The 72,089-nt window shown below is 37.9% G+C and overlaps 1 protein-coding gene and 1 long non-coding RNA gene across 2 annotated transcripts; one reads left to right on the top strand and one right to left on the bottom strand.

The window, feature by feature from the left end:
• Positions 1-25,847: 25,847 nt before the first annotated feature.
• IL21 (interleukin 21) lies at positions 25,848-32,998 on the bottom strand. Its single transcript, XM_059169019.1, has 5 exons — positions 32,800-32,998; positions 32,656-32,691; positions 28,057-28,212; positions 25,968-26,045; positions 25,848-25,871 (listed from the first exon to the last, which is right to left on the bottom strand). The coding sequence occupies exons 1-5, from the start codon at positions 32,965-32,967 to the stop codon at positions 25,848-25,850; spliced, it is 462 nt and encodes a 153-aa protein (XP_059025002.1). The 5' UTR covers positions 32,968-32,998.
• A 434-nt stretch (positions 32,999-33,432) lies between these two features.
• LOC131819530 (uncharacterized) lies at positions 33,433-55,732 on the top strand. Its single transcript, XR_009349221.1, has 5 exons — positions 33,433-33,497; positions 36,152-36,392; positions 37,228-37,438; positions 41,834-42,037; positions 55,145-55,732. It is a non-coding gene; the product is annotated as an uncharacterized LOC131819530 (long non-coding RNA).
• Positions 55,733-72,089: the final 16,357 nt, after the last annotated feature.

Raw genomic sequence — 72,089 nt, 5'->3', positions numbered from 1 at the left:
GACACCACCCCAGCTCAGAAGGCCATGGGATGGGTGGAGGAAGAAAGGCTGGAAGTTGAAACTTTAAGTGCTTTAAAGAGTAATAATATCATATGTGTCCTGATGTGCTATCCTGAAAAGGGCACAGGATCCCCTATATTATATTCCTGCCAAAAGGATTTTAGCCTAATTATAAGGAAATAATCAGGTACATCGAAACTGTGAGATATTTTGCAAAACAGCTAGCTTAGAATTCTCAAAAAAGTCAGTGTAATTAAAAATAAAAGGTTGGGGGGCGCCTGGGTGGCTCAGTGGGTTAAGCTGCTGCCTTCGGCTCAGGTCATGATCTCGGGGTCCTGGGATCGAGTCCCACATCAGGCTCTCTGCTCAGCGGGGAGCCTGCTTCCCTCTCTGCCTGCCTCTCCATCTGCTTGTGATCTCTCTCTGTCAAATAAATAAATAAAATCTTTAAAAAAAATAAAAGGTTGGGGAATTATTCTAGAATTATTCTAGATTAGTTAAAAAAATATGCCAGCAGCATCAGCATCACCTAGGAGTTTATTGGAAATGCAGAACCCCAGGGGCCACCCCAGAGTCAAAATCAGAATTTGGATTTTAATAAGATTCCCAGGTGATTTGTGTACACATTCAATTCTGAGAAGCCCTGAACCAATGTACAATTCGTATTCAAATTTCCCCCAATTGACCCAGTAGTATCCCTTTTAGCTGTCCCCAATTCATCCCACCCCAAATTTCAATCTAACAAGTATCACACAGTGCCTGTAGTTGTCAGATCTCTTTATCTTTTAATCTAGAACTGTGGCTCTCAAACTTAAAACACAGACAGTCAGATTGCCATCTCCTAAGGCAAGGGAAACAAAAGCAAAAATGAACTATAAAAACAAAAATAAAAAGCTTTTGCAAAGGAAACCATCAACAAAACAAAAGGGTAACCTCCTCAGTGGGAGAAAATATTTGCAAATGGTATATCCCAAAACAGGTTACTATCCAAAATATATAAAGAACTTATGCAACTCGACACCCAAAAAAATCTGATTAAAAAATGGGCAGAGGACCTGAATAGATATTTTTTTCCAAAGAAGACATACAGATGGCCAACAGGCACCTGAAAGGGTACTCAACAACACTAATCATCAGGGAAATGCAAATCAAAACCACAAGGAGATATCATCTTACACCTTTTAGAATGAATAAAATTAAAAAAGACAAAAAATAACATGTGTTGACAAGGATATGGAGAAAAACGAACACTCATACACTATTGGCAAGAATGTGAATTGGTATAACCACTGTAGAAAACATATGGAGGTTCCTCAAGAGTTTAAAAACAGAAATACCATGATCTAATAATTCCACTATTGGGTATTTATCCAAAGAACACACAAAAAACCCTCATTTGAAAATATATATGTACCTCTGTGTTTCTTGTAGCATTATTTACAGTAGTCAACATGTGGAAGCAAACTGTGTCCTCTGATAGATGAATGGATAAAGAAGATGCAGCATATATATATATGCAATGGAACATTGCACAACCATTAAAAAAAATGAGATCATGGGTGCCTGAGTGGCTCAGTTGGTTAAGCAGTTGCCTTTGGCTCAGGTCTGATCCCAGGATCCTGGGATCAAGCCCCACATAGCGCTTCTTCCTCAGTGGGGAGACTGCTTCTCCCTCTCCCTCTGCCTGCTGCTCCATCTGCTTGTGTTCTCTTTTTCTGTGTGTCAAATAAATAAAAAATAAAATCTTTTAAAAAAATGAGATCATGCCATTTGAGAAAACATGGAAAGACCTAGAGGGTATTATGCTAAGTGGAATAAGTCAGACTGAGAAAGACAAATACCATATGACTTCACTCATATTTAGAAACGGACAACAACAACAACAATAAAACAAATGAATCAATAAAGAGTAGAATCAGACCCATAAATAATAAGACAAAGGTGGTTGCCAGAGGGGATAGGGTGGGATATTGGGCAAAATGGGTGAAGGGGAGTGGGAGATATAGACTTCCAGTTATGGAATGAATAAGATGTGAATATAAGATATAGCATAAGGAATACAGTATTTACCCAAAGAACACACAAAAAATGATATTGTAAAAACGTTGTGTAGTGAGAGATGATAGCTATACTTGTGGTGAACATAGCATAATGTATAAGCTTACTAAATGCCTATGTCATAGGCCTGAAACTAATGTAACATATGTCAACATATTCAAATAAAAAATTTTAAAAGTTAAAAAAAAAAACGAACTTAACATCTTTACAGGATCCCAGGTAGATCAAAAAAATTCTATAAAATTCAGTGTTTCTGTGGTGCATTTTAGTGGAAGTCTTTGTCTTATCATTTTACACTACGAAAAAATAAGCCTCTTCCCAAGTGCAGTATTTCAGGAGCTATTTATTGAGCACTTAAAGTAGGCATTGGATTCCAGGACAGAAAATACAGACAAGATTACTGCCGCCTAATGCATAGGGTGCAGGGTAGGAAAACGTGGAAACAACTGGTCTACATTACAGCTCTGTGTGAATGGTTTAAAGAAAATAGTATATCAAAACAAAGAATATTCATGAAATTCTTTGATTATACTAATAAAAATTAAAAATTTAAGAAAAATAAAACACAGATTCCACACGCCCTCCGACTCTCACATACACCATCTGAGAGTTCCTAGTGGTAATGTCAGATGCTGCTGACCCTGGGACAACCCTATGGGTAGCAAGGAATTAAATAATAATATCAGGGCAATGCTAAATTTCTAAGTGTGATAATTATGTTTCCTTTGTTTTTGAAGATTCTCGATGAAGTATTTAGATATATAGTGTCATGATATCTACAAGTAATCTCGAAACATTCAATAAAATAAGTAAATAGCTATCTGGATGGATGGATCATGAATACATAGATGAATGGATGGATGGGGACATACATGGATAGATCTATAGAGCAAAATCAACAATCAGTGAAATAGATGAACAGTGAGCATAGTGAACAAAAGAAATAGCGAGGTAACACATAAACTGTGGGGGAGGAAAACTTTCTTTGCCCTTTTAGATTTATTACCTGGGGCTTTGCATATTATCTTAACAGAAAAAAAAGGCATACAAATTTTATTTGATGTTATTTTTTGATGGGACATCATGGTTTTTCTGGAAAAGAAGTGAGGACTCAAAGAAGTAGATAGGACTGAGAGCTTCTATACCATTTTTTAACAAAGAATGAGAAATTATGGAGATGTGACATGACAAAGGAAAAAGTTTTGGGCTTTCAGCAGTGGCAAACTGTGGGAAGATAGATACATGGAACAAATTAATGAGACATCGGCGTCAGGTTTGACATCCCAGTCAGGTTTGTTTGTACAAGTCTACCTCGGGGATGGGGGATTTATAACAGCCCTTATTTCTCAGTACTTTTTGCCTTTAGTCAGATAAGGAAATATCTGGGGAGGGTTCTTTATAGATCTGTTGATTCTCAAATATTTTCAGTTCAAAATAATCTTTATGCCAAAGTGGTAGCAGGGTTCAGAATGTCCTAACCGAAAATACGATACCTTGGCATACTGATTACTTGAAGCTGGAGAACTTTGAGAAATGACAGGTGCAGGAAAAACTGACTTCCTCTATCACCCCTGAATCAGGTCTTTTTATTTTCTCCCCCAAAGGGTATGTACACTTATAAATTTATTTTCTTTTATTTTTATTATGTTGTTAGTCACCATACAGTACATCATTTGTTTTTGATGTAGTGTTCCATGATTCATTGTTTGTGTGTAAAACCCAGTGCTCCATGAATCAGGTCTTAAGATCCTCACATGAGAGGTGTCCTCCTAACTGGATGAAAGGAGTGTCCTTATTTCCAAAGATAGAGGGACACTGAAAGGAATCTGAATCAACAGGCCTTGCTAAGTTTTCCCCAGTGTACTACCTTAGTTGATACCATTCTCCCCTATCACATTTTCCCATGACTCTCCACACTCCATCAAACCTAGTAAAACACTCCTTTTGATCTCATTTCCTCACACAAAACTTATCTCACATAATCTATATGCTTTTCTCTGTTAATCTGTCTTTTGTTGGTCTAATTTATAGGCTGCCAGCCAGTGAACATATGGAAGGTGGAAGAAAGCATATTTTTTTTCCCTCTCCTATGGTGGCATATTTTAGAATAGCATAATCTGATCTCCTTCAAAACAAAAAAATGTTTACATCGAGATAGCTTTTAGTTGTCCCTATTAAGAGTATACCAGTGTGGAGTGTGGTAAGAGCAGTCTTTGGGCAGGTCTGATATGTACCACAAAGGCCACTGGATGAGTAGAATATGGTGTGCAGCTCAATAACTGGCCTTTATGGTTTCGACCTGAAAAGCTGAATGATTTTGATAGATAAACACTTATAGATAATATTTTGTGCCATAAGGACTAAAAGGAGTCACGACCATGTTGAACTGATTTATTTGATTAATACTGTTTAAGTCTCCAGTCTGTCATCCAATATCTTTTACTATTCCTATGGAATGTCAGGAATATTTGACCCTTGCCATCTGTGTCCAACCAGCAATCATCTCCAGGGGCCTAGAGCAGGAAAGACCTCAGTCTCTGGGAAGGGTGGTTCAAAGTACCCTGGTCGAGGTAAGAAAAGAATGCACATTCTGCTGCAGGTAATGCTAAATTAGAGACCTGTGGCCTGGTTAGGTCACTCAGGCCCTTTGGGATTCTGTTTTCTTATCTGCAGCCTCACCATTAGACTGGAGCAGGGATTTTCAGACTTTGCTTTGTGGAACTTTCAGAGCTTCCCTGAGGAGAACTCAGAGACTGCTGGAAAGAGTGAGGAACACATCTCAGACAGGGCCGGGAGGCAGTCCCTCTCTGTCCCAACCACACCTGTGAACCATGCTCCTCTGCACAGCAAATGACACTCCTAATGGACATTCTAGGTTATCCATTGGTGAGTGGGACACTGGTGAGTGGGACACTGACAGGAGGAATGGGAAGGCAGGGTGGAAAAGAATACAAAGGAAAGAAGAGTCCTCTTCAGGGACTGGAAAAAGCACCAGAAAGCCTCATTCTCGTCAGCATTTGTTGAGTGCATCCTGAGTTAGGCCAGATGGGCTACATAAGGACTGAGGAGGAGGTGAAAGCAGCACAGGGTCCAACATGACCGCCTAAGGCTCCTTAGAGGAGATATTTTTCAGTTAGTTCCCAAAAAGTAACCCTGATTCTGAGGCTGGCATATGTCCTGCCTTTACCCTCGATGGCAATGAAAGAGAACTCTCCACATTGTCATTTTATTATTTTTTTAATTTTTACATATTTTTAAAATTTCTTTTCAGTATTCCAAAATTCATTGTTTATGCACCACACCCAGTGCTCCATGCAATACATGCCCTCCATAATACTCACCACCAGGCTCACCCAACCTCCTGCCCCCTGCCCCTCCAAAAGCCTCAGATTGTTTTTCAGAGTCCACAGTCTCTCATGGTTCTTCTCCCCCTACGGTTTCCCCCAACTCACTTCTCCTCTCCATCTCCCCATGTCCTCCATGTTATTTCTTATGCTCCACAAATAAGCGAAACCATATGATAATTGACTCTCTCTGCTTGACTTATTTCACTCAGTATAATCTCTTCCAGTCCCATCCACGTTGATACAAAAGTTGGGTATTCATCCTTTCTGATGGAGGCATAATACTCCATAGTGTATATGGACCACATGTTCCTCATCCATTCATCTGTTGAAGGACATCTTGGTTCTTTCCACAGTTTGGCGACTGTGGCCATTGCTGCTATGAACATTGGGGTACAGATGGCTCTTCTTTTCACTACATCTGTATCTTTGGGGTAAATACCCAATAGTGCAATTGCAGGGTCATAGGGTAGCTCTATTTTTAATTTCTTAAGGAATCTCCACACTGTTTTCCAAAGCGGATGCACTAACTTGCATTCCCACTAACAGTGTAAGAGGGTTCCCCTTTCTCCACATCCTCTTCAACACACGTTGTTTACTCTTGTTAATTTTGGCCATTCTAACTTGTGTAAGGTTGTATCTCAATGTGGTTTTGATTTGAATCTCCCTGATGGCTAGTGATGATGAACATTTTTTCGTGTGTCTGTTAACCATTTGTATGCCTTCATTGAACAAGTGTCTTGTTCATGTCTTCTGTCCATTTTTTGATATGATTATCTGTTTTGCTTGTGTTGAGTTTGAGGTGTTCTTTATAGATCCTGGAGATCAGTCCTTTGTCTGTAGTGTCATTTGTGAATATCTTTCCCATTCTGTGGGTTGCCTCTTTGTTTTGTTAACTGTTTCCTTTGCTGTGCAGAAGCTTTTGATCATCATGAAGTCCCCAAAATTCATTTTCACTTTTGTTTCATTTGCCTTTGGAGACATATCTTGAAAGAAGTTGCCGTGGCTGATGTTGAAGAGGTTACTGCCTATGTTTTCCTCTAGGATTCTGATGGATTCCGGCCTCACGTTGAGATCTTTTATACAGTTCGAGTTTATCTTTGTGTATGGTGTAAGAGAATGGTAGAGTTTCATTGTTCTATGCATACATTGTCATTTTAAATGCCTTGCAAAGCTCTGTGCTTCAGTAAGAAACGCCAAGTACCCCATAGCACCAGGTCAAAATTGCCATAAATTGTAAATTGTGAACCTAAAAGAACAGGTACCTTTGTTGGATCATTAACTTTTGCTTATGTTTAGATATCATATTAAGCAAACAATTTTACTAGTGAGTTGTAGTGTTTACACTGACCATTATTCAGATGCTTTAAAATCACCTTGTCACAGCAGACTGTCCCACCAGTCAGGCCCAGGTCTGTAGACTGCTTCCTGTTACAGTAAGAAATGACAATGCTAACTAACATCTCTCGTGTTTAGCATCTGCCCTTACCAAAACCACTTTCATACATAGTTACTGGTAGCTTACTAGTCATCAAGATGTAAATTTTAGACTAATCCTTTGAAAAATGTAAATAGCATCATATTTGTTATTGTTTCAGGTTTAGTCCAGTAACTAGTTCTAGTTTACTACTTACTCAACCAGTCATTATGCCAGGCACTAGAAAATAAACCTTTAACGTATTGGAGCCCCATAGTCTCAAATGTTACAATAGGTAAGAGCTTGATATTATATTTCTTTAAAAACATGCATACACACACTGAGAGAGATGAGCCTCATATTAAAGATTTCTTGTGGATTTGCATTTATCCCCACCACCTTCTCTGCTGCTTCTGGTTATACTAGCCAGTTCATGGTCTCACATAAGGAACTGAGCCTTTCCGAGCCTTAGTTTCTCATTTGTAAAATGAGAGGGTTGCAAGCTCCTGAATGGCCATCTTATCTTTGGTCTGATTCTATGCTCTGTCCTCATCTTAGAAGCCCACCCTCTAGACCATTTTTGTCCCACAAAAGACATTTGGCAATGTCTGGAGAGCTGTTGGGTTGTCACAACTTGGGGTAGGGGTGTGAATGACATCTAAGGGATAGAGGCCAGGAATACTACTAAATGTCCTATAATGCACAAGGCAAGCCCTCCCAACAAATTATTATCTGGCCTAAAATGTCCATAGTGTCAGGTTCAGAAACCCTCTTCTAGACTGGGGAATTTCTGCAAATCCTTGAGTCTGCAAGGTATATGTCACTTCCCACAGGATACCTTATCTAACACCCTAAATTGAACATAAAGCTATCAGAACACTATCCCTATAGAGTTGTAATTGTTCTTTATCCATTTTTCTCTTTAGGAGATAAGGTTTAGTGTTTTATGTCTCTCTTGAGCTTAGCACATAATATAGTTGAACAAAGAAATGGATGGACAGATGGATGATTAGTTAGCTAAGGCTGTCATAATGAAGTACCACAGACTGTGTTTCTCTGTATATATGTATAAGAATCTCCTCTTATAAGGACAACAATTAGATTGAGTTAGGGCCCCCCTAATTTTTAACTTATCACCTCTTTTAATGTAATCCCCTCTTTCAAGCCCTGTCTCCAAATGCAGTCACATTCTGAGCTACTAAGACTGAAGTAGTTAGGACTTCAACATATGGATTTTGGGAGGGACATAAATCAGACCATAACAGATAGGTTTTATTATCTCTTACATTCTGAGGTTCAGCTCCATAGGAATGTGTGTCAGTTGAGGAAGAACAATTCTCCTGATCCCTTCCCAGTTCTGATTTTTCTTCCATAATCTCCCCACCTTCTTCCTCCAAAATCACTAACAGTTGTGAGATCAGAAAATGAAAATCACCTGTTGTAACCTTGTAGCTAACACCTTTACGCAGGTGACCAAAGGCAGATATCTGTGCCTGGTTGGATTCTGTCTCCCCCACCAGCAACCTGAATGATCTTGGGCAATCTTAGTTCCCATTCTGAAAAATAGGACAATTTTTATACCAATCTCTTTCGGTTAGTAGCAGGATTCATCACGACATTACATAAGATGTACCTAATACAGTGCTTGGCACATAGTGAGCATTCAATAAATGTTAGCTTTATTTGACCATTTTGGGGGGGGGTGGCAGTAAATTAAACTTTTTTTATTACAGTCAAGTTTTTCTTTCACCTTAGAAAACTTTGATCTTTGCAAAACAAAACATTTTTCTTTCAAATTTTTCCTTTTAGTTGACATTGTAGATAACTTGAGAAACCTGACTGTCATTGGGTTTTTACTCACAGCTCTGACCCCTAGTACCCTCCGTGCCATCAACTCTCCAAAGCTAGTGACAGGCTAATGGAAAATGGGACTGAGATTTCCTCTGTCAACCCTGTCATCCCCTTCCCCCATCCCGGAATCCATACCTGCATTAAACGTGTAGATCCTACTCCTTTACTACCACTTAAAAATTTCTCTTTCCCTACAGACCTCTCTCCACCTTGGCTGGAATCCTCACTCTTGTCTGGTGCCACTTTAGAACTCAACTTCCCTAACCCTTGATGAGTTCCTTCACACCCATTCTTTACTTTGCTCTTAGTTTGATCTTGCCAACAAAAACTGCCTCAGTAGCTTACCCTATTCAGGATGAACTTCAAATGTCTTAATCCCAAAGCCCTTTCCAATTTGGCCCCTCCCAGCCCTTCCTCCTTAGCACTGTGCTATGTCACACTTCTGTGCCTTTCCACATACCACACTGTCTACTTCCAGTCTCCTTCCATCCTTCACCTGGCCAAATCCTACTTGTGCTTCAAGTATCTACTTCTTTCTGAAGACTTTTTACTCCCTTAGCTCCATTTGTAGTTATTATTTATTCAGGGAAGTTTGAATACAGTAAAATGCACAGATCTTAAATGTCTAATTCAAGGAAGTTTAATAAATTTATACATATTCATGTAATCTCTACCCCAGTTGGGACATAGAAAATTTCCTTGTGCTCCCTCCCAGTCTACCCTTACCCCACTCCCCACCATTGCTTAGGCAACCATTCCTCTAATTTTTATCACCACAGATTAGTTTTTGCCTGATCTTAAACTTTATATAAATGGAATCATATGGCATATACTCTTTTTTCTATATGTATGTGGGTCTATTTTTAGACTCTGGTCTATTCCTTTAATCTATTTATCTATCTTTACACCAAATACCATATTCTCTTAATTGTTGTAACTGTATGTAAGTCTTGAATTCATGTTATTCTGACTTTCAGCTTTGTTCCTCAAAACTGTTTTGACTAATCTAGGTATTTTGCATTTCTATATAAATTTTAGAATCAACTTGCCAAGTTCTACCAAAAAAATTTCTGTTGGGATTATAAATGTGATTGTAATTGCACTGAATTTATAGAATTTTGAATTGAATTGGATTGAATTTTGAATTGAATTTTGGAGAAAATTGACTCAGCAATATTCAGTCTTCCAATCATGAACATAATATACTTCTCCCTTTATTCAGATCTTTTCAAATTTCTCTCAGCAATGTTTTGTAGCTTTTATTTATTTTTTTAAATTTATTTCTCTGTCAGAGAGAGCATAAGAAGGGAAAATGGCAGGCCGAGGGAGAGCAGGCTCCCCAATGAGCAAGGAGCCCAGTGTGGGACTTGATTTTAGAACCCTGGGATCATGACCTGAGCTGAGGCCAAACGCGCAACCGACTAAGTCACCCATGTGTCCTTGTTTTGTAACTTTTAGAGGTTTTGCGTGTCTTTTATGAAATATGTTGCTAAGTATTTTCTAATTTTGATGCTATTATTAATGAGATTAAACATTTTTTAAATCTCAGTTTTTGCTGTTGGTATATATATATAATTGATTTTGTATATTGACCTTATATATTGAGATCTTGATAAATTTATGTTATTAGCTATAGTTTTTTTTAGATTCCATTTTTTTAAATATAATCACATCATCTGTAAATAAAAGTTTTGCTTTTTCTTTCTAATATTTGTACTTCCTGTGTCTTTTGTCACCTTATTATATACTTTTTGGACTTCCAAAACAGTTTTGAATAAAAGTGAGAGTAGACATCTTTGTCTTGCCCCTGATCTCAAATGTTAAGATAATTAAATGTAAATTAAATTAAATGTAAATCTTTAATGTTCACCATTAAGTTTGATGTTAGAAGGAGGTTTTTAAAAATTGCCTTTTATCAGACTAAGGACGAGTTTTTTTCCTATTTTAGTTTGCAGAGATTTTTTTGTTGTTGCAAAATCATGAATAGGTGTTAAATTTTTTCAAATGCTTTTTCTGTATTCATTGAAGTAATAGTTTGCTTTTTCTCTTTTATTCTATCATTATGGCAGATTATATTGATTCATTTTTGTATGTTAAACAGTCTTTTCATTCTTTGAATGAATTACAGTTGGTCATGGTGTAATTAATTTATATGTATTTCTGGATAAAATGTACCAATTTTAAAGCATTTGTTTTATCTATGTTTATGAAGGATATTGGTCTGTGATTTTTCTTTTCTCAAAAGTATTTCCGTCAGGGGCACCTGGGTGGCTCAGTTGGTTAAGTATCTGTTTTTGACTCAGGTCATGATCCCAGGGTCCTAGGATTGAGTCCGGAATCAGGCTCTCTGCTCAGTGGGGAGTCTGCTTCTCCCTCTCACTCTCCTCCTGCTTCTCTCCCTGGCTTGTGCACTCTCTCTCTCACTCTCTCTCTGTCAAATAAATAAATAAAATCTTTAAAAAAAAAAAGATTTATCTCAGATTTGGGTATCAGAATGCTGTCCTCAATAAATGAGTCTGGCAGTATTTCCTCATCCTCTGTTTTCTGAAAGAGTTTGTATAAACAACAAAATTTCTTTCATAAATGATTGATACAATTCATTAGGAAAGCCATCTGGGTCTAGAGTGGTTTTGTGAGATACATTTTTATTATCAATTCCATTTCTTTTCTTTTTAAGATTTATTTATTTATTTGCAAGAGAAAGAGAGAGCACATTAGTGAGCAGTGGGAGGGACAGAAGAAGATGGAGACAATCCTCAAGCAGACTCCCTGCTGAATTGGGAACCCAATTTGGGCTCATCCCAGGACCCTGAGATCATGACCTGAGCCAAAATCAGGAGTCAGATACTTAACCAGCTGAGCCACCCAGACATTTCTGCATTCCATTTCTTTAATAGACATAGAGCTCTTCAGATATTCTATTGTTCCTTGAGTCTATTTTGGTAAATTTATATTTTAAGGAATTTTTCCATCTCATCTCATTTTTCAACTTTATTGATACAAAGTTTTAAAAATAGTATTTGTTTGTTATCATAATGTCTACAGAAGCCATAGTAATGTCTTTTCTTTTATTCATATTAGCTGTCCACATTTTTTTTGTTCATCAGCCTTGCTAGTTTTTGAAGTGGAATCTTAATTACTTTTAGAACTTTCTATTGTCTAATCTAAATATATAATACTAAAAATATCCTAATATACGCTGCTTTACATACATCCCACGGTTTTTATTTGTTGTGTTTTTATTATTAATCAAAAATACTTTCTTACAGTTCTTGTGATTTATTCTTTGATTCATGAGTTATATAGAAGCCTGTTTCTTAGTTTCTAAATATTTAGGGTTTATTGGGATATCTCAGGAGTAACGACTTCTAATTTAATTTCATTGTGGTTTATAAATATATAAATACATATTAATTTTTAAATTTATTGAGATTTATTTAGCCAAGCATATGGCCTATCTTGGTAACTGTTCCATGCACACTTAAAAAAAGAATGTGTACTCTTTGTTTGAAGTTGATGATGTTGTATAATAATAGTCAGATCAAGTTGGTTGATAGTGTTACGCAAATATACTGTATACTCAGTGTTCCATCGGTTACTAAAAGATGTGTCTTAAAATCTCCCATTATAACTTTAGAAATGTCTATTTATCCCTTTTTGTCAGTATTTGCTTCATTTATTTTGAAGCTCTATATTGGATGCATACACATTTGTAATTATTATAGCTTCTTGATAAAGTGATTTTTTTATAATTATGAAGAGTTAAAAAAAGTAACAATAATAATTATGAAATGTCCATATCTCTTTCACTGGAATACTTCTTGTTCTTAAATCCAGTTTGCCTTATATTAACATAGGTCCAACACTTTATTATACTTATTATTTTTATCATGTATTTTTCCCTTCCCTTTGCTCTGAACCTATTTTTATGTTTACAGTATGTCTCTTATAGAAAGCATATAGTTGTATGTTATTTTTTTTATGCTGCTGACAGTCTTTGCCTTTAAGTTGAGAATTTAGTCCATTTTTTTTAGTGTCATTAGTTACATTTAATTTTAATTCTGTCATTTTCTGTCATGTGTTTCTCTTTGGATTTAATTCTGTCATTTTCTATCATGTGTTTCTCTTTGTCCGGTCTGATTTTTTTTATATTCCTTCTTCCTTGCTTTTTTTAACATTAATTAAATATTTTTGCTATCCCATTACAATTTTCCTAATTTTTAGCTATTCTTTTTAATCCTTTTAATCTGCCTCTAAGATTACAGCATGCATCCTTAACTTATCATAGTCTTGTGGAGTTAATATTGTACAACTTTGTGTTAAATTTAAGGACCCTGAAACAATGTGATTAAATCTGCTATCACACCATCTTGTATGTTCTTGTCATATATTTTTTATAATTTCCACAATAAAATGTTATAATATTTCACATTGAAAAGGTATTTGTCTTTGAAAGAAATAACAAGAAGGGAAGAATACCATTTTATGTTTACCAATGCATCTGGCACTTCCAAGGGTATATTTGAGTATCAGTCTGCTGTCATTTCCTTTAGTTTGAAGAACTTTAAATAATTCTTGTAGGAATTCTGTAGGCTTTTAGCAATGTCTTTATTTTGTCTTCATTTTCGAAGGATACTTTTACTGAGATAGAATTTTGGGTTGACACTTTTTGAAACATGTTAAGAATGTTTTCTTCCTTGTCTTCTATCTTTCTTGTTTCTGATGAGAATCAGATGGTATTCTTATTGTCATTCCCCTGTATATAATGTCCACATAGTCCCCTGCCATCCTCACTGATGCTTTCAAAAATTTCACTCTATCTTTGGCTTTAGCAATTTGACTGTGGTGTGTAGATGTGGTTTTCTTTGTTTTTAAACTGCCTGAGGTCCTCTAAGCTTCTTAGGTTTGTAAGTTAATGTTTTTTTCCCAATGTAGGCAAATTTTGACCTACTTCCATAGATTTTTTTTTTCTGTTGATTATCTCTCTTCTCTCCTTCTGGGACTCCAATTTCACATATTAGACCTATTGATATTATTTCATATGTGCCCAAGGTTCTGTTCATTCTTCAATTTTCTTTCTCCATGTTCCCCAAGTGGGATAAATTCAAATATTTCTCTACAAATTCTACTCTTTTCAACCTGTTGGGCCCAGCCAGTGAAATTTTTTTTCCATCCAGTTAATTTCTTACTTTTGATTTTATAATTTTGGGTTTTATAATTTCCATCACTTTTATAATTTCTATGTTTCTACTGAAATTCTAACCTATTCACTTATTATGGTCATTTTTCCTCTAAGTTCTTAAACACACTTATAATGGTTACTTTAAGTTTGTTGTCTGCTAATACAAATATTGGAATTATCCTGGAGTCTGTTTCTCTTGAGTACTTTTTCTCTTGACTATGGGTAACATTTTCCTATTTTTTTTGCATGTCTACTAATTTTTTATATTGATATTATGTGTTATACATTGTGTTATACATATGTTATACACATATGTTATACATATGTGTTATACATTGAGTACTTTTTCTCTTGACTATGGGTAACATTTTCCTATTTTTTTTTGCATGTCTACTAATTTTTTATATTGATATTATGTGTTATACATTGTAGAGAATCTGCAGTCTTCTGTATTTCTGTAGAGAATGTTGATTATTTGTTATAGAAGACATTTAAATTACTGGTTCATCACTTAAATTTATGGAGGCTTCATTTTTACATTCTGTTAAGGTGAGTTTCTTTTAGTTTAGTCTGGACCATAGCCCTCTTCACTCTTGCAGCAGGGAATAAAGATAAATAATATTCAGTCCAGCCTAAATAGATTTCCCAACTAGCATTATGGAACTGCAGTGGATTCCAGATTTAAAAAAAAAAAAAAAAATGGAGAGTAAAGTAATTTAAAGTGCTGAGATTAAGAAGTCTATGAACTTAAAACTCTTCCAGTCATAGTGACAGAAATACAACTGAAACCAGATTAAATGTAAAAGATTTATTGGCTCCCATAATTAGGTTTGATGATTTTTTTTTTTTTATTTTTTATAAACATATATTTTTTATATACATATATTTTTATCCCCAGGTCTGTGAATCACCAGGTTTACACACTTCACAGCACTCACCAAATCACATACCCTCCCCAATGTCCATAATCCCACCCCCTTCTCCCCAACCCCCTCCCCCCGGCAACCCTCAGTTTGTTTTGTGAGATTAAGAGTCACTTATGGTTTGTCTCCCTCCCAATCCCATCTTGTTTCATTTATTCTTCTACCCACTTAAGCCTCCATGTTGCATCACCACTTCCTCATATCAGGGAGATCATATGATAGTTGTCTTTCTCTGCTTGACTTATTTCGCTAAGCATGATACGCTCTAGTTCCATCCATGTTGTTGCAAATGGCAAGATTTCAGTTTCCCTTTCTCTCCTTTGCCTCTCTTTGCTCAGAAAGTGCCCCTCAAAGAATTGCTCAGATGACCACTGGCAGCTCCAGCCTGAATCGCATCAGCTTAGCAACCCCTGTAGGAGGATAAGATTTCTTTCTCAATAATTACAACAAAAGTCACAGGAAGGGTTCTCCATGCTCTGGCTTATGTTATGTTTTCACTCGTGGAGCTGAGGAGGAGATTAGACCAGTCCCAAATGACAACAAGGACTGAGAGTTTGTCTAGGAGGGATTCCCAAAGAAAAAGAGGGGCTCTAATATCAGAGGAGGCAGAATAGATGCCAGAAAGACAAAAACAAAGGGTTTGGGTTCTTTGTTTTTGTGTTGCTCCTCAATGGGGAAAAACAAGCTTTGACATTAAAAATAGAAGCAACAGGGGCTGAAATATCTGAGCCATTGTTAGTCTAGCCCTGATGAGGAGGGCAGAAATAGGAAAGGAGAGAAGCAAAATGATACAGAATTGGTTAATACACTGAGACTATATTGAAGAGAGTAGTATTATGCAGAAAATAAACTTTTGGAGGGAGGGGACATAAACAGAAGTAGCCAAAAAAAGAAAAAAAAGAAAAAAAAAGATTTAACTGACATGTTTATTTAAAGTGCTGCAACCTGGAATCTTTCTTCTGTGGCAACTACTGGGAGCATTTTTTTTTTTTTTAATTAGGAAACTGCACATATGTTTTAAAGATTTTATTTGTTTGGAAGAGACAATGAGCAGTGGGGAGGGGCAGATGGAGAGAGAGAGAGAGAGAGAAGCAGACCCCCTGCTGAGCAGGAAGCCTGATAGAGGGCTCCATCCCAGGCCCTGGAGATCATGACCTAAGCGGAAGGCAGATGCTTAACCTACTGAGCCACCCAGGTGCCCCAGGAAACTGCATATTAAAATACAGTTCAATAAGGCCAAGGTTGTGAAAAAGAGGATCCCTCCTGAGCTATCTGTCATGAGAGAAATTCCCTAAGCAGGATGAGATAAGTGGGAATTCAGTACAAGCTAATTGTCACTAGTAGCAAAATAAATCTGAAACAAGCTCCTACATTATCAAATGTGTAAACACTTTACAAGGCACATTTCCATGCCTTATTTTCTTTTATGTTTGTGAGCACTCCATCATGTTGGAAATCCTTGAATTTTACAACTGTTTCATGGGTGAGGAAATCTGCTGTGTATTTCTGGCTTCATCCTAAACAAAGGATAGAGGTTAACAATGTCCTGGCTGAGAACAACTAGAAAGGACCCGAGCTAGATTACTATGACTATACAGGAATCTAATGGCCATTCTGCCTATTGAAGGATCGTATAAAGTTTCATCTCAGATGCTTCTGTGTGAGCAGGACATCAGCTAATGGTACTAGAGCAGGTTTTGAACACTCCCATTTTTGTTCACACTGAGCTCTTTAGGTCTGAGGAGAAGTGGCTTTCCTGGTCCTGAAGCTCCTTTTAAAAATTATCTCAGTACTGAAAAATTTCACAAAATCCGGGACTGAAAGAGCTGAGAAAATCTTTTAGAGTTGATACCATTTGCTTTTCACAATTTTTTAGAATCTGGGTGTCTGTGTACTTGCATTGTTTCAATAGGTGGCAGCATGTCCTCTCCTTTAAAAGGTATCTTTTTAAAAGGACATCCTCAGTGAAAAGCTTCCGCTGGGAAAATAAGAGGTTCTACTAATAATATAGGCAAAAAGTAAAATTTCCCTGTGACTCACCATGAATATGCTTGTGGTCACAAGTCATTCAACAGGTTTTGATCCCACAGTAATAGCTTTAGAACAAACATTGTAGCATGGCACTTTTACTTCAAATTCAAATGCTATTTTATTCTCTCCTCATCAATGACTTAGCATACTGGAAAAACTCTGCCAGGCAACACTGAACACTTACCCACCCACCATTTTGCGGATAATTCTGTTTCCATCCTGGCCACACCCTTCCCTTCTGCACCCTCTTTAGAGTGACCAGCTTCAAACTTTTCTTTTTTCAAGACTGATTTATCTATCAACATATATAAATGTTTTAATTACACTTACAATGACATTTCTCCCAAGGGACCCTCCAAGAAATGGTTGGTTCCAAGACAAAAAAAAAAAAGAGTGGGGAGGCTTACTAGAAGCTTGGAATCCATCAACTACCCTATATTCTAAGACTATGAATATTTTAATAGGGACAATCTCTTCTGTTTGCGGCATGAGAATGATGACTGCCCTTGGGTGGGGGTGGTAATGAGGTAAGCAGTTTCTGCTGGTATTCAGGACTTGGGGTGCACATCAGTGGTGTTATATTCGTGCCCTTGAGCATTCTTTGTGCTAAAGTATATTTCTCACCAAAACTGGGCTCCTTTAGGTTAAATGGGCTGTTGAAAATGAAATTGTGGCCCCCAATTATAGATATTTTATAACTTATATAAGATATGTACATAATAAATATACATAAAATTCTATGTAATTACATATAAAATTATATCCTAACTTTCTAAAACTACCTCTGTTAAAATAAACTTTTAATGAAAAAAAAATCATTCTTACTATAGTAGACAGAGTTGGTGTCTCCCTAGATGCCCATGGATCCTTTCCATCAGCTCTATGTGCCCATCCCATCTGTGTGCTTTCATGGCAGCTTGTACTTGGGACACTCAGAGGATGGCCCTTGGGCACTGGAGCAGCCTCATTTCTGTACTGAAGTTCTACCGACAAAAAGAGTAGTGGGAATACAAAAGCCCAGTTTCTTTGTCTCTGGGGAGAAATAACAACTCTGAGGTGTAATCTAGGCTCCAATGCACCCGTAGGATCAGGTAGAATCTGAGATTTCTCTTGAATTTATTCCCAGGCCTGGATTTCCCCTTTCCCAATCGTCCTTCCACACTCCCTTCCTGGTTTCTCTGGGAGCACTTCCTTAGTAAGCCACTTGCAGCAGAATCATTTTCTTAGGCTCTACCGTGGGAAAACCTGACCACTGACCAAAGATATTTAATGTTGTTTCCTCTCCTCTCCTCTCCTCTTCCATCTCCCAATTACCCCACCCGCCCACCTCCTCCTCCAGCAACCTTCAGTTTGTTTCCTATAGTTCAGAGTCTCTTATGGTTTGCCTGCCTCTCTGATTTTATCTTATTTGTTTTTCTGAGATTCAGTTTTCTTATTGCTATATTGAATCCTATTATATGATTATTCTACATCTAACATTCCTTTTTATTTATTTATTTAATTTTTTAAAGATTTTATTTATTTATTTGACAAAGAGAGAAAGATCACAAGTAGGCAGAGAGGCAGGCAGAGAGATGGGGAAGCAGGCTCCCCACTGAACAGAGAGACCGATCTCTGAGCTCGATCGCAGGACCCTGAGATCTTGACCCAAGCTGAAGGCAGAGGCTTAACTTACTGAGCCCCCCAGGCACCCCTAATATTCCTCTTTTAAACAAATAATTAATCTTATTTAAAATATCTCCAAAATTGTCATTCTGTTATTAAAAAAAAAAAAAAAGTAAGCTCATCTTTTGAGTGTTGTCTTTGCTGTTAAGGTCTCAGAGAGAATTAAATTGTTGTAAAAAGATAATGATCTGGAAAATGTACACGAATGTACTCATAATTTTGTAGTATATATATCATCTGTCTCTCCTAGCCATAATGTGTCAGCATTGCTTGATTCCTTCTGTGGTTCTTAGCTCTGACTACACACTAGAATCCCCTAGAGAGTTTTAAAAATATTAATGACCAGGTCCTCAGACATTCTAATTTTATTTTAATTAAATACCCAGTTATATATATATATATATATATATATATATATATATATATATATTTTTTTTTTTTTTTTGGTATAAGCTCTAGATGACTATAATGCATGCCAGAACTGAAAAGTACTTGCCAATTTGTTGACATTTGTTAGATTATTCATTTGAACTAAGTCTGTTTCAACACTGCTCCTCAAAGAATTCTCTTTCATGTGACTGCTGCTCACCTTTGTAGTATTCCTCACTTAAACTCACTGGAAGTAACAAAAGAGTTCACTGGTTAAAGATTTTCATTCTACTCTTCTCCTCAGGGGCTTCTGGGTAGCTCAGTTAGTTGGGCATCCCCATCTTGGTATTGGCTCAGGTCATGATCTCATGGGTCTTGAGATCAAGCCCTGCATCTGGCTCCACACTCAGCAGGGAGTCTGCTTGAGGATTGTCTCCCTCTGCCACTCCCCCAACTCTTTTTTTTTTTCTCTGTCTCTCACTCTCAAATAATAAATAAAATAATAAATAAATCTTTAAAAAAATTTTTTCTCCTCATTTGCCCCACACATGCCCCCCACCCATTCCCTTTCTCTGCTTTTCTTCTCTAGAGCACTTTATCACCTCATTCAGAATGAATGAATAAAGAAAAATTCAAAAAATAAAAGTGAAAAAATAAAATAATTAGTAACATACAAGGAACTTTCTTGAAAATAATATTTTATTATGAATGAAGGTAGAAAAAACATTTTTACAGTGGGGAATCTGCTTCTCCTTCTGCCTCTCCCTGCTTGCGCTCTTGCTCTCTCTCTTTTTCTCTCTCTCTCAAATAAATAAGTAAATAAATAAATAAAATATTTTTCAAAGAAAGAAAAAGACATATTTAGAGACTCACAAGTGGTTATATGAATGCTTTGCATTTTTTTTTTATTAAGGGATATCATTTAGAAAATATAGAAGAGGTGTGTCACATTGGATAAGAGGATGGAAATAAATTTACAGAAAATACAAAGTACCCAGAGGTCAGGGAGAAGCTATAAAAGAAAAAATCCAATCATACATGACTTGCATAATAATGAAGAAGCAAACCATGTGTTGGGAATTAAAACCCTGCAGGAGAACTCCAGTGCCAGCTATTATAGAACACACTAATTCTTTCTACAAATTTTTCATGATTTCATTCTATGTTCAAGGCATTGTTTTAGGTGCTAGTTATATAGCAGTGAACAAAACAAACAAAAACCTCTACCCATACTGAGCTAACATTCTGGTGGGAGACAGAGACAATAAATACATAAACTATAAAAATCTATATGTTGAGGGTGGTAAGTGCTATGGAGAAAAATAAAGCGGTGGTATTTAGGAGAGTTGCAATTTAAAAGAAGATGATAGTCAAAGTAGACCTGATTGAGGAAAGACATGAAGGAGGGGAGGGAATGGACCATGTGGACATTTGGCCGGAGAGCATTCCAAACAGAAGAAACAAGAAATGCAACTGCCGTAAGTGGGAGTGTTCCTGGAGTGTTGAAGAATGGAAAGAGTGCCGATGTGGCTTGAGTTGAATAAGAACAGTGAAAATGAGGTGAGAGAGGTGGGAGGTTGAGGGGACATGACCATGTAGCCCTTGTTGTAGGACTCAGGCTTTATCCTGAATGAGGTGAGAGCCATTAGAAGGTTTTGAGCTAAGGGTGACATACTCCAGTGTTTAAAAGATCATTCAAATTGCTTGTTGCAGATAGATTTTGGTGAGAAGCAAGAACAAAATCAGGAAAACTATTTAGGAAAGTATTACAATCATCTAATTGAAAGATTGTGGTGGTGTTGAGCTAAGTGGAATCTGGAGATGGTGACAGGTGGTTGGCATCTAGAGATATTTGAAAACAGAGTTGACTGGCTTTGCTGATAATCAGATTCAATGGATAAGAGAAAGAGAGATGCCAAGGAAAATTTCAATGCATAATTATGTATTTTGTATTTGGTTCAATTCAATTTTGTAAATATTTGTTTTCTACTATACATTATCTATTATATATAAGGCACTGTGCTAGCAAGATGCAGTTCCTTCTACAAAGAGACTTATGTTCTGGAAAGGGAAACAGATGTATCATTCAATAAATGTGTGTATATCAAAATAATATAAATAACCAAAGTATGTTAAAGTTCTAAAAGTGGGAAGAGATTAACATTGTCACAGAGATAGAGTAAGATGCTGATGGAAATCCTGGAGGAATTGATGACTAAGTTGAATATTGACAGATGCATGAGGGCTTTTCTGGGTGTTGAGGAGTAATATTCCAAGGAGAGGACATTACAAGAGCAAAGGCACAGAAGAATGAAACAGCCTGGCATGTACAGGGAACTAGAAACAGATTGGACTGGCTGGAATTTTGAAGTTCAAGGTGAAAAGAGGCTGGGAGCTGAGTGGAGCAAATGATGAAGTGTCATACATGCCCAGGTTTGGACCTGGGATTTGCTCCAAAGAAGAACCAGAGAAGGGCTTTAAATAAGGAGAAACTGTGATTGATCAGAGTTACATTTTATAAGATATTCTGGTGGCCATCCAGAGATAGATTGGAAAGAGGAAAAGACAAGAGGCCAGAAACCCAATCAAAAGTTATAACCATTGTTGAGAGCCTGCACTAAGATGATGGCAGAGGGAGTAGGCAGAGGATGGTAGAGAAAGGAAAGGATGTACTTAAGAGACAGAAATAGCAGGGTCCAATGACCAGTTGGTTTTAGTGAATGAAAGAGAAGGGAGAGTCTGGGAGGCTGAAGATACATTCCCATTAGGATTAGGGAACACTGAAAAATAGTGGAGGTCATGCAAGTGGGAAACAGTGATGAGATCAATTTTGGCATGTTGAGCTGAAGGGCCTAGAGAATAGAGATGGAAATCTTCAGGGAGAAGTTGGATATAGAGGCCTGGGAATAAGCAGAGAGAGATGGCCTTTACCTATAGATTTGTGAGTCAGCAACATACAGTGGGCAGGGGGTGAGGGCTGGTTAAAGCACCAAGAATCCATTAGACTGTTGAGGGAAGAGGTTTAAAGTGAAAAGGTGGCCAGGAAAGAATCCTTAGGAACATCCACTTCTAAGGGGAGGATACAGGAAAGCAAACCAACAGCTGGCATTGAGAATGCATAGTCAGAGAGGTAAGATAAGAACCAGGAGAAGGAGGACCCTCCAGAGTCAAAGAAGGAAAAAAGAGAATGAGTAAAGGTAGCAAAATCCATGATAAGATCAAGTAAGATGAGGACTTAGACACATTTGTGAGGTGGGTAATTTGAAGGTCATCATTGACCTGACAAAGGGAAATTTTTGATATAGTGATAAGGTGTAGGATGTTAGAAATAAGACTATAGTGATTTAATGAATGAATGAATAGAAGTTGAGGGAGTATAGACATATGCAGAGACTACTCTTTCAATGAGCTTAACTGTGATTCAAATCTCTCCCCTCCATATGAGGTGAGGCTATTCCTGGACTATCCTGTGGACTAGAATAGGTGGAGGCAGATACTGAAAGCACATGAGTATTCAGAGCTAAGCATGAAGTGGGAAAGTAATTCTAGTAAGCCAGATAGAGAAGTTTGAAAGTGTCCCCAAAGATGAGAGGCCAGCTTGTGTCCAAAGCTGGAATAGGGGACCAAGATTAGGACAGTTAGGTAGGGTGTTCGTAGGCAGCTACTTGAGACGATTGCTGAATCTGAAGTTCAAGGGACTGATCAGAAACCTAATTTCTGGAGAGGGGTGGGGGACAACAAAGGGGAATTAATAAACTGAGGGTAAAGTCCTGGCTATTATGATGGAGTCTTGAGATAAATGTGGTAGAAGTAAGGAAGTTTGAGAACTAGGAGACTAGCAGGTGATGACTTTAGATATGTAAGGATAGCATATAGAGAATAGTTTTAGGCAATAAAGTCTGACACATGGCTATGGGAATGGGATGATGATGGAATAAAAGATGTAGGTGTTTGGAATTGAGGTAGTCAAGGTTCTGGGAAGTTGTGGCATTGGTGGAATCATCCCCATGGGCACTGAAGTTACCCAAGATAATTGCAGAAGTTGAATTCAAGGAAGGAATATGCCTAACTCCCCAGAAAAGATGAAGGAGTGACCAGGAGAGGACAATCATCAATGACAAGTAAGGAAAGAGAAAAGCTATATGGAATAAATGTCAAAGCAGGAAAGAGTTTTAAATAAGAGTGTGCACATAACAGGCATTGGGAAGGATATCTTCAAGTCTTCCAGGAATTGCCATACATTTGGGAGAGTTGCAAAAGGAAGTGGTATCCTTAAGGTAGAGAGACAGGAGTCCAAGATTCCATTTCAGTGAAGTATGTAAGGAGAGAAGATACATATAAAAACAATATGCTCCCAGAAACTGAGAATCACCTTTTATTTTCTACTTAGGCTATTGAATTAAGGGTTTCCAGGGAATCACAAAGACCGTTGTACTGACTGGGAAGTATTTAATATGATCAAGTCTTAAATAAGAAGCCATGAACATAAACATTTAAAACCAAATATATAATAAATAATTATTAAGTTATAAAGTACATAGTTTGCATTAAAACTAAATTCTCGGATGCAAATGTAAATACAACAGAGCAATAATATAGAATAATAATGCTACAACTTTATACGTGTCCAAAGAAGACACTTTCTGCTACAATAGTAAAAATCATGATTGATTTTCCCTGAATTTCTGTGACCTACTGCAATGCTTTTCTGTCTTTCTTTTCTTCCTTCCTTCCTTTTGTTTGTTCGGAACATCTCTTTTGTTCCTGCAATGAGTCTTGTTACAAATGCAATTGAATTAGATTGTGTAACTGAACTTTAGATTCAGTTAAACTTCTACTCAAAAGTATGGTCAGATGTTCCCATAAGACTATCCAGAATTTTAGAGACTCAAAAACACATAAAACTCTAAAAAAAAAGGCAGAACAGACTTTAAAGATTCAGTCCAACACCCTCATTCTATAGAGAAGGAAATAGAAACCGCGAAAATTTAAGCAAGTGACCATGATTTCACAGCCAGCAGAATTTCAGGCCTCCTGAATCATGACAATAATGTTTATAGGTAAGCCTTATATCCCTTTTGAGGGCTGGGTAAACCTTGAACACGGAGCAGTGAAGATGGAGCTGTTCAAGTCTTACTTCATCTTGTTTGTTCCAATGCAGTGCTTTTCTTGGGGTGTTGTTAGGATCTTTACCTGAGTCTTTAAACTCCGCTTAGTGAAGGCTCTTAACCAACACCCCATTAAATTATTTTTATTTCTAAGGTAGAATCTCCGGTCAAAGGATTAGAACAGAGATTTTTAACAGTAAACACACCAAAATAAATACATTATTTTAAATATAAAATCACAGTGTCAAAGAAGTCAACAACTATAAAGCCAGAAACAAGAAATACAGACTTCACCCTTTCCTAGTTAACTTTGCGGCCGCTTTCTACTTTTATCCCAGCAGTCTGGGCTGGCACCATTTCACACATAGGCAGGCTCTCCATGCGTGTTATCATTGTCATTGTTTACATGACCCCTCTGGAATAACATTTTAAAAATTGTAAAGCAGAATGCCTTGTTTCTGACGATACAACATTTCATTGAGAGTTGATGAAATCATTGATGGCTAATGTATCTTTCAGAACTTCAAATTGATCTGTTACTTGTTTTTAAAAGACTTTTAAGTAGATCATTTTCTCTTCTCAGAACATACAGTGTTTCCCATCCCACATCCTCTTGCACATTCACAGCCATTTTAACAATAAGAGATTCTCAAATAGCTTATAATGTTCTGGCAAAAATTTTATTTTTCTAGAGTTTTTAACTTAATATTTAAATAAACTCTGCTGGAGTTGATATGAAATGGCAATTAGAGCAGGTTTCTTATTTTTACTATCCATGGTTGAAAGTTTGGAATGTTTATGCAAGGTCTGTTTTCTATGAGGACAGGAGTCTTGGCCTCTTGATTTGTCTCCTGATTTTGATCTTATATAGATGATTGAATTTGTCTTATGCAAAGCATGCGAGCACAAGGTGTCTGTCACTTTAAAAAGGAGAAAGAAAAGAAAGGAAGAAAGAAAGGTGACAGACATTTGGAGTTACTAGCTCACTCCCATACAAACATTATAACAATTTGAGATGAGAGCTACAAGACTTTTCAAATGTATTTTGTTTCAGAAGACCACCTGATATATGCCCTCTGTAGGTTTTAATTGCCATTTCCACAAGCTTAAAATGTTAGCTTATAAGGGCACTTGAACTGGGAAAGGTACTATTAATCCCACTCAAAGAAAAAAAGATTAAAGAGTATATTCCATAAATACATTCATATCTATAGCATTTAAATATTTTTGATAAATCCCAATAAAGGAATAAGACTTTTTTGTAGCCATCTAGTAAAACTATCCCTTGGCACATAAATAAACTATATATTTATACATTAGATAGTCTGAGATAAAAAGTAAACTCTTCAGATTTACATTTCTAAACACTAGGTTTTCATTTCCTTAAAAGAATAAAGACCAACTTCTCATCTTGACTATATGCTTCTGTATTTCTCAGCTTGAATGGAGGTGTGTAACTTAAGTTATGATCATCAGAGACCTCATTCTTGTGGTAATCAAGATCAAGGTAAGTATAAGATCAGTAAGTTCCCAAATTACATTTTTGGCTAAAAATTTTAAGCTTCTCCACCAATAAAGGAATATCATAGTTGGGCAATAATATCAAGTAAAAATTTTAGAAACCATAGAAACCATAACAGAGGAAATCAAACTCTAATTGAATAGAAAGCTTTTTCAAGTTGATCAAAACAAACCATGTGGATCAAACTGAAATACTGCATTGTAATTGGGGGGAAATAATCCTGACTTTGAACACTTATCTGAGTCTTTCTCCCCATCACTAATACATTGTACTCCTCCATTTAGAAATCAAGAAGTGAGATTCACTACTGTGTTAGAGTATGTAATATAGTGTCCAGCTTCAAGTTAGATCCTCAGGAACCTCATATTCCATGTGTTCTAGGAGAGGTGCTGATAAATCATCTGTGGAAATAATATACCATGAGTAACACAAACATAAGCAGCAATCTGGGTAGATAAATACAAAGTAGAAAATCAAACATAATTGCAGCTACATACCCTTTGGATGAGCGATTTCAGTCTTTCTAGGAATTCTTTTGGTGGTGTTTTCTCATAAGAATCACATGAGGGGCATGTCTAGAAATCAATGAAAGAATAATATTCTCCTTTAAAACATTTTTCCTACTTATTAAAGTGTTCAGTTAAATTTTTTTTTCCAATTAGAAATATAAATCATGTTCACTGAAAAAAATTCAAGACGCACATAAAATTGTTCAGGAAGAAAACAATGGGAAAAATTACTTGTAATCCTATCCTCAGAGATAACCATGCAATCTTTTGATGTATATCCTTCCAGTAATGGTTTTTACAATTTGCATTTATGTTTTTTAACTTGATGGTAATTTTCTTTATTTACACTCAACATATCACAAGCATTTCCTGCATGTTAAATATTCTTCAAAAATATGATACATAATGGTTGCTTTGTATTCCAACATTGTATCAAACTTATTACTATTTTTGGACACATAGATTGTTCTAACTTTTCACTATTACATACAATACTGCAAGAACATTTCTGAATAATTTTATATGCATCTATTTTATTTGATAGAATTCTAGAAGTAGAATTACTAAATTAAAGGAATAAAAATATTTCTCTTGATGTATGTTGTGAAAAAGGTTTACCTCTGTTCATGCAGACCATACTTACTATTGTTGGGTATTGTTAAAATTTTTAATTGGATAGAAGTAGGATTTCCTTAACTTGTATTTAGTTGATTATAGGGAGAGTGAACAAATTTCATATGTGTATTACCCGCTTATATATATTTTTTTAAATTCTAGGGTTTTTTTCTTTATCCTTATTCTTTTTTTTTTTAAGATTTTATTTATTTATTTGACAGAGATAGATCACAAGTAGGCAGAGAGGCAGGCAGAGAGAGAGAGGGAAGCTGGCTCCCTGCTGAGCAGAGAGCCTGATGTGGGACTCGATCCCAGGATCCTGAGATCATGACCTGAGCCGAAGGCAGCGGCTTAACCCACTGAGCCACCCAGGCGCCCATATCCTTATTATTTTTGAGAGCAAACACCAGGCCACTGCTTGATATTCAGCATCTCTAAGTCAGTTTGATGTTGTGGTGAGAGCATTTGACTGAAAGTTAGATGATAAAAGTGCTAGTTCTCATTCTACCACTTAGTATTTGTGGGGCTAGGATAATCACTTAACCTCTGTAGGTCTCATTTTCCCATCTACCAATTGAAGGTGTTTAACTAGATAGTTCTAAGCTCAATGCCAGCACTGCCATTTCATGAGTCTTTGCTATTAGGTTGCAAACACAGGCTCAGCCCCTTTCTGTCTGGAAAAGTTTTAGAGGGATACTCTTAACATTGCAACCTGGCCAAGCAGTTAAAGAAAATAAAAGCTATTAAGATTTCATTTTAATCACACATGAAATTCCTTGGTGGAGAGAGAACTGATTAAAAAATATTTTGGAGCAATTTATCTTGTGTGTTTATCCACTGGTTTCTATTAATTCTTGAGTTAGTCATGAGAGTATCAGCATTGCTTATGAATTGACATAAGAAGAGATATACAAGAGGGTATACCTTGTAGGACCTCCTAAAACCAGGGACTATTAAAATTCTCCAGCCAAATAAGTCTATCTATTTAAATGTAGTATTGATTCTATGATTGTACAGGACAATAATATTTATTTAAGAGAAGGCAGCCAAGTTTGAGACTTTTCTTAGTCTTTTGTAGGCTATCTCCTTTCTTGTGCAAAAACTGGGATCTGTTAATAAGAATACGAGTTATATGTGACTTGAGAGAAATGAGAGAATAATATTTAACTAGCAAGTCACAATTGGATTCTCTACCTAGCGACTTCCTCACCTTGGGAAGTTACAGAGACTTCTTCTAGCTACCAGGGACTTTTAGAAAACTCTAGAATTTCTGGGCACTTCTAAGTCTGTGGATTTGGAAGAGGTGACTCCACTTCTCAAAATACACCATATATGATAACATGTAACTGGAAGAAAAGCACCAGAATCTCTGGCTCCAAGTGTGTTTGTGTGTGTGTGTTACATCATGTAAGAGACATAGTTAATAAGTACAAATAAGATAGATAACAAATAACAATCTTACTGGTCTGTGTATCTGTCTTTTGTCTGCATTTTTGAGAGGTAGTTTCCTCTTCAGCTGTTTCGTTAATACTTTTATTTTCTGCTCGTTGCCTCCTGTATTTGCTGCCTTTAGTTGGGCCGTCTGAAAACATGAAAAAGCTGACCACTCACAATGTCTCTGAAAGAGAAATAATTTGTATATATGTTAACAAAAGTTATTCAGAAAGTAAAAATGATCTTCCCAATCCTCTTTTTCTACCTCTACTACAATGTATTAGATCACATTTATTTCAGCAGATGATAAGCAATAAGTTCACATCATACTTAATCTTTGAGCTGAAGAGAAAGAGGCACCTGACATTTGAAATATCGCCTCATATTAAGGAAGAGAGACCATAGTCCTGCCTCACAGTCAAGAGGGAAGAGCCTCACTTTTCCATAGCTCTTTATTCCTAATTCCATTTGAAGTCTGGGTGGTAGGCAGGATCTTCTTGTTTTTTGGGGGAGAGTTGGTTTGGTTTTAGAACAAGTTTTCTAAAAGTTACACTGTGCCTATTTGCAGCTTTGGGTGAGATACTCTGTAGTACAATTAACAATCAATTTTATTTGTTTTTTTTTTTCTTTCTCTCTCTCTACAGTATACATGAGAGCATCTAACGGTGACCTGTCTCAAGCATCTTCTGATCTTGTACAATACCTGGCATCGTGTTTCATTGTTGGTGAATGCTCAATAAATAGGTGTGGAGTTGACAAATGAAATAAATGAGTCAAAACCCCTACTTTGGGGAAAGGAAGTGGCTTTGACCTTTGATGACCTATTCCATATCTAAGATTCATTATACCTGTGAAATACTACACATGATTCTTCTAAAATCCTATTCACACTCTTGGATCAGTTAGAGTAGGATTCTGCCTGAGTCAAGAAGTCAAGGAACAGAATTTGAGACTTGGCCAACCAATGGGAGGGAAGACCGCTCCTTAGAAACTAAGGGTAGTATCTCAAAGAATGGAGAAGTGGACAGAACGAGAGTCAAAACCTTGTCTCTTGGTTTAGCCAAGTAAGTAGTGAGTAGTGAATAAGTCAAAAAAATCTTAAAAATCAAACTAAAAATAAAATGGAGTTTATTGGAAGAACAAAATTTAAACTGACTTGTTGCAAACATTTTAATGCTTATCTAAGAACTTGTATCCAAGTTTCTTTTTTCTTTCAGCAAATGTATGTGTAATATGCTCTCCAATCCCTAGCCTGCCCTACCATAGTTGCTGTATCCTCATTGCATTAATGTGTGTGGAAGCCACTGCCATATAACCAGAAACCTCAATCTCTCTCAGTCCCTACAAGGGCAGTCCCATATATAACAAACTTACCTGAGTCTTCTCATGGACAATCAGCTGAAAATAGCATCTGGCCTGCTTTACATTTTCCAACTCATATGCTTACCCAGTATGAATGTTGATTAATAACATGCATCTTTAAGATACAACCCCATCAGGTTTGCTTTGCATACATAGCCACAAGCCGAAAACCAGCTTATCTGGTTTCCTTATATCAGAGCAGCTTGCCTCTCTCATAAGGGCAAGGTAATATCCTTTCCATATGTTTGCCAAAATGCTTATTTAATAGAAACTATTTATAAATGTTAATTATAGCACTTTTTTTTCCTTGAAAACCACATGTTCATGTTTGTTGAAGTTTTTTCTTTTCTCTTCTTTTTGACCACAACCGGCTTAACTTACTGGAAAAAAATAATATTCATATTTAAAGAGGTAAATTTTCCAGCTGAAACTGAAAACACTAACTGCTTCATCCGTGATGATCTGAAAAACCAGCATTTCTCACAGAAGCCCATTTTGCTGAGTTAACATTTACATATGTATGTTGAAAGAAAGTTATGTTCCAAAGAAGTAGAGGGGCCCTACCAAATGAACTCCCTTGATGTTGCCAGGAATGGTCATGATCAGTGATGAAAGATTTTATACCTGAGAAAGATTTTCTGAAAGCCTCTGAATGGCATCTGGATGCTGATACACATACTGACAGGCTGTGCTGTCTCCCCTGCCTTTCCTTGTTCACCTGTGTCAATAAGCAGTGTGGTATGTTGCTTTGTGCTTTCTGCAAGCAACAGAGTGGGCCTTGGCAATGTGGGGTCCAGGACAAAGAACTGTTGGATTTGGTTTTGGGTGCACATCAAAGGCAGCCTCAAAGAGGAAAAGAAGTGGAGGAGCTGTCCTGCTAACTGCCTTAAGGATGTACTGAAAAGGGGCATGAAGAGATTAACCTTGCTTCAGGGAGCCTTGGTGCTCTGTCACTTACAGGGTTTAAGGATGAACCCAAAATCATGCATAGCACCACCATCTGGGAGTATCACTGTTATTTTCCTTTGCTGTGCCTTGGTGGCAACAAACTATGAGGGCAAGACTGTGATTCCTTCATCCTCGAACCCATGATAACATGAAGAGTTATGTGTCCTACATTAGTATTGCGAACAGAGGGAGAAGTACAGAAGTCGAAAGCAAGAGTAACAAACAGAGAACAGTCAAGTGCTGCTTTTGCAAGGGAGCACATTTGGCTTTGTTGTTTTGCAACTGAGTGTTTGAAAATATTTACCTCCATATAGCTTATTTTAACCCCTCTCACAGAAAGGCCTGGCCAGTCACACTAGAAAGTCTTAGTGGAGATTACCTTACCCTACACACAAACCAGGTTTAGGGTTTCTCAGTAACAACACTATTGACATTTGGGGCTAGATAATTTTTTGTTGTTAGGACTGTCCTGTGCATTCTAGGATGTTTAGTAGCACCTTCGGCCTCTAACTACTAGATGCCAATAGAAAGCAGTCCCCTATACACAATTGTGACAACCAAAAATTTCTCCAAAGTCAGATGTTCTCAGGGGGTAAAGTCATTATCAGTTGAGGACCTCTGGTTATGTAATTAGAAAGAAAGAGAATGATGCCTGGCAAAGCCAATTATGGATGGGAGATGATCACTATTTGTAGCAACATTTACATGCAACATGTAAATGAATTTATTTTCCTTAAGCATTTTAGTCTTTTCAAATCTCTTATAGACCCTGCTTTCATGCTAGCCCTGAAAAACTTGATATAAAGCTACTGTGGCCTTTAACTATTTTTTTTCTTCCTAAGTTTGCCTGCCAACATAGTTTAAAGATTAGTTACACCATTTCTTACTTGTATCATAATCAGCATTGTTGGATAAGATTGTCAGATAGATACAGTGTCACCAAGAAAAAAAAATCTTGTTATGATGTAAAACAAAAACAAAAAAATCTCTATCTTCAACAAAACATAGATACTTAACAAAGGATGTACCTACTGAATCAATTCAAGTTAGAAAATGGGAAATCTTCCCTATTTTTCATTTTGCAACTTATAGACAGGGCTGGTGCAAAAGGACTCTAACCACAGCAGTTAAATAAAATGCATGAGATGCTGAAAATGCATATTTTGATAATTAGGTCATGATTAAGAATATTCTCACTTATTGGAAAAGTCTTTCCAATAAGCTGAATGTGCTACTTTCATTTTAGATGCTGCTTATTAGAAAAGGGCCTAGTAAATGAGAGTGGTTAGGTTCAGAGCTAGAGAGTGAATTTTAGAGAAAAGCAATAGTTGTGACTCATTCACTTTCTAAACTTTTACACATAGTCATTTACGATAATTGTTTTCTCTGCAATGTATCTTTTTATGCCTCCCCTTTGTAGTGTCCTAATTACTGGTAGCACTTTTATTGTAACTCTCATTTATGCACTTAAAGGTCTGTGACAATGAAAACATTTCCCCAATTGCATTTATCTCCTCAGGTTACCTGACGTGAAGACTAGAGCAAAGTTACTAAGGAAAAGATCAGCACGGAGCACTCTTGAACTATATCCTAGATGCTTTCTTCCTGGGACCTAATGGACCTAATGGACCTAGTGGATTTAAATGGCTTAAGAGAATGGGATGAGTTTGTGAAAATAGTCCTTTTGAAGGACCTCTCCAAAGGCCAAAGACAAGACTCACTGAGGCCAAGGTATATGGGAATTATATTCTAAAGGACAGCCCTGATTGCCATTCTACCATTTTTCCTTGTTGTGCCTTCCCTCTCTTCCTTTCCCTCTCTCCCTCCTTCCTTCCTTCCTTTCTTTCCTTTTCTTCCTTTCTGTCTTTTCTTTATTGTCTTTCTTTCTTTTCACTAAAAGGTGAATTCTGCTTCTTCCAGGGTGTGTCTCTATGTCTTAGATAGGCTTGCCAAGGAGGGCTGAATAAGTTTCACACACAAGGGCTCTTACAATGTAGTTAGTTGGTTATTGTTCAGAAACTGATCATAGTATAGTTTTGTTATTCTGTCACAACAATACTCCTTGGAAGTACTCTTAGAGATATTTGGAGATTAAAAATATATTTTTATATGTTTATATATGCAGTGTTTTATTGGTTGGCTTGTTGGTAAACCAATGAATGTTTGATCAAAATAAAAATAACTATTTTACTAATTATTAAACCCCCAAACTCATTAAAATTAAGTAGGTTCCTAAATAATTATGTTAATGCCTTTCTTAATTGGATTTAAAAACTTGTACCACATATATTTCACAAATAAATTCAACTGGTCTTACCTTTACATCCTCTGGAGCTGGCAGAGATTCATTGTCCTAGAGCAAAAGAAAATTAGTTCTGGGTTATTTTTATAAGTCGAAAAGTTCCTTTTATATTAATTGGAGAATATTATTTAAATTTTTTTGTGACAAATATGGCCTTACCAAGTCATTCAGATTATCTTTCAGCTGATCAACAATATCTATAAGTTGACGCAATCTAAGCAAGTGACGATCTGGCTCTTGGATGCTTGATTTATGGGCCACTGTCCCCAAGAAGATGACCATTAGGCAGATGACTATCTTCTCCATGTTGCCAGCACTGGATCTCATAAGTGCCAGTAGAGCAAGACCTTGGTCTCAGTTTTCACTGCAGTTTGACTGTGAACAGGTTGTCAGTAAAGCTACCTATTTATTCATCCTTCAGGGAGAGGTAAAGCCCTCCCATTGCAGCCTGGAAATCTTTGTAAAATGGATGAATGTGAGTAACTCTTTTTTCTTTTCCACTGGCTAGGTATACGTGTGCATGTGCTAATGCGTGGGGGCAGGGATTGATGGAGTCAACGAAATGTGCCCCATCTGCATCTTAGACAGGAAAAAGAGAAATGGGTGAATTCCAATTTTCAGCATGAATCAAGAAGCATGCATGGTAAACAGTAGGTACTACAAAACTTCAAAAAAGTAAACAAAAACACTTTGATCTCTCTTTCTTGGCCTCCCCTAGCATCTTACCTATTCCCTCAGCCAGTCATAAGGGCACTTCAATAATGAGTAAAGTGGCAACATGTGCTTTCTTGCAGGACTTATTCTTAGAGTAATAATGATGACTTTTGACTGAAATCATCCAGTATTCCATCATAAAGGTAGGAGAGGGGCTACATTTTAGGAAAGTTTAAATATCGGGGGTATTTTCCAAACTAACAAGAATATTTTAGGATTTTAATGAGCTTAAAGGGTTTAAAGTAAGATTTGCTTACAGTTCTTCCCAAGAACATCTTTAAAGTACTTTAATATTGGCTTCTAACATTTTACCAAAGTGGTTTTTAAATATATCATAATTGATTCCAAGAGATTCTGAAGAAATTCATCCCATCTCCCAATCAGGATCTCACTCTACCTTCATTTAAAACAAAACAAAACAAAACACTTTAATGTCCATCTCTTTCATATAATGCATCAATTAAATGTATGAAAGGTACTGATACTCATTCCTGTCCAAACCCAAAATTTTTTCAGTAGCAAAATCAAAAATATCCATAAATGATTCTTTTTCTTTTGAGGTAGTGTTACTTATTTCTTTTAGATGTTAATTCCTCTGGGGATGCGCAGCACTATTCTAACTACAACCAGGTAGATGTTAGAAAAGACTCAAAGTCCAGAAGTGGTTTTATCATCTTCCTCTCTGATGTTCTTCTGTCCCTACTGCTCTACCCATTTGAAAAAGTTAAATATAGCATTCTAACCAGAAGTATATTTGTACCACAGGCAGGCAGGTCTTACAAATTAAAGTCTTGATTGTGGATTTTACTTATTCACTCATTTTTCATCTATTTCATTGCATGCCCTCACCCTACTTTTATGCTAGACTGTTACATAGCCAAGATGGAGTTTGTACTTTCTAAACTTTTACACACAGTCATTTACTATAATTGTTTTCTTTGCATGTACTTGATTTGCTTGACTATGATTTTTTTTTTTTTTATCATAGGATATCTATTCAGAGCTACTCAGGTTACTTACTGTATGATCAGGAGGTCCTCCCTATAATCACTAAACTCTGTAGGGGAGGGTTCTGGGTAAACCTATGAAGTACTGTGGACGAAGAATTGCCACTTGGCCCTCAACATTGTCTGCAGTCTTTTTACATGCTTTCCTTAGCTGCCCAAAGACATGTGAGACTCCTTATAGACACTAACCACAGTGGCTAAGAGCTCAATTTCTAAAGTAAAGTGCTTAAATTGAAATCCAGGCTTTAGCAATTAATAGCTCATCTGACCCCAGGTAGGTTAATGCAAAAGAAAGTTAAATACAGACCTAATCATAGGGTTGCAGTGAGCCTTAAATAGACATTCCAGGTAACAGGGCTGAATGATGCACATGATACAAATCCCAGAAATTTAAAAAAAATTAAAATCCCAGATAATTTGTGTGTTGATTATGGATAAGGAAGAGCATGACAGGTCAGTGGTTAGCCAAAACACACAGGTGTGGCTGAGCTGATTGTAAAAATGTCAAAAAAGCCTTTCGTACTACTTAGAGAGAACCACTCCTTGCAGCCCTGGAGGGCCTCCTCAATGTCCTACGTACCCCAGTCCTTCCCTGAGACCTCCCAGCCCTCACTACTCTACATCAATCTGTGTGCCAGGATCTCCAGGGTCCTGCTTCAGCACTATGACAAGACCTTTCTGAGAATCAGACACCCTGACTTAAGTGGCATATCAGTTGTAAAGCATTTTGAATATCACCGCTGGTGTGATGGGCTAATCCCTGGAAACTATGAATAGGCTAACTTTATGAGTAAGAAAAGGGACTTTGAAGATGTGATAAATTAGGGGTCTTGAGATGTGAGAGTATCCCAGATTATCCAGGTGTGCCCAATATAATCACGGGGTCCTTGTAAGAGGAAGGCAGGAAGGTCAGGGTCAGAGAAGATGTGAGCACGGAAGCAGAAGTCAGGGTGATGGGGGCCTACAAGCCAGGGAACACAGGCAGCCTTTAGAAGATGGAAAAGGCAAGGAAAAAAATTCTTTCTTGGGGCCTCTAGGAGTGCAGCTCAGCAACACCTTGATTTTAGCCCCATAAAGCTCATTTTAGACTTCTGACCTCCAGAACTCTGAAATAATAAATTTGTGTTGTTTTAAGCCATTGATTCTGTGGTAATTTTTTACAGCAGCATTAAAAAAAATATTACCATATGTATTGGAGCCTTTACTCTCGGAAAAGAAGGTGGGAAAGAGAGGAGTGGCTCATGAGAGAACCCATAAAGTCTGGACTTTGTTTGTTGGGCTTTTGCGGGGTGCACATAAAGGGGACAAGGAATGTGGAGAAGAGGAAGTAAGATTAGTGTTGGCTGCCAGGTGGGGTGGGATGATAAGGATATAAATGTATAATGAGGATTTTCCAGGAAGTCTGGTGCATACTGTTACAAATTCTTCCCAGCACCAAGAAGGCTTAGCTCAGAATTAACAGTATGTTTCAAAGTTATGGAGCCAAATTTGCATTTCACTAGAATTTATCACTAGTTGAGATGAAATTTAGGGTGGGAGTGAGGAAGCTCAGATTTAACTGAGTTACATGTTATCTGCTTCGAGGTAACCTTACTGATACTTTTATGGCATCATTCCATTGGGGTCTTAGTAGCTTTAAGTTATAATCATTTTTATAATCTAGATTTAGTCAGTTTTGCTATAATGCTCATGTGAAAAGTGAAAATTTATTCCATTGATTAAATATACCAGGGAAACATTTGAGTATAACAAGAATTTTGTGTTTGCCTACATCTGATTTCATCTATCAGAAATGCTAAATGAATGCAGGAAACTGCCTCCAGCTGAACTGAGCTGTATCGGAATGCACAAAATGCACACACGCCTCAAACATCCTCCAGCTGCCTCCATTCACCAGGTGTATGATGAGCCATACTCATCCACATCTGGGCTTGCAAGGTTCCGTCCTCGAAAACCCTCCATTGACATTTCTCAATAGCTCACAAGCTGCGACAGTCAACCCCCGTGAACAAACTTCAACCCTTTTTCTAGGTAAAGTGCCATATTTATAGTAGTATCTATGTATTTCTTAACTATTTAACATGTGTAAAACTGCTATATTTTTTATTAGGTTTCTACCACCTTTTTTAAGTGTCTCTGACAACCTGTTGGAGTACCGGGCCCCTAATCTCATTTTCCCCATAAGCTCTGTGGTTGTTGTTGTGCAATGTTGTGTAGTACAATGATTTTTAGGAAAGTATGTGTCACACTATAGCAGAACTGACTGTATTTTGTCTGGAAGTGGTCACATTTAAGCCTCAACAGCCACTAGTTCTATCCAGGTAAAGATCAAGACTAAGATAGAGAATTTATTCTTGAGCAGGGAGGAAAAAAGGGAGACGGAGGAGGGAGGGAGAATGGAAAACTAATTACTTTGTATTTTTACACATTTCCCAACTGAGCTTGGGTATTTTAAAACCCTGGTGACATTCCTTCCATGGCCCTTCCCCATCAGCACAGGGAGTCTGTCTTGGCCTCTGTGGACCCCCTGAGACCACATCAATGTGTTTCAGTGGTCCAGGAGCCTCCTGAAGTCATTTGCAAAATTTGGTGTTCCTGTTTGTGGTAAGAGGAAAACCTTACATTTCATCTGCTTCTCAGAGGAAATGTCAGCAACTGCTATTTTTATTTTCCAGGCTCCAGAGAGTTCTTTGAGGGGCAGAGTAACCCATAATTCTTCTGCATATATACATCATTGTGTATAAGTACAGCAGCTTCAGACCTTGTATCTGGGAGAAGCTAAGGGTGGCAGTCCGGCTGGAAGGCATGCTTGTGTAATAAGCACACTGCTTTTACTGAACTTCTATGTTTATTTGGTACCTTACAGCGAGGTGGTGGTTTCTGCTGGAGGCATTCTTTCCAGGAATGTAACTCGGGTCATCACCATGAAAGCACGGTGCTCTAGTCACCCACAAAGGGGATTTATGGATACATTTCAAGAATTTCTCTAATGGACTGTGCCTGAAGACTATCTGTTCTGTGTAGGAATGAAGCCTGGGAACCGAAGAAGGCTTCTAGCCAGGGAGAACAGACTGATGGTGAGAGGAATAAAAGGAAGGGAAGAGTTAAAATGAATGCTGCTAGTTCATGGTTTTGCATGGGGAAAGCTGTACTGGAAACTATTTGGCTCAAGTCCCGTGTCCTATCTTGCAGCTCTTCTTGTGGTCATCATTTGTCAAATACTTTCTGCTTTTCACTTGCTGCATCCCCTCATGGATAGAATTAGATATTTTGCAGGATGATCTCTGAGAAAGAGGCCTCCGCTGGTTCAATATTAAGTTATTATGATATGTACCACTGCTACCAACAAAAGGTATTCAGACAGATGGCTGGTTTCTAGATAACTATGACACCCATCAGTGAGGCTAGAGATCAGTTGTCCTTCATTCCATCAACCAAATTCCACATCAGGAGATATGACAAGCCCCACCAACCTTATCTAGAATCCTTGTCCATGATCAAAGAAACACTATTCTCTCCTTCCCTAGAGTGATGAGTAGCTATAAACATCTTGGCCCTACAGCCCTTAATGCATGGTCATAAAGATTTAAAAATGTGATGTCGGTCTTTGCTGTGCCCTCTTTTTTAGGTATCTACTGAGCCCTTGTTAATCACCTGAATAGGAACCTCCCCCAGCTTCCTCCCAAGGGGCAACAGTAGGACCTCTTAGAAAGGAGTTTGCAGACTCATTTTGGACAGTTATTTCTGTTTCTAGGAATAAGGATCATTTTTGGAAACTTACTAGTTTTCATCTTTTTTTAAGGTTGATTGATTGATTGATTGATTTGAAAGAGACAGAGAGAGAGTAGCAGAGAGCACCAGCAGAAGTCAGGGGGGCACAGAGGGAGAGGGAGAGAGAATTTCAAGCAGACTCCCTGCTGAGCTGGAGCCCAATGCAAGGCTCAATCTCATGACCTGAGCCGAAATCAAGAGACAGATGCTCAACTGACTGGGCCACAAAGATTTTCATCTTTTATTTACAAAAGTAATACATCTGTGTCATAAAACAATGAATTCAAAATATATACAGTTGTATGAAGTAAAAAGCAAAATGTTAAATTACTCCCTTTTCCTCCCTCATTTTCACTCCTCTTGAGAGTTTACTATATATCATTCTAGACTATTTTCCTATGTACATAGAATATCAAAGAATAGATATAGATATATAGAGATTGAATAAAATAGAATTTTATATGGAGAAGAGATATATGGAAATTAAGAGAGAGAGGGATGCAGACATATAAAAATCTGTTAATACAAATTTAATCTTACCATGCATATTCTACAACTTTTTTTTTTTTTTTTTACTTGAAATATGTCAGGGACAACAATCCATACAGTGTTCATATACAGGGCTATCTCAATTAAATAGCTGGATTAATATTTCATTGTATGGCTTTATATAATAATTTACCCATTCATACTCCTATTGATAAATATTTAAATTGTTTCCAGTTTGTATCTCCTACAAAGAGTGCTTCAATGAACACTCTTAAACATCTATATCTTTAAGCATATGTGAAATATATCCCTTTAAGATACATATACTACATTTCATTTCCCAACTGGAAAGATTATATCCTTTTAACAATTTGATAGAAATTGCCAAAGTGCCTTTTAACATGTCATATCTACATATTTACACTCTAACAACAGAATTTCCTTTGCTCCTCCACTCTCAAACCTTTTATGTTATGAATATTTTAAATATTTGCCAATGTGCGGGGCGCCTGGATGGCTCACTGGGTTAAGCCTCTGCCTTCAGCTCAGGTCATGATCTCAGGGTCCTGGAATCGAGCCCCACATCAGGATCTCAGGAGCTCAGCTGGGAGCCTGCTTTCCCCCCTCTCTCTTCCTGCTGCTCTGCCTACTTGTGATCTCTCTCTCTCTCTGTCAAATAAATAAAATCTTTGAAAAAAAAATTGCTGATGTGCTTAGGCAAAAACACGATATCTTGTCATTGGTTTATCTTTCTTTGATTAATAGTTAAGTTTGGCTCATTTTTATATCTTATTATCAGCCTATTTCTTTTCTGTGAACAGCCTTTTTCATATTCTTTGTCGTCTATGGGGTTGTTTCCTACTTACTTGTAAGGCTCTTTTTTCTATTATATATATTTCCATTTCATATAAAGATATGTTAAACATATTGATATTATCTCCTTTATGGCATCTTTGCCATATAGAAATTTTGAGTTTTTATGTTATTATATCTGAGAATATCGTGTTTTATGTCATGAATTCCTGTTTAATATCAAAATGCCTTACTTTCTATAATAGTAAATGGTAGTAATGACTTTAGTGTTCATCTTGTTTGAGTAGTTCTTTTTTTTTTAATTATTATGTTCTTGCTTGAGTAATTCTAATGTCAGGGAGGTCACTATGAATTCAGGGGTGCTTTTAAATGAATTTGCATTTAATTTGTTGTTAAGACTAGCTGTGTTTTTTTGAAAACTAACATATATATGGTTGAAGATGATTTAGCCAATTTGTAGACAATGCCCCATGAATTTATTAGATTCATGGGCTCCCTGAATACACTGTTTTAGAACAAATATTGGATACCAGCCATTTATTTGATACATCATTTGCAAATATCTTTTCCCATTCTGTAGGTTGCCCTTTAGTTTTGTTGATTATTTCCTTTGCTGTGCAGAACGTTTTTTTCTTGATGAAGTCCCAATTGTTCATTTTTGCTTTTGTTTCCTTTGCCTTTGGAGACACATCTATGCTGAGGTCAAAGAGGTTGCTGCCTGTGTTCTCCTCTAGGATTTTGATGAATTCCTGTCTCATATTAGGTATTTCATCCATTTTGAGTTTATCTTTGTGTGTGGCATAAGGAAAAGGTCGAGTTTCATTCTTCTGAATGTGGCTGTCCAATTTTCCCAGCACCATTTGTTGAAGAGACTCTCCTTTTACTGTTGGGTATTTTTTTCTGCTTTGCCGAAGATTGGTTGACCATAGAGTTGAGGGTCTATTTCTGGGTTCTCTATTCTGTTCCATTGATCTATGTGTTTGTTTTTATGCCAGTACCATGCTGTCTTGGTGATCACAGCTTTGTAATAGAGCTTGAAGTCTGGAATTGTAATGCCACCAGCTTTGGTTTTCTTTTTCAACATTCCTCTGGCTATTCAGAGTTTTTCTGGTTCCATACAAATTTTAGGATTATAAAGAAGATGTGGTGTGTGTGTGTATATATATATATATATATATATATATATATATATATATACAATGGAATATTACTCAGCCATCAAAAAGGGTGAATACTTATATTAAATACATTTACATCAACATGGATGGAATTGGAGGGTATTATGCTGAACAAGATAAGTCAATCAGAGAAAGATAAGTATTATATGGTTTCACTCACATGTGGAATATAAGAAACAGGGCAGAGAACTATAGGGGAAGGGAGACAAAACTAAATAAGTCATCAGAGAGGAAGAAAAGCCATAAGAGACTCTTAACTACAGGAAACAAACTGAGGGTTGGTGGAGGTGTGGTGGGTGGGGGGATGGGATAAGCTGGGTGATGGCCATTAAGGAGGGCACATGACGTGATGAGCACTGATAAATGTTATATGCAACCGATAAATTATTGAACACTACGCCTGAAACTAATGATGTACTATAAGTTGGATAATTGAATTTAAATAAAGAACAAAGATTAGACATGATATGTAATTATTTTGTGCATATATACCCAACCTCAACCTTAAACTATACTCGGGGGACAAGGTACTGAAGAATCCTGAAATGACATCTGAGTCATCAAAAATCATTATTTTTCATTGCCATTTTAATGATGAATTATAGGACAGATTTAGTACTTCAATTCTTTAAATATTGATTCTCCATGTACAGTATGCATAAATGAGAGTGACTGATTAACAAAGTGAAGGACAGGGAACAAGCTGTGAGCTTTGCTCAAAGGCTGAGGGCTCAAAATCTCAAAGAAATCAGCCATTAAATTGAGAAATAGTCACACATAAGAGACTCTTCTTCGGCTAATAAATGGGGGAGGCAGGGGTAGCTCCTGCTAGGAAAAGACCTTGGAACAATTTTTAAAAAGTAATATTAATAATTTTTAAAACAAACACTTATAGGGATGCCTGGGTGGCTCAGTTGGTTAAGCTCTTGATTCAGTTGGTCTGAGTCTTGATTTCAGCTCAAGTTGTGGTCTCTGGGTCATGAGATCTAGCTGCGTTGGACTCTGTTCTCAGCACAGAATCTGCCTGTCCCTCTCCTTCTGCTCCTCCCCACCCCTTGCACTGTTTCTCTCCATCGCTCAAATAAATAAATAGAAATAAAATCTTTTTAAAAAAGAAAGAAAAAAAAGAACAAACACATATATAGCTGAGTACTTTACAGACATTATCTTATGTAAAGCAACAATGTGGTAACTAAGTACTTTTGTTATCCCTCCTTACAGACAAGAAAACCAAGGTTCTAAAAAGCAGAACATTGAATGATTGGGTGATCTGCCTGTACAGCCTGACCAGTTCTCTCCACAACAGGAAATTTCCTCCATTGCCAATATCATTGGATTAGAACAAAACAGTCTGTGCAGATACAGTCTGATACTCCATGAAAGGATTGGACCCCAATGATGTTGCGTCTGACACATGGATTTGGGGTAAGGAGTCCTTTTGCAAAATTATTCTTGGTGGCATCCAGAATGTAAATGTATATCTTGTCTGGGTTAATAATAATCAGCTTCCAATCTGGGTTGGAATATCCAACTGTCTCTCTTTTATTTATTTAACCAGTGACAACCTGGTCCAGTATTAAGACTTGACAATAATTTCCTGATGTTTTATATCCATGAAAGAAGAAAGAAAAAAGTGAACAAACTCCTATAGCCATTTAGGTCTTGAATAGCATAGACAATCAGAAAATCAGCTATCTTGACAATTTAATGGCCAAACATATAACTAAGTTATTTACATCTATTTTACCAATTATCATTGTTATTTGAGCCTTTTCTTTGTAATGAGAACATTAGAACACTCACCTTCTGCTCCAGTTAGCCCCCAGAACTTTAAAATAGGCACCAAGGAGGAAATCAGGACAGAACAAAAGAAACAAAAGAAAACAAAAACAAAACAAAAGAGAGTTAACTAAAATTCAGTCTTCATGATATGAGGAGATGGATAGTTCAGTGTTTGTGGATGTCCACAGATAAGTCGTCACAGGTCATCACATGTCATGTCAGCCCATTTGGCAAAAGTCCTGTTATTTCTGCCATCCGTATGTGCATCAGCTGGAGACTTTAATGGCATGACAGGGCTGTAGGACTCTCTGGCCCTTGACTTGGTTTTTACCCAGCTTTCAAAACCACTGCTCTGATCTTTGTTGGTGTGTTAAGAGAATAATCTTTAATGGATTTGGTATTCAGATCATCATTTAGAATGGAGACCTTAGAAATGTAAGAATTAAGGCAGTTGAGGAAGATCAATAGTGATCATTGAGAATGATGACCCCCAGTGATCACAACCCAAATGATCCACAGAATTTAGGAAAGTTCTGAGTGTCCACCTCCCTCTCCTTTTGATTCTGCCTCACCCTCTCTCTGGATCTCTCTATTCTTCCGTTCTCTCTGCAGATTTCTTCTCTCTTCTTCTCTTTTCCCAGCTTTGTTTGATTTCATCACAATTTGTTTCTTGTTCAATCCTCATATCATGAAATGAACATATATTTTAATTATAGTTGTTTTATTAAACAAAGTTTTCTAGTTTCTAAGTATTCATTTAAAGTAAAATCACTTGAGTGCTATATTCTCTTTTAGGAGCAAAGAATTATGACCTTCGGTATTTGATCTTTGTTGGTTTTTTTCCCCCCTCTCTTTAATGAGTCAATGATACTTTAACAAGAAAGCAACACTCTGCCTTTTCCTGATCTATGAAACCATAAGTCAGGGAAAGTTGTAAAAAGGCAATATCTGAGAAAAAATTAATTTGGGAATATCCTGTTTTCTTTCTGAATCTTTATGGAGCTATTTTATTTTAGAAAGAGCTCTCTTTTACCTGTGTTAATTTTTCCCTGTGTTCAAAGCTCTCTGAGCTGCCACAGTCATGGACCTCTATGGAAAACTTCACACTGTTGTTTCCTACTTTACACATAACATGCCCCAAACTTCTCTCTCTCTCTCTCTTACACACACACATAGACACACACACACCCAGAAGGGAGAAAATACTTTCATGTGAGTATTTCTAAGTTTTATGCAGGTAATCCAGGAAGAGAAAGTTCTTCCCATATAATATTGCATATCATAATTGGTGTACCATAGTAGTTTATTAAATTCCATTTATTATTTGGAGGCTTCCGGAGACAGAACTCAAGGAGAGTTTTAAGAAAAAGACATTAAATTTAAAAGTCCTTGATAACTGAAAGTATACGTGAAATAAAACTCGACATCCTTCATGATGTGTCCCCTGAGAGCATTAGGCAACATCTGAGAGGGGATCATGAGGTGACTTGGCTGAGATAGAAGGACAGCCTCAGACACAGGCAACAAATTAAGGGAGTTTTGAGACCAAACTAGAGGAAGGTGAGAAAAGTACATTGAAAGTGTGTTCTGTGTACATATCTAGTGCACATATCAGGCATTAATACGTGCCACAAATAAGATGACATTTCAGTAAGGTAAATGTGACAAGGTTTGGAGTAATTGACTAACAAACACCTGTAGAAGTTTTAGGAGACTCATTATCCCTTTATTTTAAAAAAGCGATATCACTCCCCTCACAGGGCTCTTTGGAGAGGCCGCCATGTGGGTGAAGGTGAGGGAAGATGGGCGGCATTTTGTGCCCTTCCTTCACTGCTTTCATCAGGGAAAGTCTTCTTTCATCTGTTTTACACGTAAGGTCCTGGGTAAGATTTAATTTAGAAAAAAGATTTATCCTCTAAGGGGAAAAAAAAAAGTTTTAAAGTGACTGATTGAGCTCCCTATTCTCTGAGCCCAGGGTAGCCGAGCCTCCTGCCCATGCCCAGGTGTCCTGCCTTGGTTGAGGAAGCCACAGCCCACAGAGGGTTTGGCAAGCCCACTCTTGCACCGTGGCCCACGGGTTGCTAATAGATCATGACAGTTAACATTTACCAGGTACATATTCTGTGCCAGGAATTATTCTCAGTTTTTTACGTATTCTACCTTTTACTATTCTTGGACAATGTATTTATATATTAATGCATAGTAAACCAGGCTACCTCTTACAATCAATGACAACCTAGAGTCAACGAAGTGCAATAAACTACCTAATCCTCACCTTTGTGAGGTAATTATTTTTATCGTTCATTTTAGAGATGAGAGAACTGAAAAAGGGTTCGGGAAACTTGTGCAAGGTCACACTTGTAAGTGCTAATGTGTGTCTACTGCTCAAACATATTGCCAATGGCAAGAGGCCCAGGATGATTCCTATTATTGTAGGAACAGACAATTGGACATGGGAATACAATGACATCACATGAAATTACGTGTAACTTGCCGAGAAGAGGAAGCTTAAAACTCACAATTCTCTGTATTTCTATAAACTCTATCCTCTGTTAGTAATTTTCTTATTCTTAGTAAAAATCATCAGTCTTTTAATGAGAAAAATGACAAGGAAGTTTTTGCCTTGAAAGGGTATGTGTTAAGTCCATTAAAACTGATCCTTGCACATAGCAGGGACCTGTTAAATATTAGTTCCCTGACTTTCTTCAGGGGTCAAAAAAACCAAACAAACCCAAAAACCACTTTCTTATGGATCATACCTTTAAAATGTTATCACAGTGGTGGTTGCCACACCTGATGCTGAATTTATTTGCTAAATAGACATTGAGGAATATTGTGGTTAGGGCTCTGACAATCTCAGTTATTTCTAAACAGATTTACAAGATGTAAAATAATTTTCAAGAAAGAAAGAAAAAAAGAAAGAAAGAAAGAAATAGGAAAGACCTTTAGGCAAAGGAGGATCATCTATAATTGTTCACTCTAAGCTCACTGGAATAAAGGTGAAAAGAATTAAAATGAATCATTCTGATCAGGTATAGAATGTCTTAATTGTTAGAAAGATGAATAAGAACAAGACCCACAGGGGAGCTCAGTATGCTTCCGCTTTGTGTGTGCATGAAGTGGGGAAAATACATGGTTTCCCTGTCACCTACTGAGAGCAAATGGGCAAATGACGTGAATTTAGCATACGTCACCTAGGAGGCCTGTGGCTTAGGAACATGCTGAGTCAATTTGCTACTTGAGAATTTACATCGCCTTGATGGTGGACTTCCCCAAAAGTGGAATTCTAAGCAACCTCACATCCCTACCTGGGGAAAGCAGAGATTTCCTTTTTCCTTTATCTCTGACCGTCCAATTGTGAGGTGGATTTAGACCAGACCTTATTCCTTCCACCCACATTTTCCTTTACATAACAACAGAAAAAGATTTTTCCTACAGCTTAGTCACTGGCAGATTAAATAGCATTCTGAAAATTAGGAGGCAAAGTGACAAACTGCTTTCAAGGAATTTGTTTTTCATCTCTAAGTTGAGGAGTCTTGAACTCATTATTCAGCATTTATCATAAACATGCACTAACCTGAAAGATAAAATAAGATGCTACTTAAAACAATAAATAGGAAGCATTACATCATCAGAAAACACTTATGGAGACTGTGCTTATTTGGTATTACTTGAGATGATATCAGGTCCCTGCTTTGTGAAGACACACGGCAAACCTTAATGACACGCGTGCTTGAGAAAATGAAAGCACGCAGGCCTTTATGTGTGAAAATGACACTAAATAAGATCAGACAAATGTGCGCTCGAGGTTTGTTTTTCAGTCGCACTGAGGGTTTTTTTCCATAATTTCTGTTCACATTTACTGCTGATGACCCATGTATGATTTTAAGATGAACTTAGGAGGAGTTAGAAGCACCATTTTTGCTCACAAAATGGATTTTGTCTTTGAGACTTTCACAGGAATTAAAACCTATAATCTAGACTTACATGAATTTGGGGACAGGCTAGTAAAGCACACGTTAAGACATTGGTAAGATACGGAAGTCATGACAATATTAGCTACATCTAGATTAATCTGATAAAATTAGTTGGGTGAATTATTATGGAATAAGAATTTCAGACATTTAATATGCTGGGGAGATTCCTTCATTAGGCTTAGCATTAAATTCATCTCAATGATGGTGGGTTAAATTCCTTGGTTGTTTTTTTCTGTTTTTAGGCAGCACCTCAGATAACGGCCACTGGCTACAATGTAAAGACTCCGGATGACTGTTCTTGCTCGCTGCTTTCTTTCCAGGGTCTGGCACAATGCAGGGCACACAAAGGCACTTAGTAAATATTTGCTGCATTAATTACTGATTGATTGAATGACTGAAAGGCCTAATTCACTGATTATTGGCATGTATAAGAAATGTAATCGCATACCAACCACCTGCTCAACCCTGATTCTTACAAATAGAGAATTGAGACTTAGCAGGCACAAAATGAGATAGAACAACTTTAGTCTATTAATCTAAGCATCACGAAAGCAGATAACGCAGGTTCTAGAAAATAGATAGTGACTTCTCTGCAGTTATAGCCACCCAAAGAAGCCTGCAGGTGTACCCTAGATAAGATAGTTTCCGCTCATGTAAGAGAATCACTTGTTAATTAATGTAGAAGCGGTCACTTGAACAGAAAGCTAGGCAAATGCCTTGAGCCGTTAAAAAATAATTTCCTTCAGAAAAGCATTTCTTTTGATGGTAACTTTTAAAAATAATTTATGTAGTTTCTTTTTCAGTAGCCGTGCTCGATCTGTATCGTGCAGCATTATTAGCATTTGTTAACAACAGAAGTGGTAAGGAAATTACTCACCACAATAGTTAGATTGGGTTATTAGAGGCAAAGGGAGAAGAGTGGCCTTACAAGTACTCAGTTCAGATTGCTGCAGTCAGCAGAGGTGTGGGCCATGGTGGGGGAGGATGTGAGAATGGAGGAGGGAATTGGCTTGCCTCAGTTTCTGGTGAAGCATTAAAATTTGTAATGCAAGCCACCTAGCTTGCAAGAGCAATTAGTTTCCTTTGTTCAAGAAAAGAAGGGTTGCTGGGGAATACATTCAGATGAGGAATAAACACAGCTCTAAACTTTCTTTGAGTTTGAATTTCATGAAGCCCCATTTACAGAAAGAAGGGGATGGCTTAAGAAAGCAGTATATATATATATATATATATATATATATATATACTATATTTTTTTAATTTTTAAGATTGGAAAATTAGATTGTATCAGTCATTTCTCAAGAATGGTTCGGTGATGGGGCACCTGGGTGGCTCAGTGGGTTGGGGCCTCTGCTTTCGGCTCAGGTCATGATCCCGGGGTCCTGGGATCGAGCCCCGCATCAGGCTCTCTGCTCAGCAGGGAGCCTGCTTCCTCCTCTCTCTCTGTCTGCCTCTCTGCCTACTTGTGATCTCTGTCAAATGAATGAATAAAAAAAAAAAAAAAAAAGAATGGTTCGGTGCCATAGCTTTGGTCTCCAGTGACAAATTTGCATGTTCCGTGTGCTTTGGTCCCTGTGTGTCTGTGCATAATGAAGACATCTTTGTTCATTTAAAGTTCATTCATTCAACATTTATTTATTAAAAAGCAACTAGTCACACTTCCTCTATTTTTTCTGTGTGTGAGAAAATGGAATGGTCTTTAACTGTGTGTTACTGCACACAGCTGGCAGATGTTTTAACAGTATTTTTGTGAAAATGGAAAAAAGAAAAACAAAAACATCTCCCTCTCTGTACAAAAGAATTATTTTTGAAAGTACCCCTTCCTCTGAGAGGATGTAGCACTATGTCCTGGCTGAGAGAAGTGCATTCTGAATTTCAGCCTCTGGCTGGGCACCATTTTGCAAAACACAAAAAGTACACCTATATATGAAATCTAGTCTTAGGTGCAGCCTTACAAAAACAGTTTGGGTTTTGTCCAGTTTTGGGTGATTTGGGCCGAGTATAAGGAGAGTTCCTTCAGTCTGTGTTAGACACAGAGTCTGTATACCAACAACTCTGGTCTCAATTCTTCATCTGCCAAATGAGGGAGTTGGACTAGATTCCTTTTTCTTCCCCTAAAAAAATACGCATTTTGTGAGTTTGAATTCTAACTCTACGATTTAAGAGCAATTTCATCTTGGAGAATCTCTCTGACCCTTAGTTTCTTTATTTATAAAACAGAGATGGCACTACTTAATACCTAGTTCATAGAGTTATTATGAGAATTAAATGTGATGTGGCATGCAAAGCACTCAGTACAATATCTGGAGTAAGTATTCAATAATGATTAGCCATGTTGATGATGATGATGACCTTGTGATTCCATATCTCAAAGAAAACCAAGGGCAGCTAATCCCATCTTCTGCCTAGCAGAGTTCTTGCATCAGTAATCTCATTAATACTCAATATTTTATCTACATTTTCCACTCAGCCTATTATAATACCTTTTGGGTCACTTATCTACAGGAAATAAGGACATTCATTTTACAGGCCTTGACAAGGCTGCTGCCCTCTATCACCTAATACTATTACAATACTTCTTTAGATACTTGCTGCCTTTCTAGGAGAAAGGCAAAAAATTGGTGTTTGGACTGACACCACTTCATGCTCCTAAAAGTAGCCTCTAGAGATTCTGAAGAATAATCCCTCAAGCAGATGAATCCCTGAAGCACCTAAGAACCACAATGCATCAGTTAGCCATTGCTATATAACCAACACCCCCAAAACATAGTGGCTAAAAACAATGACCACTTATTATTTCTCATAAGTTATGGGATGGCTTAATAACTCTGCTGATCTGGGATGGATTTAACTGATCTTGGTTGGGCTCACTTCTGTGTTTGTAATCAGTAGCAGATTGGCCTTGTCCTGGACACTAAGTACTCCTTACAAGGCTCCCATGTCTCTCCAGCCTGGGCATATATATATATATATATATATATATATATATATATATTAATATTTTATTTATTTATTTGACAGAGAGAGAGAGAGATCACAAGTAGGCAAAGAGGCAGGCAGAGAGAGAGGAGGAAGCAGGCTCCCCACTGAGCAGAGAGCCCGATTTGGGGCTCGATTCTAGGACCCTGGGATCATGACCTGAGCCAAAGACCGAGGCTTAACCCACTAAGCCACCTAGGCAGCCCAGCCTAGGCATATTTTGATGGTAGTACCAGGGGTCCAAAAAAGAAAATGGAGATAACAAGTCTTTTTTTCAAGTCTTTGCTTGGGGCAAGTTTACTACTATCTCATTAAAAAAAAGCAAGTCATGTCCCCAAGCCCAGGGTCACCAAGGAAGGGTACCACCGAAGGATATGGAGAGAGGGAGGCATGAAAAACTGGGGCCACAGCTACAATCCACCACACAGATTAAAAATTATTTTTAAAGATTTCTAGCTTATAAATGTATCTAGTTGACAGCTTCATTGTTTTAATAGTCAGTCACTATTATATATATTATAAGCTTATTTTATATATGTAATTGTTTCATGCTTTATTCACAAGAAATGTCTTCAATAACATTACAAAATCTACAAATAAGTTGCTGGTTTCTAATTAAATGATAAAATCATGTCTGCAGCATTGTTTTGTTTTCTACTTCCCTGCATGGCTTTGTCAGGATTTTCTGAGCATTGATCATCTCAAAGATATAATTGCCACCAACTAGTGCAGCTTAAAGACTTTCCTATACCCCAAACATTGTTGAATAGAGGCCCCCCAAAAGTCCCACATGCACTTTAAACAACGAACAGAAAGAAAGCTAGCAGATATTTGAGTGTGAAAGATTGAGCAGCATCTTGATCAAGTTCTCTTCATGAACTTCCTCTAATGTGTTCTTTTAGAAATTTAGAAATTTTGGCAAAATTCTTTCAAAGCAGATAAAAAATAAAAAGGGAGGGTGAATTTATCCCTGCTAAGGTAAAACTGAAGCATTGAATTATTATACAGGTAAATCATATGCTGGGGATGCCACCTAAGACAGTATAGAAGACTGGGTGTCCCCATTTCATAACAATTAGGTGTCCTGACTGCATAGAAGCCAGGTTAGAGAGGCCAGATAGCACCCATCAAAGAGCTGGTTCAAAGTGGCTTCCAAAATCCTAGTTATCAAAACCTGCAAGTCATCCAGAGTGTAAGCTATTGGAATTCTCATTTGGACCTTTGCTTTAGGATCTGCCAAAATACTCTTGAAATTGTCAAATATACCTCCTAATTTAGTTTACATCTCCAAATTCTGTCATAGCGACAAGGGCTCGGACCCTTAAGAAAACCTCGACGTATCTGAAGACAGCATGTGGTCTTCTCTTATTAGCCAAACCAGTTTAATATTTTCTCAAAGGACCTAGTTTCCAACAATATCATGATTTTGTTCCCTGTTTTTCTCCAGACCTTGCAGTTCTTTGTCATATCTACTCTTAAATACGGTGACATGGAGGACATTGGGGAGATGGAGAGGAAAAGGGAGTTGGGGGAAATCAGAGTGGGAGATGAACCATGAGAGACTATGGACTCTGAGAAACAAACTGAAGGTTTTGGAGGGGATGTGGATGGGGGGTTGGGTGAGCCTGGTGGTGGGTATTATGGAAGGTACGTATTGCATGGAGCACTAGGTGTGGTGCATAAACAATGAATTCTGGAACACTGAAAAGAAATTTAAAAAATAAATAAAAATTAAAAAAAAACAAAACCAAAAAAAGATTCAAGATTAGGAAGTCATCATAATTTTTTTTTATTTTATTGGTACTGTGTTAATAAATAGAGGACTTTTAAAAAGTTTTTATGTCAATAGTGGGATATATATTAGTAGATGTACTATATTAAACAATCCAATTTCTAAAATAAATCCTACTTGACCATGAAAAAAAAATATATGGTGACTGTCTTGCCCAGGGTATAATAAATTGGGACAGTTCCCAGGTTCTACACCTTCTGTGTCTCCCACCACCACCCCCACTACCACACCACACACACATTGTAACAGTGGCTAGGAAATGACTCAGGAGGTAGAGTATGCAGGAAAAAAATGAGATTACCAGCACAAGTGTAGAAAAACACATGAAGGTTTTATATATAAATGTACTCTATCAATAAACTCATCCTTCCTTACCACAGCAGTTAGTAGAAGAGTCCTTCCCTTTTTCCACAGACTCTGTAGGATGTATGTGACTAATTAAGATTCCTATCTCCTTCCATGTCTGTCTTTAATATTCACTGCAACAAAAGGTCATCTAAACTAAGAGTCAGCCCCAAATGATGTGATTTACCCTCACCTGTCTCACTGACCCAACCATTGTTGATAACCACAATTGTTAGTTACCACCGATAATGACCCCAGGTGGCAACCAAAATCCATAACTCTAATAATGGCAAGGGAAACAAAAACCACACACACCAAAAAAACTCAAACTCCAGATTTATAAGTCATTCTTTTGACCATGCAACCTGATAGATGTTTCTCTTTTGATCAGTATACCAATGCTCACTATATTCAGTTGCACTGCTATAACTCCCTAGTCTTCTTTACCTTTTTTCTTTTCTTTTTTTTTCCCCTTAAGTATTCAAATCTTAGTATTTTCTCACAAAAGTAGGAGGTATGGATTGACTGAGTGCATAAAGAAGAGAGTTATCCCTGTGGGTCCTGCTGTACATATTTGCCTCTTTCTTATGAAGCATCGCATGGGACAAGTCCTCCAGGATCCACTCTGAGAACTCTGGCCCAATTCCCCAGCTGAGAGCACAAGCATCCTTCCCAAGGGAAGCAGCTAAAAGAACAAGCTTCCCCCGCCCTTAGGTTTTCCACCTCATCATTGTGTTCCAGTAGGCTAACTTTAGCTGCCACCACTCAGAGGAAAATGGGGAGATAATATAAAATACCCTTAAAGATCTCTTTGTTAGTAATCTAGCATGTAAGTAGGGATATTTCCTGTTTTCTCCCACTGATTTTCCAAATCTAGAGTTTAGGACCATTCATTCAATCAATGAATATTTGAATACATATTTTGTACCAGGCAAATAGACCAAGAATGCCAGGACTCATGGAGATTATATTCTGGTGGGTAGAAACAGATAATGAATAGATAATAATACAAAATATAACATATGTCAGACACTGATAATTGCTTAAGAGAGAAACAGTAGAGAAAGATAGGGAGTGTGGGGGTTGGGAGTAGATGCTGTTTTTCATTGTGTACACAAAGAAGGTCTAGGAATAAAGAAATAAGGAAGTAAGCCATGTGAATAGCTGTTGGAAGAACATCCCAGGAAGAAGAAATAGCCAGTGGAGATGTCAAATAAGCAGCTAGATGTACAAGTCTAGAGTTTGAGAGAGAGTTCAGACCTAGAAATATAAATTTGGAATGATCAGCATGTATATGGTGTTTAAGCTGAGAAGCTGGTTGAGATCACCAAGGATGTTAGTGTAGATGGAGGAAAGAAGAGGTGTGAGAATTAAGCCTCAAACTGTAAAGCTTGGGGCAATGAGGAGCAATCAGCAAAGGTACCTGGGGAAGAATGCACACTGATGAAGGAGAAAAATCCAGAGTGTCGGTAGGTGAAGTAAGCTGTAGGCTGCTTATAGCAGTGGGGGAAGTTGTTAGTGAACTTGAAAAGGGCTATTTCAGTGAGTTAGTATGGACAAAAATGGGGTTTAAGAGAGAATGAGAGGAGAGAGAAAAGAGTCAGTAAGAAGAGATCATTATTCCAGAGTTTTGCTATAAAGGGGAGCAGGGAAATGAAATCATAGGGAGAGAGCGGTGAACAGTCAAAACTTTTTTTCCCCAGATTTCTTTCTTTCTTTCGTTCTTTTTTTTTTACTTTCTTAAAATTTATTTGTGTGTGTGTGTTCCAAAATTCATTGGTTTTGCACCCAGTGGGAGGGACAGAGGGAGAGGGAGAGAGAATCCCAAGCAGACTCCATGCTGAACATGGAGCTTGACATAGGGCACGATCTCACAAGCCTGAGATCATGACCCAAGCTGAAACCAGGAGTCAGATTCTTGACAGACTGTGCCACTGATGTGCCCCAAAGCTATTTTTAAGGTGGGAAAAATAGCCTGTTTCTATGATCATGAGAATGATCTATTAGAAATGAGAAAATTGATGGTTGGGTGGTGGGAAGAATTGCTACAGTAATGTCCTTGAGTGATAAAGTGAAGGCAGGATCTAGTGCATAAGTAGAGGCCTTGCCCTTAGACAGGAATACAAACTATTCCTTCAGTGTAACAGGAGGGAATGTTGAGTATATGGATAGAGATACAGCTAGGTTAGATAGATAGGGTGGTAAGAGCATGAAGAAACTCTTTTCTGATTACTTGTATTTCCTCAGAGAAAATGGAAATAAGGTCATCAGCTGAGAATGAAGATGGGGAAGGAGGTATTGGAAGAGGGGATAAGATGTGAAATAATCATATGGGAATGGGAGAAAATTAATGAACTGGGGGATTTTGTTAGATTATTGGGTGGCTCTGTAGTCCATTTGAGGTTGATGGTCATGCATTTTTAGTGAGACCAGTAGATATGGATGCATGTTTTCCTGCAGTCAAGGTCAGCTGTGTATATGTGAGCTCAGAGTAGGTGTAGAGATGGATGTAACCATTGTTGTACTTTTGCCACATAAAAACAAGGGAGTAAGGGGATGATAATGATGATGGACAAGAGGCAAGTGATGACATGAAGATGGAGTAGGGGACAATCCAAAGTTAGTAAGATCAGTAAGTTGCAGGAGGTGACATGAAGGATGTTGGAGTTGGGGCACTAGAGAGTATAAGTTGGAAAGATAGGAGGTGGTGGTCAGAGGGTAGGATGCTTGGAATTGAGGTTATAAAGGGATTAAAGTGATTGTTAATAACAAGGTCTAGTGGGATATAACCACGAAAGTCAGTGGCAGAGGAATGGTATAGGCAAGATCTTTGAGAGAGTTGAGTCAAGGAATTGACAGGCCAGAATATCAGAAGGATTATTTATGTGAATATTTAAATCACCAAGAATTGTCCGGAGCAATGTTGAAGGAAGTAAGCGACAATGAACTAAGGGTTAAAATTTCAAGGAAAGAGGGAAAGGGACCTGGGATTTGTTGTTAGGAGGTGGGAGGTGGGAGCATTGGGGAAAGACAGAAACAAGGAAACTAGCTGGTGGTAGGCCTTATGGCATGCAGTTCAATGCAGGTGATTGTTTTTAGGTGGAGGAAGCAAGAATAATCTAGAATTGGCAATAAGGAGCAAGTCATTTGCGTCTTGTCTTCTTTACTCTTCATCTTTTGTATCTCCTAGAGTGTATCCTTCTAGTTAGATATTATAGCAATATGTAGATATTGCTTCTTGGCTTTCTTTACTCCCCAACTTTTTTCCTTGTTGTGTTCACTTAGTATTCTGGGGATCCAATGCTTAGGCCTGATTCTACATTAGAATCACCTGAAGAGATTTTTGAACATTATATTATACACAGGCCCTTTGAGGTATATTGATTTAATTATTCTAGGGTGGGGTCCAAGCATCCCTAGTCTTTAAAGTTCTCCAGGGGATTCTAGTGGACAGGCAGTTTAAGAACCACTGTCCCAGAGAAAAGTTTGAAAAGGTTTGAGTCTTTGTAGACATATGCATTGTTATGGAGAATGGTCCACAGTTTTCATCATATCCTTGAAAAGATTCCTGACTGAAGAAGACTAACACTAAGCCCCTTATTTTTCTAATGAAAAAACTTTAACCTTAATTAATTTTTAAAAAATCTTTTTCATTAGAGATGGAGATGAGAATTGGGAAAAGGGAGAAATCTGGAAAGAACCATACCAACCTAGGTAAAATGCTGGAGTCTTTTCCAGAACATCAGCAGGAATTTGAAACCTCCATGAAGTGGAATCCATGAGGCTAGCCCACTACCCTGTGCATCCAAGATCATCTCTGCCTCCCTTCCTGCCCTCTAAAAATGTGAAATGTACACGGGTCGCTGACTCTGGAGCTCTCTCACAGATGGTTTCTGCGTAGGAGTATTGCGCACACCAAGCTCACTTAGCACCTGCTTTTTACGATGTGAAAACTGCACATCCATCATATGAGCGTCACCTCAAATTATATAATTTTTTCTCACAAAGTGGAAAAAAGAGGTTTCAGAATATGCATTCAACTTCTGCTGGCCTCCTAGAGGAGCAAGATGGGTCAAGAATTAGGTCATAACATTGGGGAACTCTGGAGGCAAAGGCCCTCTCAGGCTGCTATGGATGCCACTCTCCTTTGGTTGCTGCATCCACACTCTTGTCCTCACTGCTGCAGCAGGGCCAGCTGCCGATGTGCTCAGATTTGTGAATTTACTCATGTATTAAAGTATTTGCCAACATGAACTTGATGGTTCTGGTTCCTTCACCACAGATCTTAATCCTCTGATAGGGAAGATAGGAATGTCTTGGAATCACACACTTTAATTATAACCATCATTTTTACTTAGCCCTCTTTTATCTATTCAGTTGGGTTTCTGAGATGCTCAAACCAAGCTATGACATTTCTAAGCAGCTGGCACAAAGATAATAGGGAACGATTTATAACTTGTTAAAAAAGAAAGATTCTGGTGAAAGTGGTAGCCAGAAGAAATTACTAAATATCTACCTTGGTCATAAAGTTGCCCAATTCTAACCTCATAAGTATTAACACTTGCTTGTCCCTGCACATATTAGGGGAAACATTTGGCAGCTAGAACACGTCCTCACATGCACTGGGTAAAATTACAAGTGACTACTTTGTCTCTCTTTTCTCTCCCTTTCTTCCTACCACTGGTTGTCAATCTCCCTTTCTTCTTTCTGCTTATAGTCCTCTAACCCAACCTCACATGCACGCTTAACTTCCACCCCCACATAACATCCACTGACTCATGCTCTCATAACCACCCACACAGTGGCTCACCGTGTGCTCCTTTCATGTCCATTTCTGTCCAGGTGCCTTGGCTTTTTAGTTTTTGCCTGATTCTCAACAGGAGTAGCCTTCAGGTCTGCAAGCCTTTGGAGTCCGAAGTGGCTAGACCAACCATGGGTTAACCTGTCACTCTCCCTACTCCTCCATAGTATTTGGATCAACTTTTGGAGGAAATTGTGATGACACACATAAATCTAAAGAATTTAGCACAAGATCTCCAGAGTGGAGACTGCAAATTAGCAGTCCTTAGGTGACTCCGGTCAGTGTTACCTTTAGCCTACGGGTTTTGATTTTTTTTTTTTTAAGATTTTATTTATTTATTTGAGAGAATGAGAGAGAGAGAGAGAGAACAAGTCAGGGGAGGGGCAGAGAAGCAGGCTCCCCAATGAGCAGGAACCCCAGTGTGAGACTTGAGGCAAAGAGGGATGCTTAACCAACTGAGCCAAAGAGGGATGCTTAACCAACTGAGCCTCCCAGGCACCCTACACAGGATCTTAAAAATATTCTGAGACATGTTATCTTTAACAAAAATATTGAGTCAACATTTAAAGTTAGGAGATACTACAACATTTGTGTAACATTTAGTCTGCAGTCCAGCAAGGCAATCATTGGTTAAAGCTGATTCACCCTTGTACTCCATAGATAAGTTTAAATTTTCCAGTTTCCCACAGTCCCCACCACCCCTGGCCCTTCCCAACTTCCTACCTCTTCACTCATTTATGGTACTTGTCTTGCTCATGGAGGTGTTTGTGCTGAGCATCTTCTCTATAGCTGCCACAAATGGAATCCAATCCAGCTGGGTAAGAACCCAAACCTAAAAAGATAAACTCCCCTGGTAGTCATGAAAACACAGAAGGAAGAGCTGCCCCCGGCTCTTTCCTTCATAGAAAGAGCATCTGCTATGGGAACAAATATGTTTGAGTCTAAACCCAACTTTAGGTGGGTGATTCACTTAGCTGCTACAAAGTTGAGTTTTCGTTATTATCAAAAGGATGTATTAATTGAAACATTGCTGTGAAATAATTTATTTAATAAAATACCTTACACAGTAAATGCTAGCTGCTATTAGTATCTACTTCCCCTTCCCTTTCTGGCCTTATGCATTCTTGAGTACTAATGAGTACACGTGCACAGTATTGATAAACATGTTAGCAGGGAGAAAGGGTGATGCCAATAATATTGGCCAATAACGATGAAACCGAACAAGTTCAAGAGTATTCCCAAGATTAGGGGTGCCCCAGAGAGCTAGATGGGCAGAAGCTTTTGTCATAGTACCTACAAGCAGGACCCTAAAATTTGTCAAATTTTTTGTATCTCTGCTATGTTGATAGGCCAGAAGAGAGATGCCAAGGATCTAACTAGAGTAATGGTAGTAGAGAAGGAAAGAAAGGGGAAATTTTAACAAAACTGTAAGAATTAAAATTGATTGATATGTAAGGATTATGTTGATTTTATACTCCATTAACTTTGCTTAGTTTGAGTTATATTTCCTAGAATTTTATTCTTTGTATGGTTCTGGGCCAAGGGTGGCCACATGAGGCATATGGCCTTGATTTGGAAGGAAGAAGTGAAACAGCAGCCATCATGTTGTCACGGATCTGCTAACTCACCTGGGCAGTGCCTGCTAACTCACCTTGTCCAGCTGTTGCTCATCTCTTCCTTTAGCTCTTCAAGTACTGGACTGGGCACAGCTCTCAGACTTATGGTAGCAGCTTCTCCTGCTGGTCATCAGGATTAGATGCAGTGAGAGAGACATGAGTTCCAGTGCTTTCTTTTAGGTTCTATTTTATTCTTGATTCTTATTTTTCCTCATTCTTCTCCACAGATGTCCATCTTTCCTTCCTGACTGCCAGCCCCACTAAGGGCTGGACATAGATGAATGTCCAAAAGATAACTAAAGATATATATCTAAAGTTCTTGAAAAGACTCCCCTAATGGCTCTCAAGAGAATGGAAGAAGCATTGAATTAATCTAGAGAACCTAGATATCTAGGGAAGCTCTCATTCCCAATTCAGGACTCACTTTCATCAAGGCTTCCATCTCTTGGTCACAGCTTCACCCACATTACTACTCTGGCTGTGCATAATCTAGAGATGACTTTTGCCTTGGATATATCAGATACTATCCTCGGAGAAGTAATGGCCATAAGTGCTTTATCCTAGATCTTCAGTCCTTTCTTCTTTTTTTTTTATAATGATCACTTTCTAATATCTTATATAATTTACTAATATGCTATCTTTATTATTTATTTTCTGTATTTTCCCACTAGAGTATAAGCTTCATGGAGTCAGGTCTTTAGCTTTCTGTACACTGATGTAAACAAAATATTCAGAACTGTGGCATGTACTAAGGACCCAAAAATAGTTTGGGAGTTAAATTGAATGCTTATACTACATAGTGAGATTCAGCAATGATGGTATAATGAGCTCTCCTATCTGTATTCAGAATCAGAAACAAATGTGCAGAAAGATATGAAAAATGTAGAAGGTATTGGTCACATATGACATGATATAAATCAAAGTTAATGGGCTTACAGCTTTTGGGTCCAGACATGATGAATGTCATTCAATGCCACATCAATATCATAGCCACTTGCTGTCCTAACAATGATAGAAGCAACTATCTCAAAATATGAGATGAGGCAAATAGAGCATGACTTAGAAGGGATACTCAAGTACTAGCATCTGAAATAATATACCCTTTTGTGTAACAGTTTAGAATACAGAATTTCCAATAATTGAGATATTTTAGACTTTAATAGCTATTGCATGCTTCCAACCTGTTAGGTATTGTGTGAGGCAATTTTTGTGCTTTCACTCATTTTATCCTTTCACAAACCAGCAAGTCGTTATCATCACTTTGCAAAGGAGGAAACTGAGATACAGAAATGCTATTTAACATTCTCAGAGTCACACAAATATTAAATGAATTTGCCTGTACCAGGCTACCTTCTGAGTTGGCTCCCGTGGTGCAGGGTATTTTTGTTTTCTTATTTGTGGTTGCAATAATGGACAATCTCACTCTATTCCCCCTCTTTCCCTCTATAAGAGGATTCTTTGCTTTCAGGGATGGTTCCTGGGCTCTCCTTTGTTGTACAGAAAGCAAATACAGAGTGTATAAGAAAGCTGTAAAGACAGAGGTTAATATAGATCCACATAATACAACTCTGTGAAGAGAATGACAAAAGTGAAGAGAGTGACAAAAGCCTCTTTGGCTTGAGTTTATGGTACAATTTTTTGGGAAACCCTGAAGACAAATTTTGGAGCTAATTTGGTATCAAGGCAATATGGAGGATAAGATGGGGAAATGAGATTTTATTTTGAAAGTAGTCCCCATCTAGCACATTCAGGAGAGACTGTTGTAAAAGATTAAACACTGTTTATCTACTTTTCAGTTACTGGACCACATTGTTTCTTTAGGAAAGTCCACACAGAACTGGATCACAAAGTGGCTTGCTTATATGGTTTATGTTTTGAAAAGAAGGAAAATGGGTCATTAGTTCCATCATCACCCAAGTTTGAAATCGTTAAATAATCTGATGCCTCCTCTATTAGCAATCTACTGTTACATAATAAATCATCCTGAAATTTAGTAGCTAAAAACCATAATAAGAGCTTATTATGTCTCAGAGTTTCATCCCCATGTGGACTTCTCTATAGGACTTTTAAGTGGTCTCACAACATGGTAGCTGGCCTCCCATGGAGTAGACAAACCAAGAAAGGCGGGGAAAGCTGCTTTTTTGACCTAGTCTTGGAAGTCCCATGCCATCACTTCTTCCATGTCCCACTGGTCGCACAGGTCAGCTCTACTGTGAGACAGGTCAGCTTTACCATGAAAAGGACTCACCAGGCATGAATATCAAGGATCACTGTGGGGAGGGAAATCATCTTAGAGACTGGCAACCAAACCTCCCTTTTTCTTTTTCCCTAAATACAAATGGTTCCCGAATACTGATTGTCCTTCCTTTATGTGTTTTCCCATTTCCACTATCTCCACTATTCAACTCCTACACCTTATCTTGACAATGCCCTGATTAATGCAATGGCCTCTTAATTGGTTTCTTACCTCCAGTACATTCCATATTTCTTTTCCATTCCATATTTCTTTTTATCCTATCTATCATTCTTTAACAGAGCTTGATCTATAACTGTAGTTACTTACATTCTTTTGTATCCATTTATTCCCCAACTAGGTTGACAGGCTTTGGAAAGCATTGTTGCATGCATTTGCATATCTCCACAGCTCCTAAACTGTGCCTCAGAGAGGGTATGATCAAGGAAAAACCAGTGGAACCTACTGAGTAAGCAGAGATGGCTGAGCCAGACAAATGCTGAATTTAAATCCCAACTTTGCTACTTCCAAGCTGTGTGATCTCAGGCAAGTTATTCAACCTCTCTGAGCTTCTGTTTTCTTACTTCTAAAAAGCAAGTTAGTCATAACTAATAATAATATTTATAAAATAATTACTCTAAGTATGAACAATTATTAGTAATAAACTATTATAATCAATAATTTCTGCATTTCAGAGCATGAGGATTAGATAAAGGGTATGTACAAAGGACTTAGCATTATATCTTGAACATACTAAATGCTTAATAAATTGTAACCATTCACATATCACATCGTTGGAATTTAATGGTCTTCTAAAAAATTAAAATTGAAGAAAGAAGTATTTGGCCAAAAGACCCTAACTCTGACAATTCTCTTTCTCCAACTTTCAGGGGCTTTCTGAGGAGTTCTGGGCCAGCAGCATCCAGTAGAACTCTCTTCAGTGATGGAAATATTCTATATCTGCACTGTTCAGTGGGGTAGCTGCTCACCACATGCAGCCATTGAGCCTTGGCATGTGGCTAGTGTGAGGAAGTGTGTTTTTAGTTGTATTTAAATTTAAATAGCCACATGTGATGAGTGACAACCACAGTATTCAGGACAGTTCAATAATCTATAGTTCTCTAGTACTCTAGTCTATAGTCTGTCTAGTTCTTTGGTCTTTATTTCTATAGTCTATAGTTCTCTGGCTTTATAGCACTGTGTTAAGCATCCTGTTAAATAGACCTGCTTTCATTCTTCTTTGTGGATGGGTATGGTGCTATAAAAACTGCTCCGTGAAAATCTGAAGTTGAATGCCTAGAAATCGAGCAAGGATCATGTTATAATTCCCTTCCTCAAGAAGTACTGACTGACTTATCTTCTTTCTGTGTCCATGAACACAGAGAATGCCAGAGAATAAGAAGAAGATGTGACTTCTGTTTTGAGAACGGTAGGAGGATCTAGGACATTCAAGCTGCATACACACCAGAAAATAACTTGAGTTAATATGATAAGTGACAGAATAATTCGTATACAGTTGCTATTTATGATTTTATTATCCATTTTAATATAATCACATGTATATCATCCTCACCATCTTCACCATCTCATTCCCAGGCCCTCTGCCTCATATTGTGTTTAATCCTCACAAAACCCTATAGTGTAGATGTAATACTCTCCCTCCTTTTTGTAGATGGGGAAACTGAGGCTCTAGAAGGCTAGGAAAATTTCCTACAGCCATATTGTAAGAGAATGGCAGAGCAGGACTTTGAACACAGAACTATCATGATCCAAAGTCTGCTTTGTTTTTTTTTTTTTTTAAAGATTTTATTTATTTATTTGACAGAGAGAAATTACAAGTACACCGAGAGGCAGGCAGAGAAAGAGAGAGAGAGAAGGAAGCAGGCTCCCTGCTGAGCAGAGAGCCCGATGCGGGACTCGATCCCAGGACCCTGAGATCATGACCTGAGCCGAATGCAGTGGCTTAACCCACTGAGCCACCCAGGCGCCCCCAAAGTCTGCTTTGTTAACCATTCTGCTGTACGGCCTCATCCTTTAAAATGTATCCTTCACATTGCTTGCCTGGTTTTGAGTGTCCATCTGTAATATTTATTTTAATTGTACAATTACATGTGTTCACGGGAAGAAATTTTTAAAATATAGAGAAGATAAGGAAAGAAAGAAAGAAAACAAGAAAGAGAAAGAGAGAAAGAATAAATTAATTTTGTTGGCATTCGTTGTAGCCTTGTTGACCCATTGCCAAGAGTAATCACACAACATTATTTACTACCAAGCCTGTCTCCCCTAGGGAGATAGGGCCAGCCCAGTGTGAATTTCTTTATGGGATCAGATCACACGCACACAATGGAATGTCAGTCTCTGAAAGGATTTACTGAATACAATTGATTCTAGGCAGATTTCCTCACTCTCAGAGGAGGGAATTAAAGGCCCACAAGTTTGAATAACTCGCAATGATAATTCTCAAGAAAATAAATTATTCCTCACAGGGAAAAGGCACCAGAGCATTCAAAAACTCCTCTATGCATATATAGGTTATATTTCGTTTTATGATATTCCTAAATCCATTTGTTCATAAGTTCAGTGACAGTCTATAGGCAGCCACTACTGCCATCTGTTGGTGGTGGGCAGTGTTGATACGTTTCAACATAGGTACATAAAATGGTTCTTATCTAAGTCTATTAAGTTGAATTGTCATCACAGGAACCTCTGTATTTATTTAAAAAAAAAAAAAAACATGTGGAATCAGACAGACGTGGATTCATATCTTGGCTGTGCCTAAAGTGTGACCACTTTCATTTTGGATTTTCCATTTGTTTATTGGGGATATCGAATTCATATGAATGTTGTAAGAATTATAACATATAATGTTGTAATGAATGTATATTACTTTGGATAGATGCTAGCCAAAATCTCAGTGGCTTAACACTGTTTCTTGTTAACATTATAGTGTCTTGCTCGTAACACGGTTCAAAGTGGGTGCTCTGAATCACTAGGCAGCTCTAGGACCAAGTTTCTATCATCTTATGACTCTACCGTCTCCAACTCTGGCCTCTAAGGTCATCCTGGAACCCAACATCAACAATAAGAGCAAGAGGAGAAGGCATGGAGTATGCAAGGAGGTTTTTATGGGCCAGACCTGGAGCTACATACATTACTTCTTTTTTTTTTTTTTTTTTTTAAGATTTTATTTATTTATTTGACAGAGAGAAATCACAAGTAGACGGAGAGGCAGGCAGAGAGAGAGAGAGAGGGAAGCAGGCTCCCTGCCGAGCAGAGAGCCCGATGTGGGACTCGATCCCAGGATCCTGAGATCATGACCTGAGCCGAAGGCAGCGGCTTAACCACTGAGCCACCCAGGCGCCCACATACATTACTTCTATACTTCTCCCATGTGCCAGAACTCAGTCTTCTGATTGCTTCTCATTGCTGATAAGACTGAGAAACATGGTCTAGCAGTCTCTCTGTCACAGCCATAATTTTAAGTAATAAAAACATAAGCATCACTCTAATGCAGTTGTGAATTTTTCTTTACATATTATGTAATACTATTTATATTTTTGTCAGTTATTAGTATGGTGCAGATATGAAATTAAAAGGCAATGTAGTGTGATGAAATGAGCAGTGGTCTTGGAGATATGGCTTCTAATTCTGTGTGATCTTGAACATATCACTCAGTCAATCTGAACTCCAGTCCTCATCTAGAGGCTGACAGGGGTAAATCCAACGATGTATCTGTGCCATCTGTCTCCACTGCCATATCCCTCACTCTAAAAGTTTACAGCTTTTTGCACAAAAGTAACACAAAGCAAAATGTGCAATGACTCCCAAAGTAGAAAAGCGATAGAATGGGCTTAGATGGGAAGATATTTTAAAAGAGAAGCAGCTTTAAGCCTATTCTTGGAAGAGGGAATGGTACCCAAAAGAGGGCATGAAGTATGGAGTGCCATGCAAGAAAGGCATAAAGATCATAAACAAGAATTTGGGGGAGGGAGCATGGTAAGAATAACCTGACTGAAAAGGAATGTGTGTTAGAGTGAGGCTGGGGATGAATTTAAAAAGTAGTTTGATAGGTAGAAAGAAAGAAAACATTAATATTAAGCTGCCAGACTTAGGAACTCTTATTTAATCCAAAAAGATCCCAGAAGAAAGCCAAATATGGTTTTTGTATGGGCAACTGACATCATGAAAATCTGTTAGTCATTATGAAAAGAAATGTGATTAGATCATAGTCTTTGACGTGACAGTACCTTTTATTAAATTGTTGAATGTCAAAGGTCTACTTGGTCCATAAATATTCTTCCAAATATGTTAGTTACATGAATTCTATACCCATTTCAAGGAAGAAGAGTTTTACGTGGTCTTGGAGAAAAGATGAGAATGTAGGAAGAATCAAATAGTTTACATTGAAAGAGAGCCCTCAGTTCTTTGCTTTATTTTGTTTTAGTTTTTTTTTTTTTTTTTTTTAAATCAAGGATAAAAATGTAGGTAAGACATGAGTCAGAGCAAACTCAGAAAGTACCTAGAAGCCTTCAGCATTTGAAGACTGCTGGCTAGTTTCATGTGGGTGAAGTTCGGTTTTCAGAAAGACAAATTGAAAATAGAACTTGTTTGTTTAGATTTTGCCATTCTCTAGGGGACGTACAAGAATGTTCAATGAACTCTGAGGGGGAAGAATTTCTTCTTGGGAACTGACGCCAGAGACTTGTAACTCTGGAGAGAATATGGCCTGGAGCAGATCCCAAGCACAGTACAGTTTTTCTCTGGACCAAATCTGAGGAGACATGGTCTTAGCCAAGGTAAATGCCAAGTAGAAGCTCAGGTGTGGCCCTCTAAGCAGGTTTCCAAGAAAGGCCTCTGTCACACCCTCAGTAAGCGTGAGAGGGTTGAAACATTTCCCAGGAAAGTTACTGATGACACCTTTGACTCTTCTTCAGCTCTACTAAGCTCTTGGGAAGCACCATTTTTGTTTTTATTTTTAAGAAAAAGGTTATTTTCGAGGGGTAACTCTCTGTGATTTACTGCATATTAACTTTTTTACGCAAATGAAATAGTCTATTAATAACCACATGACTGTGGCAAGTCACAAGTCTTTTCTGGGCTTCAGGCTTTGGTTTTCTTCTCTGTAAAATACAGAGACTAGATTATATAATCTCTGAGGCTTCTTCCTGATCTGAAATGATAAGTTCTAATTCAAACAACTTCCTCTTTCTGGTGAAGTAACATGAAGCCTGAGGTTACTTTATCACATTCTTCTAAATCTCCATATCACTCTTAAAGCACAGAGGAAAAAACTAACAGTCCATTGAGCATGTACAGCGGGAAGAATCCTCTGTTCGGTGCAATAGCATGTTGGCTGGGAACACTGAGCTCGGAGCTACTTCCCTCCCACCCCCAGGACCGGGGGAGTTCACATCTTTATTCTTCTTAGAAACACCAGTGTTTTTATTGTGGTTGTACAACAGGTTCTCTGACTGCACTTTCCAGTTTGGCAATAGTTTATTTGCCATCTGTTCTTATTCTCGATTGTATTTCCATGTTTTTAAATGGGTTCTTCTTCGTTCTCAGGACGTAATTCCTTCTAAAAAAAAAAATCTTATCCTAATAGAGCAAGTTTACCAGCGGCGTCGAGGACAGAGTATGTGACAATGATATGATAGGCCATGATGATGAGAGCCAGAAAAACATCAAAGATTTCAGAGCTGGACTCATAAGGTAGCTATTAGCTATATGCGGCTTTTAAAATTGAAATTAGCTAGAATTGAATTAGCATTAAAAATTCAGTTCCTCTGCCATACTAACCACATTTCAAGGGCTCAACAGGCACACGTGGCTAGTGACTACCATTTTGTAGAGCACAGACATATCACATTTTCCTCACTGCAGAAAAAGCTCAATTGGTCAGTGCTGCCTTAGAGAGCAATCGTCACAGAATCACATTCTTAGGGAATATCAGGGAACTTGGAAACCACATAAGACATTCTTCTATCCCAGGCAGTTCAAATCTTTCCAGTACCTGAGAATTTATCACCTTACAAAGTGGAATATTTTGTTTTCCTAAAACTTTATATTATAACGTTCTTCCTTAAACTGGGTCAAAATCCATATCCCATTAACTCCTGCTGTCTCTCTAAACACAGGCTAAGTGAACTTTACCAGAGCATCAGTGCCTCTGTTGTATCTACTTAAACTTCTCTTTCTCAGTTAGGCCAGGCCACAGGCAAGACAGCTGAAGCTGGCTGACCCTGCCTCACCACTCCATGGCCAAGCTGGGACTGAATCCATGTTTCCAGCTAGTGTGTTCCATTCCAACCTTACTGCTTCCAAGTGCAGCGACTATGTCATTAAAGAATGTATGCAGATGAGTCTGTAGAGCTGAAGATCTTGTTCTTTTATCTTTCTTTCCATTCTGTTGTTTTCCCTCCATTTAAAAAAATTTCCTTTTTCACTGCATACTTCCTAAGAGACTCAAGGTTCTTTCTTCCCCAGTGGAGCAAAAAGTATGCAAAGTCTGCATGAATATTCCAGAAGATGAAACAATTGCCGCCCCCCCCCCATAACCATAGCTGGCAAGCATAGAAATCACACAAATGGCTTGCTTTAGTTTGCTAGTTTCAAAGCAGTATGAAGATAGAAGAGGAAGCTAAAAGCACTAAAGAGAAATGACCTACTTCTAAATGGTGTCTAGAAGAGAGGTGATCTTGATTACTCTTCAGTAAGAAAGGGCATCTACCTCCCCATGGAGCTCTGTGGAGACTTTGCAGGTGAGCTATGGTAAATGCCAGTTATTGCTTCAGATCTATGTGACAAGCCCTCATTGGGTCTCTGCTGGGGAAACAAAAGGATTGAAACATTGTCTTTACCCTCCAGTCACTGACAGGGATGCTAGGTGGAGTCAATAAATAGTCAATTACCACCCTAGACTCTTGTGCTGAGCTTGGATGGGTGTGTTTCAAAGGAAACAGTAAATCAGTCCTGGTGCTCAAATGGTCGCAGCAGTTGCTGTCACAGCAAAGCAACTGGGAGTCACTAAATACAGGGACCCGCAGACCAAGCTTCCTAGGAAAGAAGACTCTGCCCAAAGTAGACTGGGCCCAGCAAAAGATCTGGTGCTTCTTAAACAGCTATCTTCTCTAACAACAAAAAAACTGTTCCCTGATTCACTTCATTAAAAAGAGGTAATGTCACCGGCCGGAACCACCAGCCGTGCCCCTTGACATTCAGGTCCATGGTTGACTGTATATATATGGAGGTTTGTGTATGTGTATATGTACGTGTGTATCTATATCCATCCATATATATGAACAACACACATAGATAGGATAGATAGAACTTAATATAAAATTATTTTATGTATATATGTATGTATACAAATACATATGTGGGTATGATTTTATATATTTTTATATTTTAATTGTCTTATATTTGTACACAGGGGAATATTTATGCATACATACTTCTACTTGCATACACTTATAAATACATGTAATATTTTTATATAACACATATGTACATATATGTATGCACACATTTCTGGAAGGACATTGAGGACATTTCTGGAAGGATACATAAGACATTTTTTATGGTGGTAGCCTTAGAAGAGCAGGGATAAAGATCTTGGAGGGGCAACGTGGAGGGATACATTGCACTTTATTTTATAACTTTTATGTATATTATGTCATTTTTTATTGCCTATTAATTACTTTTAGAACAACAAAAACATTTTTATTAATATTGGGTTAAGCTAAGGGCACCATCACCAACTTTGCCCTGTTCTCCAACACGAATTCCAAAATGCCAATAGAGTTAAGGACCTTGTTCCAGGCTGGGCTCATCCAGGTGCTTTGCCTTAGATGACTTAAGTTACTGTGTTTTTCTCCACATTAGCTGACAGAGATAAGGAGGCTCAAATTAAGATTCTATGAGATGATATATGTGACACACACATATGTAAAACACTGTGACAGTGTTTTACAACTGTAAACTTCTCCACGCGAGTCCATAACCCTGGCAGGTGGAAGAGTATGCAGAACTACCCAACTTTACTGCTACCACCTGGGCCCTGTCATGTGTGCCGCAGACAGGGATGGGCTGTGTTGTGTTGACAGGGAAAGGAGAGGGAGCAGGAAGAAAAGAAATGAGAAGGGGCAGTAGCAGAGGGTAAGATAGGAGATGGTGGACGGGAGCCCTCTGGGAGGCCGATGCAAGGCGGGTCCCCGTGCAGAAGGGGGCTCCACTCTGGCACAGGGCCTGAGCTGCCACAGCTTGCTACTATTCCCAGCTGATACCTGAACACCTGCGTCAGGACTGTGACATATCATTCTGGATAGTGTCAGGAGAATAGAGTGAATTCATGTCTGCGGTCCAAAGGCTGGGCCTCCTCCCACTGTCCTCTGCCAGACTCTTTTACTTACTCTCTTGAATCCTCTAATTACGAATTCAACCAGCATATCTTGACTTTCTCCTCTCAGCCAGGAACTGTGCTCAGTCCTAGGGACATGGGATGAACATAATATTGTCCCAGTGATCAAGACAGTCCCGTTAATAGTGGGTAAGGACAGGGGAATAACAAGTGCTGTCACAGCAGTGAGATGTGCAGAGTGCTATGATGGAGGCCATGCATAGGGATGGGGAAGAGATATTGAAGAAGAGGTAGGAGTTTGCTGGACAGAGAGGATTTGAACAGAGAGCATGAAAATGCCTGAGGGATTCAGAGGAAGGTGAGTAACTGGGTTTGGCCCAAATAGAGAGTGAGGGCAAAGTGACAGGTAGGTCTGGAAAGGCAGGGTTGGGTCAGTTTAAGTGGCATTTGGTATTGTGCTAAGGAGTTTGCACTCTGCCCAGTCAGCTGAAAGTGGCCCAGGAAGATGAGAATCAGTTCATTTGATTTTACATCTTTAGTGAAGGAAAACTTGTATAGCTACCTAGTTATTTACCTTTAACAAACATACTTTACTTGTAATAAGAATGGTTCAGCCTGCTTATTTCATTGCAAAGGGCAATTTGACATTTATATTCTATTTCTCGCAAATAATTGATTGGCCACTCAGTATTATTGGGCATAAAGCTCGAAAGAAAATTAACCCTCTTTGGGAATCAGAATCCCTGGTTGGATAAATTGATAAAAGTTATTATTTTTCTCCCATGAAAATGTAAATACAGAATTCTGCATATAATTACAGGGAATTCATTGAACTCTCTTAAAAATTCCCAAGTTCCAGGGTTGTATAGATAATCAAATGATGGTTTTTGCTTTGACAATATTTTTTCTTTTTTAACAAGAAAATTATGTAGCAAGTGTTAGGTACTGACCTAAAGCCTCATGTTCGATTTAATAAAATGAATTCAAAATCTTTTTTCAGTGGTAAAGTCTGAGATCATCTCCCCAATACAGTGTAGAATGTGGAATGATTTTGAAGTCTTTTTGATTAAATGGACTCTAACTCATATTTTATTAATAGAGAGAGGCTCGTTAAGCTATTTTAGGATACCCAAACATGAAATGATAGAGGAAATAATTCTATAAAATAAGATGAAAAACAACAATTCCATCAGATGTAAAATTTTCAAAAGCTTCTTCTGCTGCTGCCACATATATGCTAGAATGAGTCTAGCTATAAATAAAAATCTCTCGAATTTTAGGGCTTGCTAACATTCAGAGTAAAATACGACTCCTTTCTTGTTTTATCAACCGAAGAGACCCTTGAAATCGCACTCTTTTTGCACATGGAGCAAGGGTAACATCTTTTGGAAATGTATTACTGGGCTTTCCTATTTGGAACCTGCAGAAAAGGCCAGGGAAGGGTGGGGCTAGAGTTGGAGGGTAGGTTGTGTATTTGAACCTTTTGTGACACAAGTGCAAAGAAAAGGAGTCACTGTTTGCCTTCTGAAAACCAAGACAGGATTTGCTTTTTCTGATATTATTGAAAAATAAGACACTTCTCCTGAATGCCTTATTGTCCTATTAACATGGGAAGAACCTGGTCTGGTGACTTGATCTTGAAATTTGATGTAAGGATGGAGGATAAGAGAGCTGGACGAGAAGTGCGGCAAGAACCTGTGGATGGGTGTGGCTGGGGAAAGGGGCAGGTGAGGAAACACTGAGTCCTGGCCTCCTCCTCTTGGCTCAAGCCCTGGCAGGAACATATCTAGCTAAGCAGAGTGGCTCCACCTCTGTACAACATGATGAGATAGCACTGGTTTGCAAGGCATGCCAGGCCACTACACGTGTAGGGAGAGTATGAGCTAGCCCTCTTGAGCTCCCCTTGGCCCTTGGACAGCACAGTGAGTTCTAAAGTTTCTGCTGGCAGGAGGAGGGCTGCAGAAGAAAGCAGATGGTATTGGTTGTCTAACTGGGCAAAAATCTCCAGGCGAAAGCAAAATGGCTTTGAAGCCAGGTGACAGCCGAACTTCAGGGCCAAGTCACCAGAGAGAACTCTTGATGTCAGGCCAATCTGAGAGAGCACAGAGCGGTCATGCCAGCCTCAGACTTCGGGAGCAGCCACTAGCAGGATGCCCAGAGGAAGAAGCATGGACAGCAGGCAGCACATGGCCAGGGATGCCAGGGAGAACACGGTAAAGCCCCTCAGACACCCAGCTGCTACCCAAAAGGGAAAGCAACATTCTGAAAGTCTGAGCATTTACTGAAAGGTAGAATCACCCAAAACAAAACATTTAAACCAGCTCTGATGGATGGTATCACATCATATTTGAAGAGATTGAAATTTACACCAAAAGGATACTGTTTAAAACATCAATTATTTGTTGGTGCATCTAAATATCTGCTCCAGCCAGCAGCATGGAGGCTCATAGGAGAAAAAAGTCAGCCATAGAGAAATAAAGAAGCTACATTTCCTTTGCATGTTTAAGGGTACTGTGAGTGAATTTGGAATCCAGCTACATCTTTTTCCTGCCTCACAATTCTAACACAAATTCAGGATTATGTCTTAATTTATTACTTTCTTTGAAAAAAAAAAAGAGAAAAAAATCCAAATTTTAATTAACAGGGTTTATCATTTTAAATGCACTAGGCAAATATCATTATACGTGTTTAATAAATTATTGACTTTTCTGTTACATAGACCATATATTTTGCATATAGGCATGTGTGTGTGTGACACATACATGTATATATCTTAATATTCTCTATTTCCTTTTTTTTTTTTTTTTGGGTTACATTTCCTGTGTGCTGAGCTGGGGTATTTATTCTTCTGAATGATGCAATGGGTTAACAAGATAATAGGAAAGAAATCTTTTAAGGTACAAGGACCTTGACAGTACAGTTTGTTTCGGTTTGATTAAACAGATGGAATTCCACGCAAGTGGAAAGTTGTGAAGGCGGACACCTATAGCACATACAACATCAGTGAACAAAAGCGGTGGGAAGTCACTGAAATGAAAGATGGCAGAATGGTTTCTAGCATCTCACCTTTTACCAACAAAGCTCCGCTGCTGTGAGCCTTCTTTACGTTCAAAATCCAGGTTTTGTAACAATAAGAAAAAGTGGTGTTTTTACCTGTGAAATGCTAAATCCTAACCATCAGAGAATGGAGTGGGTGATTGCCTGGAAAACGACTCATACATTCCTTGAACTTCTCTCTCAAAGAGTAACTCGTTTATGAACATGTCGAAGAACCCCTGGGAGCTACAGTAAATGTGGGAGTTTTTGTCTGAATAGAACTATTGAAATCTATGATAAGAATTATCCTTCATTTTGTCATACATGTTATCGAGATAGCAAAAGTCAAACATTAAGTGTCATAGTTTAGAAGGTTTGGTATGACCTAATTTTAGTTAATTGGAAAATTTTCTAATTACAAATGAATATATTTTAAGTGACAGAATGCTTAAAGGACACTTTCTTCCTAACTAATTCTGTAATGCTGAAACAAGACTTAATCAAAAACAATAGTATGAAGATCCAAATTTAACTTTCTTCATTTTTCAAAAGGATAT

Source organism: Mustela lutreola, chromosome 1, assembly GCF_030435805.1.
Source record: "Mustela lutreola isolate mMusLut2 chromosome 1, mMusLut2.pri, whole genome shotgun sequence".
Taxonomy (NCBI): domain Eukaryota; kingdom Metazoa; phylum Chordata; class Mammalia; order Carnivora; family Mustelidae; genus Mustela; species Mustela lutreola.
Note: the sequence above shows the minus strand (reverse complement) of the source record. Positions and strands in the feature narration are given on the sequence as shown.

Coding starts and splice junctions, on each gene's coding strand:
- IL21 (XM_059169019.1), bottom strand. CDS start 32,967: ATGAGATCCAGTGCTGGCAACATGGAGAAGATAGTCATCTGCCTAATG. Junction 28,213..32,655: donor CAGCTCCAGAGGATGTAAAG/GTAAGACCAGTT, acceptor TTTCTCTTTCAG/AGACATTGTGAGTGGTCAGC. Junction 26,046..28,056: donor AAAGACAGATACACAGACCA/GTAAGATTGTTA, acceptor ATTGATTTCTAG/ACATGCCCCTCATGTGATTC.